Source organism: Pseudorasbora parva, chromosome 17 (genome assembly GCF_024679245.1).
Source record: "Pseudorasbora parva isolate DD20220531a chromosome 17, ASM2467924v1, whole genome shotgun sequence".
NCBI lineage: Eukaryota > Metazoa > Chordata > Actinopteri > Cypriniformes > Gobionidae > Pseudorasbora > Pseudorasbora parva.
The window spans coordinates 31159533-31231621 of NC_090188.1; the positions used below are offsets into that span (position 1 = coordinate 31159533).

General features: G+C 41.6%; 1 protein-coding gene across 2 annotated transcripts; it reads left to right on the forward strand.

The window, feature by feature from the left end:
• Window positions 1–4828: 4828 nt before the first annotated feature.
• Window positions 4829–55502, forward strand: golga7bb (golgin A7 family, member Bb). 2 transcript variants are annotated; one of them, XM_067421196.1, is made up of 6 exons: window positions 4829–5044; window positions 18130–18171; window positions 25103–25228; window positions 27268–27420; window positions 35056–35157; window positions 54447–55502. In XM_067421196.1, the coding sequence occupies exons 1-6, from the start codon at window positions 5033–5035 to the stop codon at window positions 54528–54530; spliced, it is 519 nt and encodes a 172-aa protein (XP_067277297.1). In that variant the 5' UTR covers window positions 4829–5032; the 3' UTR covers window positions 54531–55502. The 2 variants fall into 2 exon arrangements, with proteins under 2 accessions (XP_067277297.1, XP_067277298.1); XM_067421197.1 differs by lacking the exon at window positions 18130–18171.
• Window positions 55503–72089: the final 16587 nt, after the last annotated feature.

The window sequence follows — 72089 nt, forward strand, 5'->3', positions numbered from 1 at the left end:
CATGTTAATCTTGAGTACCTATAGAGTAGTATTGCATCCTTCATATCTCAGAAAAGTCTTTAGTTTTATTACATTGTTAAAACCAGACCATTCTCAGTAGTAACGGAGTTATGGTCCGGCAAAGCTTCATAGACAAATAATTTCCAAAGGGGCGTCCCCAATGGACGATGACGTAGCAGAGCGAAAGAGAAACATCTGAGACAGAAATTCTCTGTTTTTGATTCGGAGGAAGATGTTGCAATGGCTTCTGACGACTTTTGGCTGTTGTTGTAAAACAACTATGATAATAGCTGGTGTTCACCGCCACTCCATCAACATTTCTGCAAAATTTCGAAAACCTAATAGCATCTCAGACCGACTGAAACATCTCGGCTTGACGGTCGGACAGAAAACATCAAGCTCTGATCGCATTTGCCCCTGTTGTAAGGCATTTGTATTGCGATTAGAATGCGATTTCCAATATTCCAACATAAGCGCGTTTGAATGAACGAGTAGATAGCTAACAACATTTGAAGCAAGACATTTGAAGCAGTTTTACTCACCACCTGCTTCCAACATACGACCGTGAACCTTAATCGCTGGAACCGCTCCATTTTTCAGCATTAGATGAGCTACAAATCCGGAGTTGAACTGGCACTTGTTTATAAACCATCATTGCCAAAATGCAGGGAACAAACAAACACACTTGCACAACTCCATTGCTGCTCTGGAAAAACAAACTCCATCCACTGTCCCATTAACGCTGGGTACTTTGGGAAGCTGTGCAGGGATGTCTTGTTTTTGACAACCAAAAATACACTTATTTGGTGACATTGTTGATTTCGTGAAGTCCTGTGACTGCAGCGCAGCCGGCTTCCCTAAAGCGTTTGCGCAAGCGCCTTCCGGGAGAAGATCCCATACGGCCTGTACAAAGACATTCCGCCATATCTGACATCAGATAGACCCATACTCGGAAAAAAAAACGTTCCGAAACTTATGAGAAAACGGAAGGAGTATTTTTGGCACAGAAATACTCCATCAAATGTTCAACTTCTTTTTTTTAAAAACGTTTACCATGTTTAGGATGGGAATCCAAGTCTTTAACAGTGTAAAAAGCTAACCGTTTTTACACGGTTAAAGTGTAAAACTACCCCCCACCCCAAACATACATAGGCTGAGCTGCATGCACCTTCCTTATATTTGTATGTTCATGGTTAATACATGACTCTCCAGTCCACATAGGCAACTGGACGAAGCCAAGCCCAAACATCACCAGCAGTGCATTCAATATATTTTTAAGAGTATTTGCCTTTCCTGTGAATTATGCAGTCTGTTTCATGCATGTATGACTCAGGCTGAGCCATCGCAATGATCGCCAGAGAAAGATCTTTTTTGCAACAAACAGAGCCAGGGAAATGCCAGCACACCATAAATCTGTCATAATTTGTTTTTCAGATGGAATATTAAATGTTCATTAGATTAAAATGAAATATGCATTTTTCTTTGACTTTGATTTAGGTACATCAGACACAGCAACATCAGTCCATCCAATATAATATGCACCACCCCCCACATAGCGATTTATGCTGTACAGCACTCTGTGATTGTGAATACTTTTTGTCGCCCTTCGTCACATATTGCATATCCCATTGGACACGTATTTATTATTTTCTAAGGCCATGTCAACACTTATAAACCTGTTTTTTCAACGCATCTTTTTTTCTCCTTCCATTCAAATTGAGACAGCGTTTTAAGGCAAGGAAAACGTAGCTTTATGAAAACGCTTACTAAAGTGGATAACTTTGGCCATGTCCACTCTAAGGCCATGTCCCTACTAATATGTTTTCATTTGAAAACGCATTTTTCACTCCATTTTGGCCTTCTGTTCACATTGAGATGGCGTTTTAAGGCAACGAAAACATAGCTTTTTTAAAACGCTCTCCAAAGCGGATAAATTTGAAAATGTCATCTTCACGTCATTTTGTGGACTGTGAAGAAGGAGGTATTTGAAAACGAAGACGCATGTTAATCATGTGATGCATATTGTACCAATAATATATCTTTATACCGCTATTGTGCTATTTATGTGCTATTGACTTTCACGTAGTTGCTTTGCACACTTCATATCACAGTCCTGTAAGGAACAGAAAATGTACTTGGATTTGCTGTCCTGTGGCAAAACACTAGTGGAGTAGTATTTTAGATCAAACATAATAATGGTTGATCGAGTGTGATCTGGGGCCTGTACCATTAAGGTAGTTTAACAACTCAGGGATTAGTTTAGAGTTGACAAAACCCAACCGATCAATTAGGGCTTTGTTGTTCCCATGATGCTGATCATCTGCTATCGCTGTCAACTCAGGCTTTGTGTAGGAGTGTAGAAGTTTAGCTGTGACATAGCAGCAAACAGCCAATCACACGCTGTGGATCAACTGTGATTAACTTTCCCTTCTGCAGAATATTACATGATTGATTGAAAAATATGAACAATTTAAGCAAATTTACACAGCAAGAATAAAAGAGCTGTCTATAACCAAGGACAACTTAAAGAAAAACATTTAAGGGGGGGTGAAACACTCAGTTTCAGTCAATCTTATGTCAATCTTGAGTACCTATAGAGTAGTATTGCATCCTTCATATCTCTGAAAAGTCTTTAGTTTTGTTATATTTATAAAAGAAATATAGGCTGTACCGAGCTTTTCCGAAAAAAAAAACAAGCGCCTGGAGGAGTATCGAGTGGGCGGAGCTAAAGAATGACGAGCACACACAAAGGGGTGACGTCCTCAAGCGTGGAGAAGAAAACGCTACCCTAAATAACCCATTGCTTTCAATCAGATTCAACTAATACAGAAATGATCCAGAATCAGATCCAGAGGCTGAAATAAATTGAACAAGAGAAGCAGCAACAGCAGGACGTCCGTCTCTGTGGTATGTACTGTATTTAGTGGCCTGTCAACATTTGTGTGTCTTTACTCGCAGTTTATTAGGACATGATTCGGTTTATGGACTATTGTATGCGACTAAACCTTAGCAGTAGCAAGCAAAACGGTTTTGCACGTCAGACTAGTGTAACGTTATACATAGAACAACAATGGACTAACCGTTAGCGCATTTGAATGACGAAGCACGCCTTGTGAGAACGCTAGGTTTATGTTTGGGTGGTTTTACAATAAACAAACTGACACCTATATTGGTCAGCTAAACAAATGTATTTAAACACACACCATAGATCGCATGCTCCATTGATAAATTAACTAACGTTACACAGTCGTGTTGTTTGCTGATGTTTACTTATGTGACGATAGCCAACAGCATAGACATTTGAAGCAGTTTTACTCACCGCCTGTTTCCAAAGCAGGACCGTGAACCTTTATCGCTGGGACCGCTCCGTCAAAAACACACTTCTTTGGTAACTGTTGATTTCATGAAGTCCTGTGACAGCAGTGACTGTGGAGATCCACTTTTGCGACACGACTGAAGCGTGATGTTATGAAGCTTCCCGTCATTTCTACGTTCAAATCGGTTCAAATGCAGCGCTGCCTTCCCGGAATGCTGTGCTGAAGCGTTGAAGTTGCTTGATGTCACCCATAGGAATAAAGTGGAGCGCAGTGCGACCATAGGGTTTGTCAGAAGTGTTCACGGACGACTGAATTGCACCTTGGGAGCAGTGTTTATGGGCGTGCATTTCCTCTCTCGCTCTAGTCACGCTCGCGCACCCTACCGGGAGAAGAGCCCGTACGGCCCATACAAGGACCTTCCGCTCTATTAACGTCAAGCCGAGCCATACTCGAAAAAAACTCTCCGAAACTTGTGAGAAACCGGAAGGAGTATTTTTGACACAGATATACTCCATCAAACGTCCAACATTAGTTTTTGAAACTTTGTATATGTTTAGGATGGGAATCCAAGTCTTTAACAGTGTAAAAAGCTCAGTATGCATGAAACAGCATTTCACCGCCCCTTTAAGCTCACATGTAGTAATTTTTATGGCTTTATATTTATTTATTTTAAAGCTTTTGTTGTATGACCTTTATATAGGCTATTTTATTCATTTGAAGAAAGTGCCGATTAATGATTGATTAACTAAAATGATACATGTGTAATTGATTAAGGGTATAATCATTACATACATTTTTTTTAAGCATTATTAAAAGCAATATGCTTTAGTCTTTAAAAAACAATTGGGTATGTTGTGACATTTAATATGGAGTAGAAAGAGTTGGAGTGACCTTTTTTGCATCAGAGGAGTGTCACTTTGCTCACAGCTGATTGGTCCAGGTTCTGTTTGAGATCTCTTATCCAGAACATATCCTGTCCTGGAGCAGGTTAGCCGTGGAGCGTAAGTTTCTATAGAGATGAAGCACAGCTAAAAGCCAAACCTCTTTAATGGTACCTAAAACCCAGGATTGGAACAAACTAAGCTTAAACATATATGGCTAGCCAGCTAAACCGGCTTCATGGTACAGGATCAGTGGTCATCTAACTACTATTAGAGTTTACCGCTTAAACCAGCTAACTGGTAGATGCGTTGGTCATTATGGAAAGATCCGGCTGCGTCTGTGCGCTAGATCACGCGCAGAACTTCCCTCTCCCATCTGCGCTTTCATGAAATTGCGCTCTCACGCTAAGTTTAGTAAAGTTAGCCATTAGTCTGAATATGTTTCCTCTTTCATTTTACCATGTTACCACGTTAAGAACACTTAAGGTGCACTGTTTATTAACTGTCATATAGCTTGTTTATTTGTTTGTGCATATCCTAATGCACTGCAAACATCTCCAAAAAAAAAAAAAAAAAAATTGATGATGACTTTCTTGATGAAACATTTTTATCCCAGTGTTTATGTGGTGATCCGGTGGTCCTCGGAGTTTCTAGGAAGGATCTTTTTCCACAGCCATAAAGTGAAGCACATCTGTAGTCACTCCTCCTCCATCAGCAGGACGCTGCTCCACCCTCTCCAGTGCGTTCATCTCTCCGTTCGTTACTGTCCCACGAGTGGAGAGGATTTCAGCACCGGGACAGATCCACCACACATCCACCACCGTCTCAGCCATCATGGCGACAGAGGTAAGAATCCCGAACACATTCATTTGAGCTTCGTGCGAGAGGAACAGACAGCGGAGAGCGGGTCTGTGTCATTCGTATCGTTTGTGTGAAGTTATTTTGACACCTGCTGTGGGGTTGATCACGATGTTTCCTGTAAACGCTTTAGATGAGCCGACTTCAAAGAAACCAATTAAGCAATGGAGACGTTGTGCATTTAAAAGCTGATGTCGTCGACATGTTCGATCAAGGATTTTTCCATTGAAATCAGCCACAAGTGAAGCATATCATTATCATTATCATTATCAAAGCAGAGGATCTACCGAAGAAAGAGTGAATGAGACAGATGGACTGATGCGTTCTTCAGCACCCTGGACAGAGACATGAATATACAGACTGAATAAACCAACAGATGCTAAAGTAAAAGTATTTATCGCGCGGCTGATTGCTTCTGATTGGTCAGTTTGCGCCATTCATATATTCCCGATTAATAACCGTGGCAACACTGTGCAACTGAATATTGATCGGGAATAACCCCGCGTTCTCTATCTGTGCTCCTGTCTCTTCAAGTAAGCTAATAAATTAACTGCAACCCAAATAAGTATTTCATCTCCATGCATGTGGTAAGTAGCATGTAAAAATGGACAGCAAAACAAATAGGCCTTACTTATACATTTATCACAAGTTTATCTAGAAGTAATGACCTGTGAAGTGGACATTGTGCTTTATATAGCTTAACCATAATGCAACAACCAGCGTCTTTACTATTAAAGGCATGATATGTAAGATTTTTAGCTTAAAATACCCCAAAACCCCTAGAAAAATCTGTTGTTGATTTGTGTTACTTACATTATCCCAAATGTTTCCAGGATAGTTTAAATCCAGAGAAATAAGAAATTTTAATCAGGGCACGGACCATGTCCGTGTGTTGCCTATCAATGACATCATCCCCACGTTACCCTAAATGTATGGTTTTATTTTAGAGAACACCAAAGATGCTTTAATATATTATGTTTTTTATTAGACAGACTGGAGACATTCGTTGTCAGCAAACGAATCATTGTTATATAGCTCAACACTGTTAGTCGTATTGTTTAAATATTGTTTTCTTGATTTACCGCTAGTATTTACAGCCATATTGCACCAGAATGCCCACCACACACCAGTTTATTGGTGGAGAGGAGAGTGATGATGCCGAACAGTATATGATATATGGATATGATTAGGACGAACGCCATGATGGCCAATGGCCAAGATGCCAGAATTACAACCCTACTCTTTCTCCAAAGGACATTTTGGGATTTTTAATGACCAAAGAGAGTCAGGACCTCGGTTTAACGTCTTATCCGAAGGCTACACCTTTGTTTTGAATCATTTTCACCGCTAGTGGTCAATTATTCAAAATAAATGCGGCACTTTTGCGGCGATTGACTCTATATTCTGATTGGTTGAGCTGCTTTCGCTGTCGTGGCAGAGGTTCTGTATTTAAAATGCATTATGGGTATTTCAACTGAACATTTCGCAAATTACATTTAAAATTATCTCACTTGAGCACCATTAACTACGCACCACACAGTAACGCCCTGACAAATACCTACAATACTTTAGCTGTTTAGCATTATGCAAGGCAAATGCTAAATTCTAAAAATTCTAATTGCATGTGCATAACAAGCATCCACATCTCGTTTCTCCTCTTTTATTGGCATATCTTCCAGATACCCACATGTTCTCTTTAAGAATAATGTGTGTATAGCTGCCCTTTATCCTTAATGCATCATCTACCCCTATCCAAACTGCATGATAAATGGTTTATATTTAGGCGTCTGTTTAGATCGCATGCACTTCCCGTTTGCTCGGCCATCTTGTTTTCAAAAGGTAGGCAAGACAAATCCCTCCAGTGAGAATACACAATGAGATTCCAGTTTGTAATGTATTCATGGAAACAATGATTTCCCTCAGCAGCCTAGATTTAACTTTTACTAGGATATTAAAACTGATTGTTGACTCTCACCTAGCCAACATTCACTAGGGAAAAACACTGTTGCTGTCACAAGGAGAGTTGTCATGTACTTGCTCTCGGCATCTTGTGGTCTTGTTGTCCTACATCAGGCTCATTTTCATTAAAAAATATTGTAATGAGTCACAGGAATGTTGCAAGTACGCTCCAAGTGCCTTCCCTTCGCTTCACTGGTCAGTTTAGCATTCAGAGCCATACACTCTGAGGCTTCTTTAGATGAATCTCTAGTTTTTTCTTTGACAAGCACCTAAAATTAAGTTCAATTAATCCTCAAAATAACTCAAATAAATGATGCTGTTTTATGTTCTGGGGCTACTGTGACAACTGATGCGTGATGTGTTACTGTTTTTATGCAGAGCTGCTGCATTAGACAGTCTTTAGAGGATTGCTTGCTATTTGTCTAGACGAGACTCCAAAGTGTTTTTACCCTTGTACCGGGGCCACAGCAAAAGACTCCCATGTTGACTTTTTTTTGTGTTTGGGCCTGGGGCCTGCATGGTAGCAACACACACACACACACACACACACACACACACACACACACACACACACACACACACACACACACACACACACACACACACACACACACATTGTGTTTCCATGTTTTATGGGGACATTCCATAGGTGTAATATTTTTTATACTGTATAAACTGTATATTTTTTATCTCCCTACACTGCCCCCACCCCTAAACCTACCCATCGCAGGAAACATTCTGCATTCAACATTCCGCTGGCTGGTCCCCACAATTTAGGTAATCTCAGGGTTTACTATCCTTATGGGGACATTTGGTCCCCACAATGTAATATAAACAAGGGCACACACACACACACAAGTCGTGATTCCATGTTTTATGGGGACTTTCCATAGGCGTAATGGATTTCATACTGTACAAACTGTACATCCTATCCCCCTACACTGCCCCTGCCCCTAAACCCCATCACAGGAAACATTCTGCATTTTTACTTTCTCAAAAAAACTCTAACAATATCCGAAACAAGGATTTCGGATATTGCCATCTTTGTGGGGACATTTTGTCCCCATAACGTAGGGATTACCAGGTCACGCGCACACACACACACACACACACACACACACACACACACACACACACACACACACACACACACACACACACACACACACACACACACACACACACACACACACACACACACACACACATTTGAATACTTTTATTTGGATCTGATAGACATTGCACAAGATAACAAGATCCAAATACTCTGGGAAGAGTCAATGACAAGATGACAGGTCTACAGTTCACAGCTCACACACTTCTACAAGGCCTTCCATTTATAATACTTTACACATTAAGGATAAACAAAACACCTCCGTCTCCATATCTGTATGCTCCCTATGGTGGCTGATACGGAGCAAAATCTTGCAAGCCTTTGTGCCTCCTTTTTTCGCAGCCTTTTTTTCAGCCAACTGCATCCCTCTGACCACATTCTTATGGACATGGCCTAAACTTCCAAACGCCAGAGTTATTAATGTACATCTATATCCCAGTCTGTGAATGAGATCTACCAGTGGTTGATATTTCAATAGTTTTGAATAGAAACAAGTGTCCATATACAGGTCAAAACAGCAGCCCACTTCAAAGATACATACACACTTCATAACTGTCACATGCCTGTCCTGTCTTGTGTGCACTTGTGGGTTTTGTTATGTTGAGCATGTGCTCGTGTCCCTGTCAGTTCCCTCCTCCTTGTTATCTGATTATTGGTTAATTTGCCCCACCTGTTCTCCCTCATTATCTGCCTTGTTTGTTCCCTTTATAATCTCCTTGTGTTTGTCAGTCTGTGTTGGATCCTTGTGTAATGTCTGCGTCTTCCGTCCTCCCCGTGATTCTGTTGGTTTGTTTAAGTTTGTATTTATATTATTCTATTATGTGTTTTTCCCCCTCGTGGGTTTTGTTTTGAGTTTATGTTTTATTTTATAATAAATTATCATTTTCTGCACTTGAGTCCTCGCACCCTTTTCCCTTGTTTGTGACGTGACAGAAGGATCCAACCATCTGAGGACTCAGCAGGACTTGTTTTTTTTGTTGTTTGTTTTTCCTTTTTTTTTTCCCTCATGGAGTTTGGGAAGAGACTACGAGTGATGCGACACCTAAACTCGAAGTACATCCGGCAACAGGGGTCGGATGTACAAGAGTTTGCAGGACTGTTCCTCAAGGAGGTCGAACATTTTGGGCTCAACGAGGCAGAGTGGAAGGAGACTTTTAACCTCTGCCTCGACATGCCCCTCTCTCCAGGGGTGATGGACAGGATGGGGAGTCTGGGGTTCTGGGAATTTGTCTACTGCCTGGGCCCCAGTCCTTCCATGGGGCGTGTTCCGGCGGATCGTGCTCCGGTGGTCCCTGTGCCGGTGGATCGTGTTCCGGTGGTCCCTGCTCCGGTGGTCCCGAAACGGAGGAGGAGGAGAAAGGCTCCCTCCGTACCTGCTCCGGTGGTCCCGATTCCAGGGGTCCCAGTACCGGTGGATCGGATTCCGGTGGTCTCTTTGCCGGCGGATCGTATTCCGGTGGTCCCTATGCTGGCGGATCGTATTCCGGTGGTCCCAGTACCGGCGGATCGTGCGCCGGTGGTCCCTGTGCCGGTGGATCATGTTCCGGTGGTCCCTGTGCCGGTGGATCGTGTTCCGGTGGTCCCTGTGCCGGTGGATCGTGCTCCGGTGGTCCCTGTGCCGGTGGATCGTGTTCCGGTGGTCCCTGTGCCGGTGGATCGTGTTCCGGTGGTCCCTGTGCCGGTGGATCGTGTTCCGGTGGTCCCTGTGCCGGTGGATCGTGTTCCGGTGGTCCCTGTGCCGGTGGATCGTGTTCCGGTGGTCCCGAGTCCAGAAACGGCCTGGAGGGCTGTGATGGGATGCTTTGTGGTGGCAGTCCTGCATGCGTGGAAGGAGCACAGGGCTTTATCCGAAGCCCCGGAGGCAGTTCCGGTGGTCCCAGTTCCGGTGGATCGTGTGCCGGTGGTCTCAGTTCCGGTGGATCGTGTTCCGGTGGTCCCTGTGCCGGCAGATCATGTTCCGGTGGTCCCAATGCCAGCAGATCGTATTCCGGTGGTCCCAGTGCCGGTGGATACTGCTGGACTGGAGAAGTTTCCCCAACGCCCTGCCTGCGCCGCTGAGGCGTCCTGCTCTCCCTGCGCCGCTGAGGCGTCCTGCTCTCCCTGCGCCCCTGAGGCGTCCTGCTCTCCGTGCGCCGCTGAGGCGTCCTGCTCTCCGTGCGCCGCTGAGGCGTCCTGCTCTCCGTGCGCCGCTGAGGCGTCCTGCTCTCCGTGCGCCGCTGAGGCGTCCTGCTCTCCGTGCGCCGCTGAGGCGTCCTGCTCTCCGTGCGCCGCTGAGGCGTCCTGCTCTCCGTGCGCCCCTGAGGCGCCCAGCTCTCCCTGCGCCCCTGAGCAGTCCTGCTCTCCCTGCGCCCCTGAGCAGTCCTGCTCTCCGTGCGCCGCTGAGGCGTCCTGCTCTCCGTGCGCCGCTGAGGCGTCCTGCTCTCCGTGCGCCGCTGAGGCGTCCTGCTCTCCGTGCGCCGCTGAGGCGTCCTGCTCTCCGTGCGCCGCTGAGGCGTCCTGCTCTCCGTGCGCCGCTGAGGCGTCCTGCTCTCCGTGCGCCGCTGAGGCGTCCTGCTCTCCGTGCGCCGCTGAGGCGTCCTGCTCTCCGTGCGCCGCTGAGGCGTCCTGCTCTCCGTGCGCCGCTGAGGCGTCCTGCTCTCCGTGCGACTCTGAGGCGTCCTGCTCTCACCGCACCTCCCTGGCGCTCCCTGCACTGACCGCACCACCCAGGAGTCCTGGTCTCACCGCGCCTCCCTGGCGCCCTGCTCTACCCATGCCGCCCTGGCCGCCTGAACTCTGCGGGCCGCCCCGGCCACCTGAACTCGGTGGGCCTCCCGACTTCGGCGGGCCGCCCTGGTCATTCGAACTTTGTGTGCCACCATGGCCTCCTGAACTTTTTGTTTTCCTCGTTCCTCCCTTGTTTACCCCTCCCTTGTCTGTACCTTCTTTGTCTGTCCCTCCCGTGCCCCCCTGGTCTGTCCCTCCCGTGCCCCCCTGGTCTGTCCCTCCCGTGCCCCCCTGGTCTGTCCCTCCCGTGCCCCCCTGGTCTGTCCCTCCCGTCCCTCCTTGGTCTGTCCCTCCCGTCCCTCCCTGGTCTGTCCCTCCCGTCCCTCCCTGGTCTGTCCCTCCCGTCCCGCCCGGGTCTGTCCCTCCCGTCCCTAGTGGAGCGTCTGGTAGCCGCTCCTTAAGGAGGGGGTAATGTCACATGCCTGTCCTGTCTTGTGTGCACTTGTGGGTTTTGTTATGTTGAGCATGTGCTCGTGTCCCTGTCAGTTCCCTCCTCCTTGTTATCTGATTATTGGTTAATTTGCCCCACCTGTTCTCCCTCATTATCTGCCTTGTTTGTTCCCTTTATAATCTCCTTGTGTTTGTCAGTCTGTGTTGGATCCTTGTGTAATGTCTGCGTCTTCCGTCCTCCCCGTGATTCTGTTGGTTTGTTTAAGTTTGTATTTATATTATTCTATTATGTGTTTTTCCCCCTCGTGGGTTTTGTTTTGAGTTTATGTTTTATTTTATAATAAATTATCATTTTCTGCACTTGAGTCCTCGCACCCTTTTCCCTTGTCTGTGACGTGACAATAACCCGTTTTACAATTACAATGTCAGGAGTATTGGGAATGTTTTTGAAATAGTCACTGTCAGTTGTATTCTGATGAAACCAGTTAACCTGTAAAGTGCTTTGCTTGTAAATCTTACTCTCTATCTTACTCATGTCCATAGATTATCTTTTGCAAGTCCTTTGCGACCAGATCAACCAGACGGTCATGTCTGGCCACATAAAGTCCTTTATAATTGTGGCATCCGTTTAGAATATGAGTAAGTTTCATTCTCCTGCTGAGTTGGGTGTAATATACAGTAAGGCTCATGCTTTGATGGATACCCTGTTGCCAGATTGTACTTAGTTGGGAGACATTGTAATTTTGCTTTAATCATGATTTTTAGGATGTTATCTGAGATTGAGGGGTTTGTCAGGACAGAATGAGACACTGAATGGTCAGCAGATTGAAGTAATGCAAGTTTTCCTTGTAATCTGAGGCTGTCCACTTTGAGTCTGTCTAAGATTAAGAATTGAGGCTCTTATGTGTTTAATCTGAAGCTGGTGAGATGTATTGTCTTTATTTAGGATCGCCAGAGTGGAAACAAGCTGATCAGTGATTATATTGTCATTAAGAGCAGCTACTTCTCCGTCGGATCCCAGCCAGCGCAGCTGTATTCCTGTACGGTGGCAGAGATCCTTTAAATCCAATCTGAGCTCACTCCAAATCCGGCTGCTCTAATGTCCAGCTTTCCGTTCTGCTTTAATTTAAAGCCAAGAAACTGAGACTCGTTTGTGGATGTAGTAGGTATTTTGCGACGCTGTAGATGTAAAAACAGCGATTCACGTGCTAGTTCTCTACACTGTAAAAAAATTGTGGTGGTTTTTGTTGGTTTAACTTAAAAAAGTAAGTAAACTGGTTGCCTTAAAATTTTGAGTTTATTGAAATTAAAAATGTGAGTTGATAAAATGAAGGAAATTAGTTTAATAAATAGAAACTCCAAATATTTTTGTATCTGTACCACATAAAAAATTTGATAAATCATGAAAATAGCACAATTTGGCATGTTTCACTGCGTCATCAGAAATAACACACACATAATTACCCAATATGCTTACCAATCTGGTAACACTTTATAATAACGTTCAGTTGTAAGTCATTTATAAGTGGTTAGTTAATGATGAACTAATCATTTACAAAACATTCATAAATGATTATCAAGGGATATGCTAACATTTTATAAATGTTTTGTAAATTCTGTTACAAGTCATTTACAAGTGATTAGTAAATAATTAACGTATGATTTATGAAACATGACTACGTGTTCATTAATGATTAATGAGTGATTAATGAGTAAACCTTTTATTAAAATAGTGTTCTCATTTCTGTTATATAATATGACCGTCCCAATCATAGTTAGGCTATATGCATTGTTCTGTACGCGCGAAAGCCGAAGCACTGAATAAAAAAACGGTATAGCCACACGTTACACTGAAACCATTTGCTAGTGTGTTTTATTTCGCTAAAATCAATGCATCCTATATGATTGATCACATATATAACGTTACAAAATAAATGTAATATTACAAATTACTTCAGCACAATCTGATGCGAATGCACAAGTGAACTTGAACAAGTTAGATGCGCGAGTCAGAATGCGTCACTCATGTTGTGCACGCGCTCTTCCTGGATCAACACAATGAAACACACGGCAAATCAACCCAAATAATTAACAATCACAATGTTTTATTACAATAGTGTTCTCATTAATGTTATGTAATATGACAGTCCCAATCATAGTCATTATTAGTTGTGCATTGTTGTTGAAGCTGCACGCTGAAGCTGCACCGCCACGCTCGTCTCTAACGTTAATTATTAACCAAATGCATCCTTTATGATGATCAAATGTTCTATCGACAATTAATTATCATCGATTAATCATTGACATCGCTATCTTAAACCTAAACATATTCACTAGAAGACAGCTTTTTTTGTATCATACAAATTGAAACATAACACATTTATTATTAATATTTTATTTATTAGTTTTATTCACAACAATGAAGATAATTTTTTTTGCCAGATTTAGCAAACTAAACTATCTGGGGATAGTTTTATCCCCTAAGTATAGCCAAGTAAATCCACAAAAATAGAAACACAGCCGTCTCTGGTTACATTCTTACACCCCCTGTGCCAAACCCAATTAATTATACACAACACAATGAACTGTTTTTGACTTGTGTTGCTTGTTAACTGTGATCTCCAGAATATCTTGAGTGGATTAGAAGTGAATAGACATTACAAAACAGGATTGTAAAACAAAGTTTCAGTAATGCAGTCATGTTGTTCGTATTGAACAGGATTGACTTAACCAGAAAATGTATCTGATCTGAAACAGTTTTACAGTTATAAGACTAACTGAATTGCTTAATGAAAAGATATCTAGACAGAAAGGAGCAAGAGAGGGTGGACAAGCGAAGAAATAAGCTAGCGCGACATACCAGCCCTTTTAGTGTCAGAGCTAAAGCAACCAGTAATTTGTTTCATTTGACCCCGAGGCCATGTGCACTCAGCATCTCTGCTAGCGCTTAGAGAACAACATGCTACCCTTTCAAGATTGTTTTATTTTTTAAAGGCATGGCATACATGCACTGTTTAATCTCAATGAATCTTATGAATCGTTCTGATGCTCTCCTTCTGTTCAGTCTCTGGTAGGTGGCAGATGTTTAGCATATGTGAGTGCAGTTCAGTTAAAAGTTGACAATCTGAATGCAACCTGCACAATTATGCAATGATAACATATCATTATGGTGCTTAGAATCAAGAATACCTGACACGGATTGAGTCTATTCCAAATTTTTGCTTGTAATGTATGTATACTTGTGATCTTTCTTTAAAATGTATGCCATTTAGTTTGCTTTTTTCTTTCTTTCTAATGGACCCTGTACAGGGTCCGGAATGACATATATACTTATACACTATACTGTATATACTTTCTATTTTACATGTCTGTGGAGGAGCTATGACCTCATAGGTGGTACCATTTGAAAGCTTAGAGTCTCTCCTTTCTGGAGACATGCATCACTTTGGCATTTGTTTTACAAAAAGTAATGTATTATTTACACTAAATTACTCTGGTACCATTTCCACTGGATTTAGCCTACCAAAATTGAAAAGTTTCCCATACACACACACAGTGGTCTAGGTTCAAAATGTTGGTGTCATTTTACAGGAAACCCTTTGAAGTTACATACAACACTGCAAAAAGTCATAACATGTTATATGTTGTCTAAGATGTTATAACCCCCCAAAAATGTAAGTGCTGTTAGAATTATTTTTTTTAATAATTTTTTTTATTCATTTTTGAAAGTATGTAACTCGGGCCCTGTGTGCTCTAGGACCCTGCAGACAGTCTGGGCTGCTTCCAGCATATATAATTAATTTAATGACACTGGAATATTGCATTTATATCACTGTATATGGTGGTGGGAGGGGGTGGTGGGGGGCAGGGGAAGGGGAGGTGGGGGGAAGGGGGGGGGGGTCATCCCTTCAGAACAATTTGAATAAATCTTGCATACAACATGACACAGACAAACTTCTTTTTTCCCCTATTTTCTGGAATTTAGTGGAAATTATCTGCAGGGTCCTAGAGCACACAGGGCCCGAGTTACACACTTTCAAAAATGAATTTATAAAAAATATATATATATATCAAAAAGCGCCTACTTTTTTGGGGGGTTATAAAAGCTTAGACAACATATACTTACATATTTATCACTTTTAGCAGTGTTTTATGTAACCTCTAAGGGTTTCCTGTAAAATGACACCAACATTTTGAACTTAGACCACTGAATGAGTGTATGGGAAGATTTTCAATTTGGGTGGGCCAAATCCAGGCGGAAATCCCAAAAAATGGTCTTGGAGTTTAAGAGATTAAGATATATTTTTAATGTGGTTAATAATCCAAATACTTTTTAATGCTATATACATTCAAAGCAATTCCTGTGAGTATATTTTTTGCCTGAGCTGTTCAGCTGATTTTCTGTGATGGTTTTCTGTTTCCGTTTGGTATGACAATCATTCACTTACAAACAAGCTTCAAAAGGCAGCCGCGTTCAATTTAAAAGCAAGTGAGTCTCTTGGGGGACCAGGAAGTCTAGCAGTCTCCTGGTATTTAATTAACATGCATAACAGAATGTGCTCAAGATCAGGAGTGTTTGATTGTAGCATGTGCACAAGATAGTTAGCAAATGTGTATTGATCTGGTTAGTGCATATAGTACAGCAATAAGTTGTTCCAAATTATTTTGGAACGTTGTTGTTCCAGACTGCAGGTTTAGAACAACTTGGGGGTGAGTAAATTATTCTTTATTCTATAAATTAATTTTATTTTGGGGGGGGGGGGGGGGGGGCAGTAAATAATGACGTAAACACACATACAATGAGGAGCGCAAATCTTACTAAATCACCTCGCATGATTCATTTAAATTCTCTCCTCCCATAAATTTTGTGTCTGGAAAGGGAAACTCCTACAAATGCATATGCAATAAGGTTAGCATGCAGGACAAATTACTGTCCACACCTTCTCAGTGCAAATGTTTTACTGTGTGTCTTCGGGACAGTAGATTTGTAACGCCAAAAAAGAGTTTACGCTGGCGCAAGCTGTTAATAAATCTGGTCCTATGTATTTCAAATTTCAAATTATACATATTCAGAATTATTACATGTTCAGAAGTTTAGTGTCGGTTTTAACTGTAATAATTTGCTATGTTTTTGAAGAAGGTTGCTTATGTTTACTGAGGGTTTATTTATTTGCCAAAAAAAAGATCAAAACATTAATACTGTAAAGATATTACTACAATTAATTTATAATTTCTGTTTTCTATAAACAATGCATATTTTCAGTATCATAACTCATCTTTAGTGTCACATGGTGCTTCAAAAATCGTTCTAATATGCTGATTTTCTGCTCAAGAAACATTTATGATTATTCACTTATCGAAGAATAGAAAGTGCAAATGAACAGCATTTCCCTTTTGAATGTGTTCTGAAGTGAATTGAAGTACTAGTTTCTTAAAAAATAAAAATGCCCACAAACTTCTAAACAGTTAAATGTACTCATTAGACAGATGTTTAGAACATTGTTTTTTTCCCCAACACATTTAATCAGCCATACTTGTCAGTATCCTGTATACAACTGGCCAGTACAGTACACACACCACAGTAGTACTTCTACAAAATGTATGCTGATTAAAAAAAATATGTACAGTATAGTATATAATATGACTTTAATGTGTGTGTGTGTGTGTGTGTGTGTGTGTGTGTGTGTGTGTGTGTGTGTGTTAGTGTGTGTGTGTGTGTGTGTGTGTGTGTGTGTGTGTGTGTGTGTGTGTGTGTGTGTGTGTGTGTGTGTGTGTGTGTGTGTGTGTGTGTGTGTGTGTGTGTGTGTGTGTGTGTGTTGTGTGTGTGTGTGAGCCTGTTTGTGTGGTTTATGAGGACACAAATTTGAATAACTACATGGGTATTACACTGGTATTACACTATAAATGTGGTTTATGAGGACATATCAAATGTCCTCATAATTCAAATGGCCTTAAAAACATACTAAATGATGTTTTTTTGAGAAAGTAAAAATGCAGAATGTTTCCTGTGATGGGTAGGTTTAGGGGCAGGGGCAGTGTAAGGGGATAGAAAATACGGTTTGTACAGTATAAAAACCATTACGCCTATGGAGAGTCCCTGTAAACCACATAGACCAACATGTGTGTGTGTGTGTGTGTGTGCGTGTGTCAAAATAGAAAAACATGTTTGTTCTTCATATGCTTAATTTACTTAAAGTAAGCTTAAAAATAAGCATTATTTATTTTGTTTTTCATTTGTTTTGTAATATGAAAATCGCCCCTCTAACACCTCAGAACATCATTGTTTTCATGTATTTCTATTTTATCTACACATTCACATTTTGACTGGTGTCTTATATATGTGAATTGTGAATCTACATAATGAACCTAAATAGCTACATATGTAATTACAGTAAACTATAGTGGTGAAGAGTTCTTGGGCAGATGCCCTGTGCATCAGTGAGTACTAGCATAACATGATTGATATATGATGAAATATATATAAATATATATGTTTTGCATTTGAATGGTTTCCGTATCTTTTACGTGCTGCTTAAACTGTGCCCATATAAGCTGATTTACTCTTTCTCTCTGTAATGAGACCAAACTATTGCTTAACACCCAGCCCTGCAGGGCAGGAAAGAGTTTTTTGGTCACTCAGTTGATTGTTGTCCTTCACTTATGGCATGTAGACCCGTAAATTACTATTAAACTGAAGCAAGTCTATCTTACGCTTCCTCTACGGTGTCTCTGAAGGGTTTGAGAGCGCATAATCATTTCTCTTCTTCTGTGGGAAGAAACCCGAGCTCTGTAAATGTTCTGCCTCTGTCACATCTGTTTAAAATCATCTTCTCCATTCACAAAGGAAAGAAGAGGAAATGCCCCGAGAGCCTATGAAGTCTTGAAGGTACGCATCTTTCTTCCTAATATGCCTCTCCAGATCTGCATGGCGACTTATGAAATACGTCTCAATGTTGGCAGCATCTAGAAGGAACTTTTGACCTCTCAGATGTGTCTGCTGGACAGGACGTTTCATTAACATTCATCTTTTTCCCGAACTGATGAATTTTAATTGGCCGTGACCATCTGACTGCTGAGGGTTGCGATGGCCGATGATGCTAATGGTCTCACTTCAGGAATGTTACTGTATCCTTGCTCACCTTTCAGACTTATTCACCAATTACAGCAGTGCTAACTTTGACAGTTCAGTACTGAAAATCGTTCATCTTCCTTGTCTCAGCTTAAGCCCATAACACCTACGGTTCCTTTACAGGCCATCCGATGCCAATTGGACACAAAAATAGCCAGATTTGGCATATATTGCCACTTCCAATCAGACTGGCTGATGCAATTGTATTGCTGTATGCCCTATACAAAATAGAGATGCACAATTCATTGTTAGAAGATAGCGGTCCTGGTTCAAACACCCATGCGATGATCGGTGATCCGATTTCTATTCAAACTTTGACAAGTACAATCACAACAAACATTCAAATCTGCTTTGGCACTGCTGTTGACAGAGATGGAGCAGTTGTCATGTATAGGTAAGACTTTTCAACCGCAGAGAGTATCATTATCTCTGTTACAATAGTCCAAATGATTGCAGATGTACAGATATAAATGCAGTTTGTCTACAGTAGAGATCAAAATAGAGTAAATCATCTAATAAAGATTGTATAAACTATGTTTCACCATTGCATGGTATCACCGTTTTCATAGATTTACACGGCAATGAGAATGTTATTGTATTCAAATACTTGTACTTTTGAAACTTATTTCACAGTTTGCATTCTCAGGCCACCAAATTGTGTTGTCACGTAATTGAACAGCCAGAACACATTAAAGTGTTCACACAAAAAAACACAGTATTTTTCACACAATTGACTTATCTGTACAGCGCTGTTTCCTCTGTCCTAAAAACAGCCTGATGATTTCCTTGTTCTATGAAGTCCCTCCTTCAGAAACACGTAACGAGTTCTGATTGGGCCAGTGCTTCCCGTGTTGTGATTGGACAGCAGCTTAGCGCACTTTGCCCGGAAAGGTCCCGCCTCTTACCATAACGGGGAGATGCAAGCGCTGAATGCGCTCTCTTCTCCACGTGGGAGAGCAACAAGACCACACGCCCCCTATTTTGCATGTACTTGTGGGCGGAGGGTTAGTCAACAAACGGTTCTAGAGACGTCATTCAAGCAAGGAAGTGCAGGGGTGTAGTCCAAACCAGACATTCGCTGTAGGCTTTGAAAGGGAACTTCTGTTAAATAAAATATCTCACTTGGCATTGAACTTTGAGCTTTATAATTTTACAGGTATTATTTATGCTCCAACAGCAACATTTCACACTAACTAAAGTTTGAAAGATGGAATCGCGAAGAAAAGGACCTTTAAAAGTTTTCTGTTTTCAGTTGAAAATGGTGCTGTATAATTCTGTTTAACTTTGAACTTTAAAGGATGAATTCACTTTAAAATCAAAATTACTCCAGGATTTAATCACCCTCAAGCCATCCTACAACGTTCTTCTTTCTGATGAACACAATCAGAGTTATACTAATAAATATCCTGACGCTTCCAAGCTTTATAATGGCAAAAGCTTTATAAGGAGGCTCAATTATTATATATATTTTTTTTTAATAATGGGGTATAATGTTGTTTGGACAGTAAACAGCAAAATTCTTCTGACTTTCTTTTTTTTACTTCTTGGTTTGTAATGACATGAGGGTGAGTAAATGATGTACATTTTGGATGATCTGTTGTTTTAAGAAGAAAAATGCACATAATAACACAATAAATGGGTCATAATAATAAAGCAAACTGTGTCACTTTTCATGTTGGTCAGACAGAACTTTCCTATAAATCTTTATCAGAATATGCTGCAAATTGTGCAATACTTTATGTTGATAGTCAAAAGCCTGACTATATAAAACGTCTCTCTTATAACTTGTAGATAACAGTTTAGATGACCTCCCAAGTGTGAATAATTTACCATGTCTTCTGGGAGAAATCCAACTGTGGACAGTCATGTGGCCATATAAGCCACTTGCTTGTGGTTATGCTAACAGCTGCTGTGGGATTTCAGACAGCAGAACAGCTATTATGAGCGTCCTCAACCTGAGTCTCCCTGAGCGATGCCTCCGTGGAGGAGTGCAGGGATAATTAGACTCGTCTCATTTGGCGTGAACTAAAAGGCTTTGTGTCGTTGCAACAATGAAGACTAATTATAATTCACATCCATCCTTATCCTGTGGTTTCTAATTCTGTCTTTCTTTGTATATTTTCCAGTGCTAGGTGTTGTGAAGTCATAATGACAACATGTAGTTCAATGTATTGCTATATGCATGAAATATTTTGCCTCATTGAAATATCAGCTTTGTCTCAGGATTTTTTTCTAAAACATTATAGGATACCTTTTTGCCCCTCATTGTCTATACCAGTAGACCGGGGGTGGGGAGGGGGGCAGAGTTACAAAAAGGGTATCAGCGAATTATGAAAAAAAAAAAAAAATCTAGAGCAGTGGCAATGTGTTCTCTGGAGTGACAAATCAATCTTCTATGCCTGCCAATCTGATGGACGAGTCTGGGTTTGGCGGTTGCCAGGAAAACTCTACTTGCCTGATTGCATTGTGCCAAGTGTAAAGTTTGGTGGAAGGGTGACTATGGTGTGGGGGGTTGTTATTTTAGGGCAACTTACAGAATAAGTAAATAACTGAACATAACATTTTAATTTGACATTCAAGATTAGATTCAACTGTGACAATGAGCACTTACCATGATCAACTAAAAGCTAGATTTTCAAAAGTATGTGAAGTTTGAGGCATTATTGTTGCACTTGCACACCGTTCTTAAATGAAAAATGTATAGATGCACGCTGGTTTTGTTATTGCAGGTATATCAACTTTACAATTCCATACCCTTAAACATGACGCAGAACAATACAAACTGTGCGGTTGGTTGCGTTACATGTCAGACTTCTTGGGCAGTCCTTGACCAATAAAACCTGCGATAGAGTCCAGACCTACTGCCCTCAGTCTGAAGGTGTGGCTATGCGAGACTAGCGTAGAGCAAACTTAAATTAAACAAATTAGTTCAGTCAAATTAACATTTATAAGTAGAACTTTCTTTTTCTTTAGAGTTCACAAAACTGACACATTTTAAGTAATCTGAACTGTTTTATTGTTTTGAGTTCTATGAACTTTATTTTTTATTTAGAAAAACTTAAATGTTACTGAAACTGGCTGAGATTCCTATGTCCTAGTAATTAGTGTTTAATGTTTAGCTATGCTAATTTAAAACCGTTTCTGTATTTTTGTAGGATTTACATCATGGTGATGGGTTGAGCATGAGATTGGTTTGAGGACAGATTTATATATATTTTTTTCATATTGACATACTCATTGAGCAATTGCTTCACTGTGCTGATTTTATAAAACCTTTGCTACCAATTGTCAATTTAGCATTTATTGTATTAACTACTTAAAGCTAGCCAAGTTTCCATTAGTGAAGTTTTATTAACTAATTTCGGGAGGAGCACTAACAGATAATTAAACAACGGAGCCGTCAGCTAATCAAACCTAATTAACAAGGGGAGCACGTCAGATAATTAAACCTAATTAAACACAGGTGGAGCATGGTAAGCTAATCAATCTGATCAACGATAGGAGGTGTACTTATACTACAGATTTACCTCCTCTCGTTGACCATTTTTATTTTAGCATCCCTCCACCACCCCATCTCCTCACTTCAATTTAATAAACTCCCATTAGATGCCATCACAATCCATAAAACATTACAGTCTAGATATAGAGTATCTTTATCACTGGGGGGGGGGGGGGGTACTCTGGGTTCGGGCAAAAATCCGAGTCCGGAGCCCTCCCCTGGACAGCACGCCAAATACGCATAATCTTTACTCTATTTAATTTGATGTAAGTGGGAACTCGTGAACTGAAATATTTAAATTGAGATTACATAATTTTAAGATAAATATATGAATTAGCCTAGTCAAATATTGCAAATTCAGAGCAATTAAAACAGATGAGTATTATACTTAAAATTTCTAAACTGAAAATTAAAAAAATTAGCTGTAACAGTTTACAGTGAGCCGTGTAAAAATATAAATGCATGGTTCTGCATTAAGCATGGACACGTTTGTGAAATCACAAATACCAAGTTTTTTTGTTTGTTTTGTTTTTAAAGTCGGGTGCACACTGTGCGATTTTGGCCACGATTTGGCCGTCTAAGACAAATTTAGCAAATCCTAAAAGATTCCTCTGATCCTAGGCTAAAATCTGACATCTTTGGTCGTTAGTTTGACATGTTTGACATGATCAAATTTTACCTCTGAATTCTGGCAGTGTCAGAAGATTTGGCACACAATCCTGCAAACTATGACCAAAACGAGAGCTAGAGATTTCTTTGTAGCCTCCATTTCAGTCCCGCGTGTAATGCAGCTCACTGACACCGAGCGCGTCATTCATTGATGATATAAAACTCCGGACGAGTTTTCTTACGTGCGTCCGTTTTTAGCGCGCCTTCACTATCCTGCAGTCTGACATTAATGACAACTGAGATCTTACAGTGTGACATTGCTTACATCGGTGATCATGTTCGTACAGTCTGACAAGGGACATTCGCAAAGGATTTTGAAAAATCGCACAGTGTGCAGGACCCATAAGTCAATGGGTACCATCAACTATTTGATTACCCATGCACGTTCTTCAAAACATCTTCTTTTGTGTTCAACAGAAGAAATAAATGTATACAGGTTTGGAACAACTTGAGGGTGTGTAAAGAACTGATTTTTAATTTTAAATCTCAAAATCATCACTAATTCCATTAATGAAATCAAAATAATTAAATACCGTAATTCCAGCACTGAATGTTCTTTAGGTTTCACACTCTTGGGGCCCTATCATACAGCCGGCGTAATTCGATGCCAGGCGCGAGTTTTTTTTTTTTCTCGTTTCAACCAAGCAGATATCATTTTCACGCCCAGCACCACATTGTATAAATAGCAAATGCACTCGCGCCCATTTGTTCGCCCATGGTTGGTCTGAAAACTAGCTGTGTTGAGGCCCGTTGCTATTTTGAGGTAATTGAAAACGCAGTATTTTTTGTGTTATTTAAAGGGTGCATTAATAATATGCGACCTAAAGGTGGGTGCTCAACAGGTCTGCTCATTACACACACAGGGATGCGCAGCAGCCCACAAACATTTTTAAATATTAAAAATAAAAGGATACCTCTCTGGAGAAGCGTTCAGTCTTTCCGCTTGTAAATCCGACCATGTACATAGCGAATCCACCATAGCGCAAACACAATGGGAATGGGAGATGAATAGTGTATTGCACATTACACCCAAAACACACCCATGACTCATTAAGAGAATAGATACAACCCTTTTAGACCATGCGTTTAAGCACAGTGAGTCGTGAAAGAGACATAAAACAATTAATTAAACAAAAGTCTAGATTTGTTATCGATTTGTTTTAATTGTATAGCTTTCAAGGACAAACAATAGTAGTATTTAAATATTTTTAAATAATTTTGTTCATCATGTCTTTTCTACACTGTTGTCTGTGTATGCACACAAATACTGTATGTATTTTGCCCATGCAGCCATAATTTCCACTTGTAAACTACCATTCAACCTTCATCATTATTTCTGTATGTTTCAGCACTGGCCTAACTTTACTATGTTAGTATTAACAATAGACTTATTTTTGGCATCAAAGCTGTCAGCAATTACACTAATGAGACTGCAACTGTGAGGCCAATTAATTTTTGCTGAAAATAAAACTGTGAGCCTTGTCTTATATCATGATCTGTTAAAATACAGATTTGTTTACAAGGGTGAAGCACAGTCTCAAAAGAAAGATAGATAGATAGATAGATAGATAGATAGATAGATAGATAGATAGATAGATAGATAGATAGATAGATAGATAGATAGATAGATAGATAGATAGATAGATAGATAGATAGATAGATAGATAGATAGATAGATAGATAGATAGATAGATAGATAGATAGATAGATAGATAGATAGATAGATAGATAGATGCATTGCTTTCCGTGTCTGACAGAAAGCTACAGGAATTGCAGTATAGCCCAACGAAGTCTGTTCTTAATTCATGTAGTTGTTGTTATTTGAAAATGAAATTTCTGAAACATATTTGCCTCCTGCTACTGTGGATAGACTGAGTTCTGGAATGCGTCTGTCCGGCTGTATTGTCAATTAGAGAATCAGGAGAAAGAGGACACAGCGAATGGTCATTAGAGCTGAATTTGCCTCTTGGATCCATCAGGTTTTATTCTCTCTCTTGGCTCTCTATAAATTTATGATGTTTCCAGAGCTGGTGAAGATGTTTTTTACACATAAACTCCCAAAACAACTCATTGAGTGTTTCTTTTCCTTCTTTTGATGGATGCTCTGTCTTCTTTCTGGCCCAACTTTTATAAACATGCATACATATTCCTTCATAATTTAAAATATTATTTCTTCAGAGGCCCCTGTGCATTTTTCATTTTGATAGACTGAGACTCTTGATGTAGGTCCAGGTTCTATCATTTTATATTGCAGGTTTTATGTGTGTCTTGGAAGTGATAGAAACCTAACTCATGTAATTAGTTGACACAATGTCATACTGTCTGGACCCTCTTAATTTAAAGTGTCATGTCTCACATTTATATACACATGTACAATGATTTAACTGTGCAAGTAAAAATCTACATCGAAAGCATACAATATGACGTGCACACAAGGCTCTAGTTATATCAATGGCCTAGTGACTGCACCAGTTTCAAAAAGGTGTTTAAGCACACCGTCTCTTTTGTGTCTCTTTGTAGTTTCACAACCTCCAGGAGCTGCGTCACAGTGCGTCTCTAGCCACCAAGGTCTTTATCCAGAGAGACTACAGTGACGGCACCATTTGCAAATTCCAGACCAAGTTCCCTGCAGAGCTGGATAGCCGGGTGAGTTTCAAATAAGGGTTTGGGGTCACATCTGATGTAGTGCTGCCATTTATGTGGGCACAAATCCTATGAGGCATTTTTTTCTTAAAACTTTTGATTGCAATCAATTTTAAAAGGATCATACAATGACAAATCAAACTTTCCTTGATCTTTTAAAATAAAAGGTCAATGTATACATATTGTAATTTATCATACTCAAAATACCTTCCTTTGTTTATTGTCACTAAAGGCCTTGTTTACGCTAGTACACTTTCATTTTAAAATGCATATATTTTGGTACGGTTAAGTCTGGCATCCAGACTACTCCGGGGTTTCTAACCCTTGAAAAGGAAGACGTTTGAAAGCAAAGACCTTGGTTTAGTTTGAAAACTCTAGGGTTGTGTTTCAGTGCAGATGGACCAAAACTGCCCACATTGGCTACCCACATTCGTATTCTTCCCTGATTTGCCAAGCCCCTATCATATGACCATTACGCTAACAGAACACTTAAAATCTGCACTTTATAATACTGCTGCCGCCTCTATGCACAAGAGGCAAGCTATTAATAGAAAAATTGGCAACAGTTTACACTTGCATGCCCAATGTGCATGAATGCTCATGTGACATTCACTTTCGGACATGTAGTGTTTGGAAAGAGATCTTTTCTGAAACAGTGGAAACACCAGTGTAGATGAGGATCATTTTCATTTTTAAACACTATGTTAAAATGAAAAGAAAAACGCACTAGTGTGGACACTAAATTGTACTGTACATGAACTATAATGGCATTTAATAAACTTAATTAGGCATTTTAAGGTTTAATATGGAGCTGTCCCACTCTTTGCAGCAATAACAGCTTCAGCTCTTCTGGGAAGGCTTTCCACAAGGTTTAGGAGTGTGTTCAGTGGAATTTTTGACCATTCTTCTAGAAGCGCATTTGTGAGGTCAGACACCGATGTTGGACGAGAAGGCTTGGCTCGCAGTCTCCGCACTTTTCATCCCAAAGGTGTTCTATCGGGTTGAGGTCAGGACTCTGTGCAGGCCAGTCAATTTCCTCCACACATGTCTTTATGGACCTTGATTTGTGCACTGGTGCGCAGTCATGTTAGAACAGGATAGGGTCATCCCCAAACTGTTCCTACAAAGTTGGGAGAATGAAGTTGTCCAAAATGTATTGGTATGCTGAAGCATTAAGAGTTCCTTTCACTGGAAGCCCAACCTCTGAAAAACAACCCCCACACCATAATCACACCTCCACCAAACTTTACCCTTGGCACAATGCAATCAGGCAAGTACCGTTCTCCTGGCAACGCCAAACCCAGACTCGTCCATCGGATTGGCAGTCAGAGAAGTGTGATTTGTCACTACAGAGAACACGTCTCCACTGCTCTAGAGTCCAGTGGCGGAGTGCTTTACACCACTGCATCCGACTGCAGCTCCGTACGCTGACCCCGCTTTTTGATTTTACTTGGCCTACCACTTCATGGCTGAGTTGCTGTTGTTCCCAATTGCTTCCACTGTGTTATGATACAACTAACAGTTGACCGTAGAATATTTAGTAGCGAGGATATTTCACAAATGGACTCATTGCACAGGTGGAAACACGTACCACGCTTGAATTCACTGAGCTCATGAGAGCGACCCATTCTTTCACAAATGTTTGCAGAAGAAGTCTGCATGCCTAGCTGCTTGATTTTGATGTTAACATTTGTTAATGTATTATCTAACATGAACTAAACATGAGAAATACATTTGTTATTGTATTTGTTAATCTTTGTTACAGCTATTCTTTGTTTGTTCACGTTAGTTCACTGTGCATTAGCTAATGTTAACAAAAACAACTTTTGATAATGTATTAGTAAATGTTGGAAATAGCAGGAACAAAGATTAAAAATGTTGTAGAAGCGCAGTTCATTATTAGTTCATGTTTTTAATGTAGTTAACTAATGAAACCTTATTGTAAAGTGTTACCAATACATTTTATTAGTTAATCCATTCCCTTGGGATTATGTATTTTTTCTTCATAAAAGTTTTTAATAAAAAAAAATACTTGTGTACAGATCGAGAGGAGCCTGTTTGAAGAAACGGTGAAGACGCTCAACTGCTATTATGCAGAGGCTGAAAAGATTGGCGGTCAGTCCTACCTGGAAGGCTGCCTGGCTTGTGCTACGGCCTACATCATCTTCCTGTGCATGGAGACACGCTATGAAAAGGTATCAAGATAAAGTCTTCTCTTGTTTCATTTACAATACACTCAACATTCATCAAGATGCCGATTCTGAGATGTTAGATTGAGAACAACCCATGGATGCCTTTGAAGATCAAAAAACTGCATTCAGGCCTGGTCATCCAAGGATTCACAAAGAATCAAAACATTAGAAAGTTTGAACGTTTTGATGTGCCGGCCCATTTGAATCTGACCACACACGTTCACTGTGGCAGATGGAAATCACTTTCTTTGAATAGCAGTCAAACCAAGTCAAGATAAGGTTTGATATGCATGGATATGCCCCACTTAGACAATAGTTCCATTGTGGTGAGCACCTGTCCACCAATAGGCATGCCCGACCGAATCATAACATGACATTCAGTGCTACGTATACTTCCAAAGGGCAGCTAATTACTGAACACAGGTGTGCATCACCTGCCCTGAGATAGAGCGGATATAAAGTCCCTGTTATCTCTCTTTCTTCATGCTTTAACATGTTTGAAAAGTGACATCGTTCTAACCCGCATTATGCAACTCCGAGGTCACATCAGGATTTTCCTGAGAGTTATTTGTAAACTCCAGCCTATAAAAATGCCCAGCTTAATGGCGAACTCTGATAAACGGCACCCACCCATGATGAGCACTTTTGTTTGTTGCTCCAGCTGACGAGAGGCCACACATGAGTGGACACGGATGAGTTCCCTCATGCCCCGGGCTAGCATGATAGCATCTTCCTCATCAAAGACGAGTGATTGCACACACAAGTCAGGGCAGCAGAGACAAAGATTTAGAGCGTGCTGCACTGTCACACATCAAGGCTCAAGACGTTAAATTACAGAATGACCTTTCATTCTGTACAGAAGCAGCAGTTTTCAACCTGTGGGACACCGGAGTACATTTCTGTAAAGTCAAAATAAATAAATAATAAATAATATAGTTTCTTATGTGCATGGGGACTTTCCATAGACATAATGATTGTATACTATACAAGCTATATAGTACACTAACTCTACCCATCACAGAAAAAGTGCATTTTTCATTTTCAAAAAACATCACTTAAGCCTAGTTCAGACTGCACGATTTTCAAACTCGTCGGGTCACTGCTCTATTCACACTGCATGACTATCTGGGGTATCATTCAGTCACTGCTGTGTTCACACTGCACGATGGTTTGACGACAGAGGAGTTCACACTGCATGACTGAACAAGAGGAAGAATCGCCGACAACTCTCTCTCTCTCCGGTGCGCAAACTACGTTTCCCAAACACACGTTCGATGTGCCGAGTAAACAACGCGAGATCACACGTGCGTCAGACCGGAGTTCTCTCGCGACACTTTGAATTGTTATTTAAAATGATAAACTGCACAACGTTTGCTTCAAACTGTATGTGCGCTGATTTGTAGAGAAAAAGAAAAAAGATTATGGCGGAAGAAATTGTTGGAGAGACAGAGGGAGCCAGGATTGTTTTCTGCAAAGACAGTTTGAGGTAAATAAACCATTTTGTAATGTGCTGCTTCTGTGGCTGGATGTGCAAATGTTTGGGCTTTGTTTCTGTTTGATAGAATTGTAAATATATCTATTAAAATACTGATATTCTGCTCTATAACTCCTCCCTGAACGTCCTGCTGCCCTGTATCTCACTCTTTCATTGGCTGTCGGTCATCGCCGATGTAATTTTCAGTCAGAACGCTGTTCACACAGCAGGAGTTTGAATCGCCGACAGGTCCAGATATTTAGCATGCCAAATATCTCACCGGCGTCGGCGACTCGTCGGCGATTCTCTCTGATCGCGTCTTTGATTATTCACACTGCATGATTGTCACTCGCGTGCACGAGCACCGATTTGCCTGTGATCTCGGGCATTTGTCGGCGATTTCGCAAAACCTGTCGGCGACTCAAAATCGGGGCAAAAATCGGGCAGTGTGAACTAGGCTTTAGTATGATTTATAAGCTGTTTTCCACATGGGGACCAAAACATGTCCTCATAAGTACAAGGATTTCGGATATTGCTATCTTTGTAGGGACATTTTATGGGCTATACACACCTAAAGGATTATTAGGAACACCTGTTCAATTTCTCATTAATGCAATTATCTAATCAACCAATCACATGGCAGTTGCTTCATGGTCCTGGTCAAGACAATCCACCAAACTCCAAACTTAATGTCAGAATGGGAAAGAAAGGCGATTTAAGCAATTGTTGAGCGTGGCAAGTTGTTGGTGCCAAACGGGCCAGTCTGAGTATTTCACAATCTGCTCAGTTACTGAGATTTTCACGCACAACCATTTCTAGGGTTTACAAAGAGTGGTGTGAAAAGGCAAACACATCCAGTTTGGGGCAGTCCTGTGGGTGAAAATGCCTTGTTAATGCTTGAGGTCAGAGAAGAATGGGCTGACTGATTCAACTTGATAGAAGAGCAACTTTGACTGAAATAACCACTTGTTACAACCAAGGTATGGAGCAAAGCATTTGTGAAGCCACAACACGCACAACATTGAGGTGGATGGACTACAACAAAAGAAGACCCCACTGGGTACCACAGTCATCTCCACTACAAATAGGAAAAAGAGGCTACAATTTGCACAAACTCTCCAAAATTGGACAGTTGAAGACTTGAAAAATGTTACCTGGTCTGATGAGTCTCGATTTCTGTTGAGACATTCAGATGGTAGAGTCAGAATGCGGCATAAACAGAATGAGATCCATCATGCCTTGCTACCACTGTGCAGGCTGCTGGTGGTGGTAGTGTAATGGTGTGGGAGATGTTTTGTTATATATATATATATATATATATATATATATATATATATATATATATATATATATATATATATATATATATATATATATATATATATATATATATATATAAGTATTTTTTTTCAAAGCTATTGAATGTATAATAATGTATAATAAAAAGTGTAAGATTTTCTAAAAGTTCTAAGTCACGTTTGCTTTGCATAAAAAAAGTCTGCTAAATGGATAAATGTAAATGCAAGCTCATGCAGCTTGAGTGCTGCTGCCATTTAAAGCTAAAGGTCAACAATACCAGACACTGAGATATTCATGTAAATTTTTCAACTTAACTTTCCACTCAATTTATTATGCTGATATAAGTTGTAATGAAAAAGCATTTCCACTGGTGGTCTCAAGCTTTCTGACCTCCCTCCATTAAGGTGGAATTTTTATCATGATAAATGAATGTCTTTTTTTTTTTTTTTTGATAAATGTGTACTTGTGCACTTTGTTCTGGAAAAACGTATTTCACTTTGTGCTGCGCCAAGTAGCATATTAGCAGCATGTGTTGGATTTACTCCTGTGAGTCATTGCTCATCCTGAAGTTTGTTCATGGCCACTGAACTCAGAACAGATCTGTTTTCTTTCCTTATTACAAACATCACGTCCCTTTTCATGGCCGGTTCTGTAGAGTGGAAAGCAAAGAGAAGTAAAGTGATGCACAGTTACACCCCACTGGGGTAGAGAAACACAGACAGCCTTTGCAATGCTCACTTGAAAAGTCAAACAAACAAACTTGAGTAATCTAAATAAGCTACTGCTAGATCCTTTTGATGCATACATTTCTCTGACAGTATACAATATAATAATATTAGCGTTATAATATTAGTTTAATATAATAATATAACATTATTAATATTAGTGTTAATATTAAGCAGCACAACTGCTTTCCACATTGATAAAAATAAGAAATGTTACTTGGGCTCCAAATCAGTATAATGATTTCTGAAGGATTTTATGACACTAGGTATGTTTCCATCCAAATATTTGTATGCATATTTTGTGATATTACATAAAAAATGCTGTATGGAAACGCCAAACTGTGCATAGATTCTAAAAAGTGTGCTTAAAAAACGGACGTACTCAATTGAGGCGGATATTTGTTTTTAATGCATTTACCGAATAAATCGATGCACAACAAAAAAATGTCATGTGACTTTGCCTCATCAGAGGATGTATTTTGATAACTGGACTAACCTAGCAATCTAGACGAACCCTAGAGGCAGCAAATCTAATCACATGGTGTATAGAGTTGGTGGGCGGGGCTTAACATAATGACGGCAGAGTTCCGCTTGCGTTCTACTAGGAAACACAGAAGCTGGCGAACGGCGGTTTTTCAATCAGCTTTGACCGCGACTCTGGAAGACTTGTGCTTCGTCCCAATTCACCTACTTATACTACGTCCTAAAAGTATGTACTCTTTTTGTGAAGAAATGGTATATACTTTTGAGTGTGTAGCAGAAAAGTATGCAAGCTTCGGGACATACTACTTCGCCATCTTTAACGGACTCTGCCGCTTAGTTACGTGCATCCCGTCACCGTTTATCTGCCCTGTCAATCATCGTCAGATTCGTCACAGTTCAAATCCTCCACATTCAGATTAATCTCCTACCGTATCGGAGAGAAATGTAGCCGCTCGTTGATCTGCCATGTGTGGGTCTTTGTGGGTCAGAGACTCTCCTCATGTGTTTGCAGTTTAAATATAATGATGAATTTTAAAGTTAATGGCCAAACGTGTCATTAAAAAAGTTCACAATGCTGCTGCAGGTGAAATATAATGTGGACAACACTGAATAAATATATTTTTGTCAGGTTAAATATTAATAGTTGGTCACTCAAACCCCTTTATCTAAACTTCTCTACTTAACCGTCAAACTCGCACATCCGCCATGTTTGTAGTTTTTTAACACTTTTTATCCGCGTTTGTAGTTCTAATCGAATCCTCATCCAACTCGCAATATCAGCTGTTAGAGTGCCCATCTTTCCATACTTCGAATTCGGACCGGAAATAGTAAACCATCCGGGAATCTTTGGAATACTCTTTTCAACATACTAGAATTTGGGACATACTAATTCTATTTTTGAATACTATTTAGAATAGATAGTATGTGTATTGGGACGCAGGGTTGGAGTTCAGCTTTTCTCCGAGAACTGAACAAAGAACGGCACTGAAGTCATTCTTAAAAAGGGAAGATGTGTTCAGAGTTTTGCCGACCAGATACGGCAAAAGTTTAATCTATCAACGAGCTCCACTTCACATTGCTCTGGTTGGTTGTAGAGCTATCCAATTGTGTGCAGAGGACAAAAGGATTTTGAAAGACAACCGTTTATCCCGCCCCTCGGATTGATCCCTGTCAATGGTGAGTTTCCAGACCAAACATCTTGATGTGGGTTTGGCTTGTCAGGCTAGGACTAACCAGCAGATCATAGCTTTATAATGATACTATAGACTTTGTCTGAAAAGCTCATATATTTTTAAAGAGGACAATTTATGCTTTTTTACATGTTCAACTTTTATGTATTTTAAAATGTTGCTGTTTTCACATGAAAAGGTCTGCAAAGTTACAAAGCACAAAGTCACTCCACATGGAGTTATTCTCCATATCAGCAATCACTGTTTCTGAACTCCCTGAAATGTGAGCTTTGGGGAATGAACACATCACAATATTCCTCATTTCAATAATTCCTGCCCAGGGCATGCACAAAAAAGAACAAGAAAAAAAAATTGTGCTTGAGGCCTGTTTGAATTGCGTTAGTAACCTGTTGACCATGTTGGTTGTGGCAGGTAAGGGGATTGATTTCTCTGAAACAAACTCTGAAAAGTGGTTAACAGATCACAACACACTAGTCCAGCTGTCCAATTAAGGCACACTGCACTTTTCAGAAGGAAGAGTTTTATAGAGACAGGAACTAAGCAGAGTGTTACTGACAGACTCTCTAGATCCCTCCTGTCCGCAAGCTTCTCTGCTCTGATTGGCCAGAAAGCCCAGTCTACGGATTGGTCTACAGCTTACAGCGTGCATTTTGGAGGCTAAACTGCCTTAGCTCCAGAGGCTTCCTAAAGCTGAGTGATAATACACACTGTAAAGACAGATGAAATTGATTTTACCATATCAATCCGAGCACAGGTCTGATGATGAAACATTGGAAGAACTAGTTCAACTCGAACTTCCATTGCAATGATGACGAGCAGGATGTTTCTCAGTTTCTTCAGAGTTGATTATTTCTTTTAGGAGACAATACATTTATTTATTGTGCACTTTCGACTTTTCAACTTTGCAAAGGATTTGCATTCACAAACAGCTATACACACTTCATGAAAGGGAATATTCGAAAAAACATAATGAGTGTTGTTTATATGGTCATAATGACATATGGGCAATAAAAAAAAAAAAAAACTTTTTAATATTAAAGGGTTACTTCACCGATTAACATTAAGCTTTGTATCAGTAGAAACCCAGTAGTATATTCGAATGACCATGATTTCCTCCTTAATATTCCCCCAGGACAAGAGATTTTTTTGTATTTTTCATTTGTAAAAAAAAAACTTCAAATGATACAAAAATCATCATTTAGCGTTATCGGAGGCTTTTTTTGGCATTGGCTAGAGGCTACAGCCAGTAGTAGGAGTTAGTTTCGCATGAAGGGGGTGGGATCTCCCTCACAGAATGTAAATGAAAACGGCCACTCAGGCATTCATAACGGAGCAGTGCGGAGCAATGTGTTTTCAATGATTTCCTGTGAAAGTTAAGCTTCCATGAACTGAAAACGCGCCAGGCTGGACACGCACCGTGAATGACTGTGTAGCCATGTATGTTTGACAATGTGGCCGTGAATGAATGCCTTTGTGGCCATGCTCATTTTAGTTTTGGTTTAGAATTAGCGCCAATTCGGGGGCTGGTTGCTTAAATTGTTGGTTCATTAGCCTATTATTCTTAATGAAAAACACAACAAAAAAAATGGTACAATAACACACTCACTTTCATTGTAGTGTTTGTTCTCTAACTGAACTAAAATATTTTATTACTATAAAAATGAAAATGACGGTGGGGCGGTGCCACGGTGGGCAAGTGATGTAACCGGTAGGCGTGGCTTGGGAGTGGCCTCGTAGGGCAGCGAAGCAAGTGCATTCTGGGAGATGTTGTCTTTCATCCACATGAGCCAAAAAATACATTTTTTTCTCAGTCTGTAAGGGACCAAATTAAAAAAAAATATATTGCACATTTCTACTACATAAATGACCCAATTTAAATACACAGGGAACAGAGATGTTACGTCAGAACAATTGATGAATTGAGATCTCATCAGGTTTCTGGAAGTGTGCTACAGCAAACCCAGTATATAAAGGTTAAGCAGCAAGCTCATTGGCTAATGATACAGCAGGAACCAATCAGCTGTGCACTATAAAGAATGATGTGATTTGCAAGCAGATTGAGTTAAGGACCAACCAGCCTGTGCCTTCTGTTTCATTACATAACTTTGTATTAGCATCCACACCAACGCACAGTATCATTCTGTTTATTATAAGCTCTTGCTGTTTCATCATCTGCCACATTAAATGTTCAAGCTCTTTAAAGCATGATGGATTCTGATTGGCAGGTTTTCATCATTCATCAGCTGGAAAAAAATGGTTGTGAATGTGATTCCAAAGAATTTGTTTCTCTGTGCTGTTATAGTGTAGACTCTGCTATACTTTAACATTTAGAGCGATTTATAAAAATGTGTCTTTATTGTTGTCATTACAGTTATCCGCCGTGGGGTGAACAGGCCTTAACAAATTATTAAGGGAACTATGATAACCTTTCTTTTCCTCACTCCTGTCCTTTCTCTGACCCCCACAGATACTGAAAAACATCAGCATGTATATTCTGGAGCAGAATGAGAAGATCTATGCACCCAGAGGTTTGCTCCTCACAGACCCCATCGAAAGAGGCATGAGAGTGGTATCCTTTACAAACAGTCTGGGATGGTTTTCAGTCTTATGTTTTTTTTTTCAGTGTTGGCCCTTCCACAAACAGCTGAGCATGATCTAGTTGAGATCTTTGATGACTTTTCCTGTTTGTTTGCTGCAAAGACTTTGTTCTTTCAGCTGTCAAGCTAAGATACTTTCCCATGGCCATGTTTTCCTTTCACTGCTGATATTCCACAAAAAAGCAGCAATATGGTTTATATTTGGTTTGGCGCAGCATGATGCCAGTCAACACTGTTGTGATTGTGTGTCTGCTATTCTTTCCAAAGTGGGATGTCACACTTTCATAAGAGTCACGTACTATACAATGGATATCACTTCACCTTCAGCCGTTCAGCCAACTTGACACTTCCATATGTTGATATAAAGCAGAGAGGAAACTCTGCCTTATTTGTAGGTGTTTCTTTCCATTTTCCAGCACTATGGTTGTAGCTATAGGAAACAGTGTGAGACCAAAAACAGGCCCAAGGCCAGACCAGAATGGAAACACTTTGTTTGTGCGATTAAAAAATAACTATTAAAGGAAAGTTTGTCAAGACAAACAACTTAGTGTTTGACAGCAGGAGTTTGAAGTCATTAATATTTCAAGCCAGACTGAACATCCGTCAGTGGGATTTATTGGGATAACATTTAAAATCTATACAAACAAATGGAAAATAAAATAAAAAGGGAGCAATCTCCATTCTTGTTTTGTCGCATCACAATAAACTGATGTTTCCAGTGCACATTTAACCCAAATTGTCTCATTAATATTATTTTTTTCCTAATTAAATATTACTTGAAATGTAATAACTCAAATATCGACATTATTTTAACTCAAAACAAGTACAAAATCGAGGCTTTGGAAAGCCCTTCTGCTAAAATAAATAGATAACTGAAATAACTAGTTTCTAAAATTTGGGCAAAAGTATTTTTGGATACACTTTATTTTAGGTGTATTTGTTACAGTGTAACCACAAAAATGTTAAGCCGCACAACTGCTTTTAACATTGATAAAATTAGAAAATGTTTCTTGAGCACCAAATTAGCATATTAGAATGATTTCTGAAGGATTTTGTGACACTAGCCATTTTTCCATTCATCTATTTGTATGTGGATTTTAGGATATCACAAAAAATAATAATACATTGCTGTATGGAAATGCAAAGATTTGCATAAATTCTAAGAATGTGCTCCATTCGTTACAATTGCGTTGGATGCAGCAGGGAAGAGTCGGAATCAGGAGTAAGGAGACCCGGGCGGCCTTGGCGGATCATGAGTCTCTGGCGGCCTTGGCGGAGGAGCCCCACCAATATGTGTCCCACCCACATGTTCCCCACCCACAGATACATACCATGGATACAAACATACAAATGCTCTTTGGGGTTTTTTGGGGTGGTAGGCAGGGCTCGTGGGCTGGAGCAGGCTCACGGAAACTTGGAGCCAGCTCAAGGAGAGCTGGAGCAGGCTCACAGAAACTTGGAACCAGCTCAAGGAGAGCTGGAGCGGGCTCACGGAAACTTGGAGCCAGCTCGAGGAGAGCTGGAGTGGGCTCACAGAAACTTGGAGCCAGCTCGAGGAGAGCTGGAGCGGGCTCACAAAAACTTGGAGCCGGCTTGAGGAGAGCTGTAGTGGGCTCACGGAAACTTGAAGCCAGCTTGAGGAGAGCTGGAGTGGCAGGATTGCTCCAAAAGTTTATTAGCCACAGGTCTCATATGTGTGGCGGCGGCCATCTTGGCCAGAGGTGGGGACTCGGATACAGTGGTGGACAGTTTAGATGATTGGAGCAGGACAGAATGGGGAGACCCACTGGAGGGATAGGTAGAGCAAGCTGGCGATGGTTGAACTGGCTGCCTGTTTTTCTGCGGGGACGATACACTGACACGCTCTGAACCGCTTAGATTTAGTTATTAGAACAATTTAAAAATTGAATAAGATTAATGGTTTTTTACAAGGGAGAAGGAACAGGTAGGTTCAATAAAGCGAATTGTGTCCTTGTCCAGACCCTTCAAAAAACAGGCAGAAAGAGGCGCATCTGGCCAGTTCACCATCAGAAAGCTCAGCAAACTCCGCAATGTACCTCTTGACCGAGAGACTGTCCTGCCAAAGCCTCAACAGCTGGTCCACCGCTGATGCCTCTCTCCTTGCGAGCCTGGGACAGCTGGGGATGAGGGAGAAGCCCATCTTCCGAGAAGTCTGTTTTGGTCGGTTCTTCTGTGACAATCGTGTTAACAAAGAGATAAACCAGGAAACAAACATACAACACCAAAAAACATAATAACCTCAAGAACCAACAAAGAATGCAGGGAAGGAAGTCCAACCTATAGGTAGTGCTGATGACAAACTCCAGGTGCAGGGAATAAAGGGAGAGTGGAAAGGATGATGTGAGAAGGCATTCAGGTGTGAGGCAGGGAGGATTCTGGGAAATGGAATCCAGGACAGTAGAGGATTGTGACACCATTTAGGTGGATAATTTTTAATCTGATAAACTACAATGAAAACACATTTACTAAATAAATGCCTTAATGAACAACAACCACAACAAAAAATGTGACACTGTCTCAATAGAGGAAATGATTGGATAACTGGACTAATCTGCAGACCAATCACATTCCACAGCATCTTAAATGTTGGTTAGGTTATTCTGAAATGTCTGAGCTAGAGTCTGTCATTGAAATGTCACAAAATGATACCAGAAGTATTTCACACGACTGCATCCACAAACACCAGGCATCAGAACATTGCGTTTTAAAGAGGTGGTAAAACAAATTATTTCGAAGGCTTGATTGTGTTTGTGGGGTGTTTGTGGGGTGCACTGTAACGTGTTCATGCTTTGTTTAAAAAAATCCACTTCTCCTGATATAGGGTGAATTCAAGGTGACTGGGATACTTTTTGGTATTGAGATGACTTGAGAAAAGTGTCCCAATCACCCTGAATCAGTGGTGTCAAAAGTACTCGCATTCATTACTCAAGTGGAAGTATAGATACTAGGGTTTAAAAATACTTCTGTAGAAGTTGAAGTATCAACTCAAGCTTTTTACTTAAGTAAAAGTGTAAAAGTACTGGTTTCAAAACTACTTAAAGTATAAAAGTAAAAGTAATGTAAGGAAAAAAATGCCATTAAAGACAAAAGCTTAGGCCACACCACAGGGGCCTATAGTGCACTACCCCACCTCCTCAAGAAACATTTTTCTAAAGGCCATAATGACTATAATGTTATATTAAAATGTTAATGTTGAAAAATTTGGGAGGCACTGGCTACCTGTTTTAGCCGCATAAATACCCATTGAAAATGAATGCATTTTTGTACAATGGAAATATACCATTATGTGTACTGCTGAGCATTAACATGTGTTTCCTGAAGCGGAAGATATGATGACTAGTTGCCTATAAGTAATGTTATCAATAACCTTTATCGGAATGTAAATGTAGGCTACATGTGTGATCAGTGTTGCCAGATTGGGTCGACGCTTTAGAGCCCTACGGGCCCTGACTTTTTTTACACCCCTAACCTCATACCCCTGTCGGCCGCTGACTGCTTGGTTGTCACTTTAAAAAAAATTAACAAACAAACAAATTATCCAAACATTTTTCTAAATTAACTTTAATAAAGACACTAAAGGAAAAATAACTACTTGGACATTACAAACAAAGCTGAACTATTTTAATGACTGCAGGAGTGTGTCATAGGATTGTGCCGGGCCTGTGCAGGGCTCAAAGCTCAACAAAACCAGCCCCCTTTCCTCCTCTCTGAATATATAGTAAAATGCAATTTATTCCTGTGATCAAAGCTGAATTTATCATCATTACTCCAGTCTACAGTGTGACATGACCCTTCACTAATCATTCTCATATGAGGATTTGATGATCAACACACATTTATGATTATTAGCCTATCAGTTGTGCTGCTCATGCTGATGCTTACATTTTGTGGAAACCATCTAAACATTTGTGGTAAAATTAAAAAAAGAGAGAAATTAATACTTTTATTGATCAGACATGCATTTAATTGATCACAAGTGATATTGTTAATATTACAAAAGATAATAATTTATTTAATAAATGCAAATAAATGCCGTCCATTGAACTTTCTATTCATCAAAGAATCCTGAAAAATAAAATGTATCATGGTTTCCACAACATTTTAAAGCAGCACAACTGTTTTCAACACTGATAATAATCATAAATGTTTGTTGATTATAAAATCCTCATATGAGAGTGATTAGTGAAGGATCATGTGACACTGAAGACTGGAGTAAAGATTAATTCAGCTTTGATCACATAGGAAAAAAGCGGTTTTAATTTGTAATAATATTTCACAATATTACTGTTTTAACTATTTTTGATTAAATAAATGCAGCCTTGGTGAGCAGAAGATACTAAACATTAAATGCACAACTGCATTATTCATATGATAGGCTACTTTATTGTCAATAAATAGGCTACATTGAGATGGCTTGAAAAACACACATAAAGCATATTGTCGCACTCGTCTGATTGTCTTCGTCACGTTTCAGCTCATAACGATTGTTTTCCTTCAGCTGCAGCTCCAGCGTGACAGGGTATTACCTCTACGAATACACTTTTGGAATTTGGACTTTCAGTGAGAGCGCCCTCCTCATAGATGCGAATAAAATGACAGCAGGTCATGCATAGATTATTTTTTGTCTCTGATTTCAAATCTTGATGTATTCACATTGGTTTCTATGTAAATACACTTGCCCGTGACCTCAAAAAGCGCTCTATCAACCGAGATTAGAGAAGGCTGTCTTTAGCGTCCCTGTTAATTTGGCCGTCGCCGCACAGGGTAACGCTGGTTCGAATCCCGCTCGAAGCGGGTCGACTAGAATCGGTGAGACCCAATAAAAGTGCGGTGGACGAAAATAAATTTTATTAAAAGTGAGAGGGGACACGTCCCCCCCGTAATCTACTCCTATGCCACTGCCAAAATGCGTAATTCATTGATACTTTACAATAATCCGCCGACAAAAAAATAACAATGCGCTTAGCTTTGCTCTGACAAAACTACAGTAGCCTACCCTTGTGAAGTTCATAGAACATGCACTTAGCTCAGTCAAAACTGATTCATCATTGATTCAAACCTCTTTCAGCAGCTGTTGGGGTTGCTAGTTGCAGATGTCCTGAGTGTGTATATTATGATGGACAGGAATCATGATTATATTTATAAAGAGTCTCCGAGTCACAGGTGTAATCCACGTTTTCTGTAGAAACGGCTTGTTATCGCGCTAAAAACCTGGCTGTCATGAATGAGCGCATCTATTGCTGATTGACTGAAAGTGCGTGCTCGTCCGCTGGAACCCGCCCAATCTGGCAACACCGTGTGTGATTTGTGCTTTGAGCAGGCTCGATGGATCGCGTTGTAACCAATAGGGTGTCGGAATGGTATATGTTTACACTTCTCATCCAACCACAATCAAATTCACACTACCCAGATGACACGATTTATTTGCATAGTTTTTTTAAACAAGATGAAATAAAAGAGTAGTAACGAGGCTATTTTTAAAAAGTAAGGAGTAGAAAGTACAGATAATTGCGTGAAAATGTAAGGAGTAGAAGTAAAAAGTAGGCAGAAAAATAATTACTCCAGTAAAGTATAGATACCCAAAATTTCTACTTAAGTAAGGTAACGAAGTATTTGTACTTCGTTACTTGACACCTCTGCCCTGAATTCACCTTATGTGACATTATGTGAGGAAACTGATTGTGTTAGTTGATAGGTAAAGTTATCACGGGCTGTGGGTGTCTGCGCCGCCGTTATATGTTTACAACACTGATGGAGATGGGCCATGCTGGATTTCAGTCTCTCACTCAGTCTCTGGCTCAGTGCCAGTCAACGCACTAAAACTAGATTTACATTTTTGAATTTAGCAATTGATCACTGAATTTTCTTAGATAGATAGATAGATAGATAGATAGATAGATAGATAGATAGATAGATAGATAGATAGATAGATAGATAGATAGATAGATAGATAGATAGATAGATAGATAGATAGATAGATAGATAGATAGATAGATAGATAGATCGATCGATCGATCGATCGATAGATAGATGTGAGTAGGGACCAGCCTAGAATGTGACTGTACATGTCAAAGGGTTAACAAACTGGTTTGCACACACAAACAGCGTTGTCATTTGTTTACTTTCCTGTAGCTCAACCAGTAGAGCGTGGCACTAGCAATGCCATCGTCATGGGTTTGATTCCCAGGGAAAGCGAGAATTGACACAAAAAAATGTGTAACTTAAAAAATGCAATGTAAGTCGCTTTGGATAAAAGTGTCTGCCAAATACATATGTACATGTACTTCCTTGCTACAACGTACAATTTACAATACGAACTAATACAAGAAAACACATCAACGAAAAATAAATCATACTTACAGCTTAACCTCCTTTACAGGTTGTGGCCCGTAAACAGCTTCTGTTTTTTAAGTTGGAACGGCTTCATCTTTCAGGACAAGCCGTTGTGCGAATCCTGCATTGAACTCGCAATGATTGTGAGCTTTCCTCTGTAAAATGTGCAGCACAGAGAGCGATATTTAAATTTTAACCATTGATCCCTAACTCCCCCGTCCCTAGGAAGGCTGAATGCTGACCGGCAATCCGAAAGAATATAACAGCATTTCGTCCAGCCTACTAGTCCTCAGCAATAAAAAAATGGCCTTGCCCCCTTATTTAAAGGTCCCGTTCTTCGCGTGTTTTTGAAGTTTTGATTATGTTTACAGTGTGCAATATGACATGAGTTCATGTTTCGCGTGTAAAAAAACCACTGTATTTTTCACACAATTTACTTATCTGTACAGCGCTGTTTCCTCTGTCCCAAAAACGGCCTGATGATTTCATTGTTCTACGAAGTCCCTCCTTCAGAAACACGTAACGAGTTCTGATTGGGCCAGCGCTTCCCATGTTGTAATTGGACAGCAGCTTAGTGCACTTCACTGAATGCGGGCTCTTCTCCACGTGAGAGAGCAACAAGACCACGCCCCCTATTTTGCGTGTACTTGTGGGCGGAGGGTTAGTCAACGAACGGTTCTAGTGACGTCATTCAAGCAAGCAAGTGCAGGGGTGTAGTCCAAACCTGCCGTTCGCTGTAGGCTTTGAAAGGGAACTACTGTTAAATAAAATATCTCGCTTGGCATTGAACTTTGAGCTTTATAATTTTACAGGCATTATTTATGCTCCAACAGCAACATTACACACTAAATAAAGTTTGAAAGATGGAATCGTGTAGAACAAGACCTTTAATATTGTCCCAAATTCACAACTTTGACTTCATATCAAAAAAGTCCAATCTTGATTGGTGTTGCGTGATGACGTAACGAGTGATGGCATACCCGGAGGTATAAAGGGACGCCGGCACAAGCAAACGCAGCTTCCTGCTTTCAGCGGTTGCGCTCTGTGTTCTGTCTGTCTATTTGGTGTTGTTTGTCCTGTAGGGCTTTCAATATTATTAGAGATTATGGCGAGCGAGCAGTTCAGACGGTGTGTGCCTCCCTGTCCGCGTTTCATTTCGGGCACGGACACACACCAGCTCTGTGTGCAGTGTCTCGGCGTGCAGCACGCCTGGGCCGCTCTCGAGGGAGCGGCTTGCGGTGAGTGCGATAAGCTGCCGCTGAGAGTGCTGGGCTCACGGCTGGCGGTCTTTGATGAGGCCGGCCAGCCTCGCGAGCCTCGCGGTTCTGGGCCCGCTGTTGCCGAGGCAGAGCGGCGCCGCAGATCGTGGGGCTCGCAGATGGATCTGTCAGCAGGATTAGGGAATGTTGAGGCATCTCCCTCTTCCTCTGACGATTCAGAGGATCTTCCGCTCGCGGGCCACCTCTCACCCGAGACAGCAGCTTCATTGAAGACCCCGGCATTGCCCTCGAAACCATGCCGAGAGACATCGAAGCTGGTGGGAAGGGCATATAGTGCGGCTGGTCGCGCTGGTGGGTGCCTGCACACTCTCGTGGTTCTGCAGGCCTACCAAGCGGACTTGTTGAAGGAGCTCGATGAGGGCGAGGGTCCCTCCCCGAAGGATGTGACTGAGCTAAGGAAGGATGCGGATTTGTCTCTCCGCGTCACCAAAGAGGTGGCCCGTGCTATCGGCCGCTCCATGGTGGGTTTGGTGTGCGCGGAGAGGCATCTCTGGCTCAACCTGTCGGGGATCAGGGAGAGAGACAGCCACTTTCTCCTGCATTCCCCAATTTCGCCTTCTGGCCTTTTCGGCAGCGCTGTGAGCACCGTCGTCGAGAGGTTTCAGGAGGTGAAAAAGCAGGCGGCCGCCTTCAGCCAGTTTATCCCTCGCCGCTGGGGCTCCTCCAGCAGGGCTGCCTCGAGTGGGCAGTCCCAGCCAGCACAGGGCTCCTCGCACCGCGAGGTGCAGAAGCAGAGCGTCGCTTCTCGTGCCCCTCCTGAGGGAGCTTGGCAGAAGAAGCGACGCTCTCGCGGGAAGTCTTCGAAGCCGAAGACCGACCTGAGGGAGGTCATTCAGGCTAAGAAGGCTTCCAAGCGATCCTAGCTGCGGCAGGGCCGCTGAGAGCTGTCCCCCACGGGGCGGAGCGACCGAGGTCGTTCTCCCCCCGGAGCTCTCGGGAAATCGATGTTGTGCTCCCGCAGTCAAAAGGGCTTCGGGCTACATCATTTCCCCGCGTTCGCGTGCGGCTCTTGCATATAAAATCTGCGGCAGAGGAGCGAATGCGTTCGCACACCGAAAATCTACCTTGACAAGTCCCTGCCGGTTATCCGCTTCAGGGGGTCGAAGGAGAGGTTCGGTCGATACCTCGAGAGGCTGGTGCCCTTATCAGAGTATCTTGGCGCATGGTCATGCCTTCCAAATATCTCTGTGTGGGCCCTGCGCACTGTAGAACGGGGCTACAGACTGCAGTTCAGAGTTCCTCTCCCGAAATTTGGGGGGATAGTCTGGAAGGTGGTCGGTCCCGAGCAGGTGGGGGTAATGGGGCAGGAAGTACACTCTCTGCTGGTAAAAGGGGCGATAGAAAAGGTCCCCCCGCCGGAGAGAGAGGTCGGGTTCTACAGCCGGTACTTCATAGTCCCCAAGAAGGATGGGGGGGTTGCGTCCAATTTTAGATCTCAGACTTCTGAATCGATCTCTGAGGAGATACAGGTTCAGGATGTTAACCATTCCCGTTATTGTGAGTCAGATCCAGTTCGAGGACTGGTTCATCACGATAGATCTAAAGGACCCATACTTCCATAAATCCATCCTTCCCAGTCACAGGAAGTTCCTGAGGTTCGCTTTCGGGGGCGAAGCGTACCAATATCGGGTTCTTCCCTTTGGCCTAGCTCTTTCACCTCGCACCTTCACAAAGTGCATGGATGCAGCCCTGGCTCCGCTAAGACTCCAGGGCATCCGTCTACTGAATTATATCGACGACTGGCTGATCATGGCCAGATCGTAAGATATGGCGGTTCAGCATCGAGATGCTGTTCTAGCCCACATGAGGTGCTTGGGACTGAGACTCAACGCGAAGAAAAGCGCGTTGACGCCCTCCCAGAGAATCACGTTGCTGGGAATAGTATGGGACTCGGTAACGATGCGGGCACACATGTCACCCGTGCGTATCGAGACCGTACGGGCGGAGGTCTCCAGTATAGGGCTGGGCCACAGCATCACTGTCAAGCAGTTTCAGAGACTGCTGGGTCTCATGGCATTAGCGTCCAGTGTGATTCCGCTCGGCCTGCTCCACATGAGACTACTACAGTGGTGGCTGAGAACCAAGGGGTTTTCCCCGAAGGGGAAACTTCGGGGAAAGGGGAAACCTTCGTGGCCACCATGTCCTTATACCATCCGACAACACTGCCGTAGTATCATATCTAAATCATCAGGGGGGTCTGAGATCGCGCCCTCTTTACAGACTGGCGCATCAGGTCCTCCTGTGGTCCCACGGGAAACTGTCATCTCTCAGGGCAGTTTACATCCCGGGGGACCAAAACCAGGGAGCAGACATCCTGTCGAGGCAGGGGCTGAGGGAGTGGCGTCTCCATCCAGAGGTGGTGGAGGCCATATGCGAAAGGTTTGGCCAAGTGGAAGTGGATTTGTTTGCGTCTCGAGAGACGACCCACTGTCCACTTTGGTTCTCCCTCAGGCATCCGGCTCCTTTGGGCCTGGATGCCATGTCACAGACGTGGCCGAGGCTGCGTCTGTACGCATTTCCCCCGATTGCTCTGCTCCCGGGAGTTCTGGAGCGTGTCCGCCGGGAAGGCATTCGCCTGCTTCTAATAGCACCCCGGTGGCCGACCAGGATATGGTTCTCCGACATTATGGACCTGCTAGATGGCCTTCCGTGGCAGATTCCTCTGAGGAGGGATCTGTTGACTCAGGCGGGGGGCTCGATCTTTCACCCCCAGCCAGAGTTATGGAACCTGTGGGCCTGGCCCCTGAGGGGGCAGAGCTCATAGAGGAAGGTCTGTCAGCAGGTGTCGTAGAGACTATACTTAGCTCCAGGGCTCCTTCCACCAGGAGGCTGTACAACCTGAAGTGGAGAGTATTTTTCATGTGGTGTAGAGACCGTGAGGTAGACCCAGTTAACTGTGCTGTGGCTTCAGTACTGGAGTTTCTTCAAGATCGGTTTTCCGCCGGGCTTACCCCGTCCACACTTAAGGTGTATGTGGCAGCGATAGGAGCTTTCCACACACCATTAGGTGAAGGACCTCTGGGGAGGCACCATCTGGTTGTATGGTTCCTCCGAGGAGCGCGGAGGAACCGTACCATCTAATGAGGTACAGTCAGTGGTTCTCCAGGCTTTTCATCCCCCGCCTCATGTGACGGCAGATGAGGGCAGGCTTCACCTCCTCTGCCCGGTGCGGGCATTGAGGATTTATTTGGAGAGGTCTGCCCAGTGGAGGAAGTCAGACCAGTTGTTAGTGTGCTTTGGTCCACCTAGGAAAGGGCTGCCTGTGGCAAAACCGACCATTAGTAACTGGATTGTCCAGGCAATAGCCACGGCCTATCAGGTGCGCAACTTGCCTTCACCTATAGCCGTGAGGGCTCATTCTACCAGGGGCATGGCCTCCTCGGTAGCCCTCCTTTCCGGAGCTTCTTTGCAGGAATCTGCGAGGCGGACGTGTGGGCCACACCGCATACTTTCGTGAAATATTACAGTCTGCACCTCCCGGCGACGCCAGGCGCTAGGGTGCTCGCCCCCTGAGTATGCACTCCGGTCCATATCAGGGGGCCCAAGATAGGCGAGGACTAGTGGGTACTCGTTCCCCGATGTGTCATCTACGATGACGCAGTGCGAGTTCCCTCGATAAAGGGAACGCCTCGGGTTATGAATATAACCCATGTTCTCTGAGAGGAAACGAGACACTGCGTCTCGTACCCCCCGCCTATCTACAGAGCGTCCCGCTTCATAGCAGTAAGCTGCATTTGCTTGTGCCGGCCTCCCTTTATACCTCCGGGTATGCCGTCACTCGTTACGTCATCACGCAACACCAATCAAGATTGGACATTTTTGATATGAACTCAGCAGCGTCACGCCGAGGGCGTTCCCCGATGTGTCATCTACGATGACGCAGTGTCTCGTTCCCTCTCAGGGAACATGGGTTATATTCATAACCCGAGACTTGGGACTAGTTTACAAGTTTTGGGACTAGCTCTTCATCAAACACCCAATTACAACAGATCAGCAGGTAAAACCTGTGTTTATGAATTAGTTTAAACATGATGGTTATGTTTCTCAATATTATAAATCCAACAGGCAACTTGGGAGTGTTTGAAATGCTATTGTTTGTTGGGTCAGTGTGAACTACACTAATTGTTTCTAAGCAACTAACCTAATGAGATGTTGCTGCATTGCTCCTGTCAAGTCTTTTGAAGCATGGCTGAATACTTGTCAGTTTGAAGATATCAGGCTCAACACACCGCATGTACACCTATAGTCTACTGGTTGCCTTGGCTACCCATTCCTTTTTCGATTATTATTTTGATTTAAACTTTGTTTTTCTTTTTTCAAAATATGTATAAAAAGAAATTAGCGCCCACACTGTAGAGAAATATGGGTGTTTCCTCTATCTCTAGGTCTAATATATGTCACTATTGTTCAGGTATGACAGTAAATGCACACTTAAAAGATAATCCAGGAACATATTATTCTTTGAATCCCTTAATTTTGGGTGATTCCTTTTGGGAAATCTATCCAGTAGACCATCAAGCTAGCTTGGCAATCCTGTTCCTCCTCCTTCCCGTTGACTGCAGGCCCGTCTGGCTTTGGCAGCCCGTCATCAGCTCACAGCCCTGCGGATTCCAACCAGCTGTCACCTTAGGAGCAATGGGCAAACAATAGCTGCCATTCAGTTCCTACCGCACTGACCACCAGTAAATCATCACAGAGCTTTGGTTTAGCTCACAGGAAAGACGTTTTCAAGTTAAATTAAATGAAACAGTTGATGGGTTAAATTCCATTATTGCTATGCTACCACGTTTGCAAAATATTGCATATTCTCAGCATCTGATTAGGTCTAACTTTCTTGTGGAGAGGGAATGCATTTAACAGCTGTCCAACTCTCATCTAAATCCATTTTAGGATCCAGATTGCAGTCGTGTGGTATTTAGTGCATGTCTGTAAGCTTTCAGGATATGTACACTTTACAAAATAAACATTTATTAGAATTACACGTTAAAAATTTTGTTAAGAGTAAGATTGTTTAAATGCGTATGAAAGAAGTGTCTTATGCTCACCAAGGAAACGTTTATTTGTTAAAAAAAAAAAAAAAAAAAAACAGTAAAAATGTGCAAACATTATATTGCCATAAGTTTTGGGACACCTTACTTTATTTGCACATTAACTTTAATGACATTCCATTCTTAATTTGTATGGTTTAATATGGAATTGTCCCACCCTTTCCAGCTATAACAGCTTCAGCTCTTCTGGGATGGCTTTCCACACTGTTTAGAAGTGTGTTTATGGGAATTTTTCTAGAAGCACATTTGTTAGGTCAGGCACTGATGTTGGACGAGAAGGCCTGGCTCACTGTCTCCGCACTAATTCATCCCAAAGTTGTTCTATCGGGTTGAGGTCAGGACTCGGTGCAGGCCAGTAAAGTTCCTTCACACCAAACCTTGCTTTGTGCACTGTGTGCAGTCATTTTGGAACACGAAGGGGCCATCCCCAAGCAGTTCTCACAAAGTTGGGAGCATCAAGTTGTTCAAATTGTTCAATATGCTGAAGCATTATTAATTTAATAATAATAATTAATTAAGTTAATTTCACTGGAAATAAGGGGCCAAGCCCAACCCCTAAAAAACAACCCACACTATAATCCCCATCCACCAAACTTTACACTTGGCGCAATGCAAACAGGCAAATACCATTCTTCTGGCAAACAGCAAACCTAGACTCATCTTTTGGATTGCCAGACAGAAAAGCATGATCTGTCACTCCAGATAACGTCTCCACGGCTCTGGAGTCCAGTAGTGGCGTGCTTAATACCACTGCATCCAATGCTTGGATACAGCTGCTCAGCCATGGAAACCCATTTCATGAAGTTAAATGTGCCCTAGAATGAAAAATTGAATTAACCTTGCCATAGTGAAATAACAAGAGTTCAGTACAATGTCATCACATATAGTGAGTCTCAAACACCATTGCCTCCTCCTTCATATGTAAATTTGAAAAACACCACGGAAAAACAGGCTATTTTCAACATAACACCAACTGTGACGCAATCGCTGAGATCCTTAATATGTACGGCCACAACATTTGCATGTCAGCCCATGTTCATCGTCAGGCGGAATTACGCAGTGCGCAGCCATCGGGAGTTCAGCAGTTAAACAAGCATCACACGCGGATAGCGAAAACGCCAGCTCTCATGGACACAAATATCATGTTCCAGGGTGTGCAGGGGATCTGAGGACTTTTCTACCCTTCCCACAGATAAACATTATCAACAGTCATGGTTGATGTGTATTTACAATCGGATACCGCAACAATTTAATTCAGAGTTGTTCGTTTGCTCAGCCCATTTCACCACAGAGAGTTTTTCTAACCTGGGGCAATATAGAAGGATTCACTCAGAGTTTAAAACTGAAGAAAGGGCCAATTTCAACTGTATTCCTGCAAGCAGTAAGTAGTGATTTTATCCACTTATTGACTGTAAACCCATTTCGGGTTAAATTGAAAGTTTCTTAGTAAGACAACATAATGATAATATCCCCTGTGTTGTCTAGATCTAACGCAAGATGCTAAAGTACCAATTGGAAACTCCAGTAGCTCATATAACAGTTTGTCAAATGACAAAGGTTAATATTATTTCCTGCCAGTGTTGTCATAAAATACAACAGTAGATACGTATGTCTATTCCTCTTGACGTATTGAAATCTAAATCTAAAGCCTAAATTTCATCATTAACACATAACTCAGAAACTAACTACGTTTACTACTACTGTTTAGTTGCTTACAGATCGCTCACTCGATCCTTGTAGCTAACATCACCTTCTCCACCATCTTGAAACGATAGTCATTTGACAAGGCTTCTAGTCAATTTGTTAAATAAATATGCATTTTTGAGAACTGATAGTATTATTGCAGTGGATGAGTAGTAAACATGACATGCCTATTTTGAGTGGTTTTTATATTACTTTGTTTGGCTAAATAAATTGCATTTTTAATCAGTACTCTACTGTCAAACTGTAACGTTACTGTACAAACAACATATTTACGCGCTACCCAGTTCAGTTCGTGACTCAAAGTTGAGAAGCTATCATTGTAAAATCATTGCCACGACGGATGGTAGATGTGTTAGCTATCATTGAGCAGCAGTGCACACTGTAAAAAAATTGTGGTGGTTTTTGTTGGTTTAACTTAATAAAGTAAGTAACCTGGTTGCATTTAAATTTTAAGTTTATTGAAATTAAAAATTTGAGTTGATACAATGAAGGAAATTAGTTTAATAAATAGAAACTCCAAATATTTTTGTATCTGAACCACTTAAAAAATGTGCTAAATCATGAAAATAGCACAATTTGGCATTGTTTTACTGCGTCATCAGAAATAACACACACATAATTACCCGCTTACAAAATCTTTTAATAATATTATAATAAAGGCTGTCGAATCTCAAAAAATGTTGATTGTATTAACTCAAAATTTTAATTTCAATGAACTCAAAATTTTAAGGCAACCAGGTAACTTTTTTTCTAAATATTTTTTTACAGTGCAGTGAAACAGCCAATCAGAGCAGAACTCTGCATTAATATTCATGACCCTTCCAAATAAGGCAAAAACAGAGCATTACATCCTAGGGACAATTTATGGGGTTGTAAATGGACCTGTAGAACTGTATCTGGACAAAAGATGTAACTCATTTTTTAAAGTCAGTTTAACATAATTTAAGTTGAAATAACTTAAACATCCAAGTCGATTGTACTGCAAAAGTTCAAAATTTGCCTTTTTTTTTTTACAGTGTACCCTCTATTTAGATATCAAAGAACAATTTAACATATTGTTTCAAATCATTCTAGGGCACCTTTAAATGGAGCTATGAAACTAATCTGAAGGCCACACAAAGATTGGAGGTCTGTAGCTATTGACTCTGCAGAAAGTTGCTGACTTCTGCGTATGCGCTGACACCGCTCTGTGATTTTACTTGGCCTACCACTTGAGTTGCTGAGTTGCTGTTGTTCCCAATTGCTTCCACTTGGTTATAATACCACTAACAGTTGACCGTGGAATGTTCAGTATTGAGGAAATATCACGAATGGACTTATTGCACAGGTGGCAACCTATCACGGTACCACGCTTGAATTCACTGAGCTCCTGAGAGCACACACAAAAGCAGTCTGCATGCCTGCTTGATTTTATGCACATTGTGCTTTATTCAATGATTTGTAGGGGTCTCCCAATACCTTTAGCGGTGTAGTGTACTATGTAATTACAAGAATTACAATAACTGAGTTATGACTAGGTACTAACCCTGAACCTGAATCTAAGCCTAAATCTAAGCATGTAGTTAACTGGACTCACTTTATATTAGGTGGCCTTAACTACTATGTACTAACATTTTATTTCATCATTTGATACAATGCACTTAGTGTACATACATGTTTTTACATTGTACTTACAGTTTAAAAAAATACCTGCTTGTAATTATGTCATGTAATTACTATGTTATGTACTATGTATTATGCAATTAATTTCTGTAGTTGCATTTGTAATAACACAGTTGGCACTTCCCTTACACCTAACCCTACCCTTAAACTTACTCACACCACCACACCTGTCCCTAACCCTACCCTTAAACTTACTCACACCACCACACCTGTCCCTAACCCTACCCGTATCCCACCTCAATATCAGCAAAGGTGTTTTGCAATTAAATTTGAACACAGTAAATACATTGTAATTATTTTTTTTATGTAAGTACTAGTGATTGGAAGTTCAGATCATTTTACTGACTCTGATCTTTGAATCTCGTTCAGTAAAATGAACGAATATTGTTTCAAGTCATTTCATTCATTTAAGCAGAATCTAATTAAAAGTTTGCATGGTACATTTTTCAACACATTTAGTACTGTTGAAATAAAAATAAAAATAAACTACAAGCTAATGCAGTCTTGGCCAAACTTTGAGAATAAAAATTATTAATTAATTGCCTAGCTTGCCTCTCCTCCCGATCCAAATCGTTCTTTCTTTAGTCACTTCACATTTAATCACGTCTGTTTGCTAGAATAATTAGCAGCTAGGCTACACCTCTCGTGACTTCTGGTTCAAGCCGTTAATTTTGTCATCATGTCTGATCTGGGCCGTGACAGCCTCATATGTTATACATGGATCCGGAAACAGAAAAGATTAGTTCTCTTGAGTCTTCGAGTCATTCGTTCATCAAGTCCCAACCCCATATAGGCAAGGCTATGAAGTCAGTCACTGGAAACAGAAGAGATTAGTTCTCTCGAGTCTTCTCGTTTAAGTCGTTCGTTCAAGTCCCCATAGACTGAATGCAGAAGCAGTTCATCTCTTGAGTCTTCTCGTTCAAGTCGTTCTTCGGGTCTGACTCTTGTTCTTTTGTCACATGACCGCGCCAGTTCAGTGTCTCACAAGTCACAACAAAAAAAACATTACAGTCGTATTATTGACTGCATGTTATAATAGTTATTATTATGAAATCATCAGAAGATATGGGCAATAAACTGTTATTATGCCTATCCATTCTGACCAACCCAGTGTGTCTAGGATTCATAGGAAAAAATATTATCGGCCTACTAGCTAAAAAAAAGTTTGTTTGTGAGGAACGTTGTGAATGAACTATTTCTGTATTCAACACGGCTAACACGTGACAAAAGAATGAGACTCGGACCGAAGACTCAAAAGAACGAATAATTTCTGTTTCCGGTACAGACTGCATAGCCTTGTCTATGGGGCTGGGACTTGATGAACGAATGACTCAAACCGGACTCGAAAGATGAACTAATCAATTCTGTTCTGTTCCCTGTACAGAACATTATGGGATGTTGCGCATGTGCGGTCAACACAAAATGAACGAATCGCTCTCTAAGAAAACCCGTCGTTCTCAAGTCATATTAAAGATTTGTTCAAAATGAACGAATCGTTCATGAACGACACATCACTAGTAAGTACTTAACCCTTTAGGCGGCAGAGGTTTTTTCCTAAAACGTTCGATGATTGACATATGTCTTGTCCAATCAGTGGTCAGTATTCCACTCACCGTGTCACTTCTGGTGTGTGGTAATGTCATTGGAAATGTGTTTTGGGGACTGGTAAAAGTGTTTTGCATCTTGTTAATTTGTTTTTGTTTTTAAATGTAAATTTGTTTTGTCCTTGGTAAAAGGGTTTTGCCCATGTAATTGTGTTTTACGATAGGTACAAATGCTTTCCAAAATGTAATTTTGTCTCGAGCTTTGTAAAAGTGTTTCACACTTTGTAATGCTGTTTTGCACTACACGGCCACCGTAGTACACACAACATGCTCCTCAGCAAAGGTTAGTCTAGACGTTTGATTCTTTCTGCTGATAAGAGGCTTGGTCACTGCAGATTGAGCATTCAGTCTGAATTCTCTTAAATGACAAGACACTGTATGGCAAAAACAGATCCTTACTGTGTTCAGCATTGAAAGTTAGCTGAAAGGGTCATCCCTTTGGCCTTCATCTGGACAACCTGGTGTCGTATGGTTTCAGTAACCTTAGAGTGGCTTGCCATCTTGCATTGTCAGTGAAAATTGGAAAGTTTGCTTCAAGTCAAATAGGGTTTGCCAGATTATTACGGAAATTAGCACCAAGTGCCAGATTAACACCCAAAGCTTGAAGATATCTGAAAGTGTTCTCTTAATTTCTTTAAAAATCTAATTGACCTCACAAATTTGAACTGTAATGCACCCTTTTTTGATTCTATTCATGGAAAATAAAACGAACAATTTGGTTAATATTGATCTTGCACTCATGGGTGTATATATTTTGTTTGATAAAAATTATAAAATTATTGTGCGCATGCATTAACTGTGTTAACTACTTATTATAGAATAGTTATATAATGCTATTTTATAACATATTGCTTGATATAAAAATAAAACCATTAAAATTACATTTTATGAAAGATATCTTGTATGAAACAGTAGGGTTCAAGAAACACTATGTATAAATTCAATCACATTACCTAAATGCAATGCGTATCTTGAATGCAATGTAAATCGCTTTGGATTAAATCATCTCCCAAATCCATAAATGTAAAAACGACACCACCTGGCTATTGTCATTTTTTTAAAGGGTTGAACCCTTCTATATATTCACACAAATTTCCTGTTTAGAGAGGAAATATGACCACAAAAACAAGAATACTTGTTGCAATAAAGTTCATAGATAAGGGCAGTGGCGTAGCACCAAATTTTGGGCCCTGGGTACAAACCATCTTGCTGGGCCCCCGTACCATGTATGTGTATGTATAGAAAACGGACTTCCCTGCCTCGGGCCCTGGTTACTCAGTACCCTTTATCCGCCCAGTCCCACGCCCCTGGATAAGGGTAGGAGTCGGGCAAAATGAAAAAATAAGCATAAACAACAAAAAGAAAGTAAGCAGCAGTCCCTCACAGACGATCGCCGCATATAAACATAATACAACAACAACATGAAGTCCCAGGCCTGGTCTTTATTTCTTTTATCCTTAACATTCGTTCCACTCCCACAGCTTTAGGCCCCTTCCTGTTTCACGCCACAGTCATCAAGCAATGAAATGAGGTCTTTAATACATTATTTAGACTTATTGTACCAGCACTTTTATGTTTCAACAATTAACCCTTGACTATGGCCGCCCAGATTGAAATCTCCATCTTTGAGGACAGTGGCTCCACCAGCTCCAGCTCAAGTGGAAGTTCTCCGGCCAGCAGCACGGCTCAATGACTGGAGGACCAGCACCAGGGTTATGGATACAGGGGGGCCTGTACGCTCCCACAAATCCGCATGTTGAAACATGAGAGCACCAGATTTTAAAGAGAGAGAGAGAGAGAAAGTACAGGTACTGCTCACTCGCTCGCTTCTTCCAAACAAAAGCGCAAAGCCAGGAGCTTTAACTCACAAACACACCTCCCTTTCCCTTTTTATTTAATTTAACCTCCTTTGCATTTCCATTAGTGTTTCACACAGGTTGATCAGATGCACTCAATTAAATAAAGAGGGCTAGCAGATGGGTACAATGGTTGGAGTGCTTCCCACTGTGCCTTAGCTCTGGAAAATCAGGTTAAGATGGTTTTGAAACAACATGATAGATGGTTTCTAGGTAAGTCTAAGCTGGCTATCAAAAGACACTTTGAACTAGCTTGACCACCTGATACCTGTAGGCTACATCTACACTAATCTGGGTACATTTAAAAATCATTTTCTCTATGTGTGGTCCTTCCGTATACACAGAGACAGTGTTTCTGTCCTGCTAAATCCGAGCTTTCTGAAGATGGGTTGCCAAGTGGAAATATTTGACAATGCAGTTTTCAATTTATAGTGTGAACTGCAGAGGTGAACAGTATTGAAGTATTTTTACTTTCCACGTAATTTTGTTTTTTAAGTATATGCCCTTTATCAGTGTTATTCTTTGGAAAACTTTTACTTCACAACATTCCAAAACATAATATTGTACTTTTGACTGCAATACATTTCATATTGAATATCATGTAATACTTAATTACATAAAAAATGTTGTGTTGTATACTTTTATTCAAGTAGGCTAAAATTAATTTAAAGTTTTAGTTGAGTAAGTTTTACAAGTAAGAAAGCACTACGTTTTTATTGTAATTAAGTATTAAAGGTAAGAAAACAACAACTTTTATTTATGAAATGAAGTGCAGTAAAAAGTATGAGATTATATATAATGCTTTTTAATGTAGTAAAGTAAAAGTTATCCAAAGAAAAACTCCAAATTCTCCAATACTGTCCGCCTCTGGTGAACTGTGAAAATGAACTTGAAAATGATGATGCATGTTTAGTCATACTGTACCTATAGATATTAGTTCCCTATATCGAGGGAACTCAACACTGCGTCGTCGAGTGACGACACTCTGGGAACGCCCCCAGCGTGACGGCTCTGAAGTATGAATGAAATCAGCCACCAATCCGATTGGTGCAACGTCGTGACGTAACCGGCGACGGCGTACACGGAAGCTATAAGAAGGCGCCGCCCCAAACAACAGACAGTCTTTGCTCTTCAGCGAGGCGCTCTGTGTGAATATTGTTTGTCTATTTACTGTTGTCTGTCTGAATATCAGTCCCTTTTTCGAATAAGCATGGCAAGCGAGCAATTTAGAAGGTGTGTTCATCCGTGCCCGCGCTTTATCACGGGCTCGGACACACACCAGCTGTGTGTGCAGTGTCTCGGAGCGCAGCACGCTCAGGCGGCGCTTGAGGGTGCCGCCTGCAGCGAGTGTGAGAGGCTGCCGCTCCGGGTGCTGCGCTCACGGCTGGCCGTCTTCACCGAAGGCGGTCAGGCTCGCGAGCCCCGTGGGTCTGGTCCCGCGTCTGTTGAGGCAGCGAGGCGGCGTAGATCCTGGGGCTCACAACTGGATCTCGCGACGGGAGGCGGGCATGCTGAGGCATCTTCCCAATCCTCGTCCGATGATTCAGACGCTCTTCCGCCTCGTGAGGAAGCCCGCGCTGCGGCTTCTTCCCACGAGGTTGATAACCCAGTGCTGATGCTGTCTGATTCCGAGGGATCAGATCAGTTCAGCCTGGAGGCGGGCGGAGTGCAGGTGAATTCACCTCTTCACTCTCCCGCTCAAGAAGAGCTGGTGGACGTGCTGACACGTGGTGTGGCCAAACTCAGTATCGACTGGCCACAGGAAGAGGTGGAAGTCCAGCCTGTGAGCAGGTTGGATGGACGCTTCTTCAAAAAGCGTGCTCAGCCGCCACGCAGGGGCTTGCCGTTTTTCCCGGATTTGCATAACGAGTTGTGCAAATCATGGGGAAAACCATACTCGTCGCGCCTATCGACACCCCCAGTTCTCGACTTCGGGTGTGTCGTGGGCGCGGCTGAGGCTGGTTATGGGACGCTGCCTCGCGTCGAGGAGGCGTTAGCGAGCTATCTGTCTCCCGAGGCAGCAGCGTCCCTGAAAGCCCCTGTCCTGCCCACCAAGCCATGCAGGGACACGTCGTCCCTGGTGGGCAGGGCGTATCGAGCGGCCGGTAGAGCTGGTAGTTGCCTGCACACCATGGCGGTACTGCAGGCATACCAAGCTGAGCTCCTCAAAGAGCTAGATGAGGGAGAGGGTCCGTCTCCGGACGATATTACAGAGCTGCGGAAAGCTACCGACTTGTCTCTCCGCGTCACCAAAGAGACGGCCCGTGCTATCGGCCGCTCTATGGCTGGCATGGTGTGCGTGGAGAGGCACCTGTGGTTAAACCTGTCGGGGATGAAGGAGAAGGAGAAATCCTTCCTTCTGGATTCCCCGATAGCTCCTGTGGGTCTCTTCGGCGACGCAGTCAATAGCGTTGTCGAGAGATTCCAGGAGGTGAGGAAACAGTCGGCGGCTTTCCGGCAGTATCTCCCTCGCCGCCAGGGGCCTCCTGTAGCCAGCAGGGAGGTCTCTGGTGGCCAGTCCCGGCCCTCCACCAGCGCCCACAGACAGGCGCAAAAGGAGAGTGTCGCTTCCCGCGCCCCTCCCGAGGGAGCCTGGCAAAGGAGGCGACGTTCTCGCCAGAAGTCTTCTAAGCCGAAGGGCGACTTGAGGGAAGTCCTTCAGGCGAAGAAGGCTTCTGGCAAGCGGTCCTAGCTGCGGCAGGATCGCTCAGAGCTGGCCCTCCCGGGGGCGGACGACCGAGGTCGTTCCGAGCCCGCAGCTCTGGGGAAATCGATGTTGTGTTCCCGCCGTTAACAACGCTTTGGGCCTCATCGGTTTCCCGCGTACGTGCGCCGTCCCAGCCGCCTCGAAATCGACCTGCGGCGGGGCAGCGAATGCGTGCGCACACCGAAAATCCTCCCCGACTAAGCTCTGCCGGGTGGCCGCTTCAGGGGGTCGGGCAGGGGGTTCGGTGGGTACCAGAGACCAGCCTCGAGAGGCTGGTTCCCCTAGTAGAATATATCGGCGCATGGATGTGCCTCCCGAATATTTCTGCTTGGGTCCTGAGTACAGTGGGAAGGGGGTACAGATTGCAGTTCAGAGTTCCACCACCGAAGTTCAGCGGGGTGGTCTGGACTGTGGTCCCCCCGGCCCAGAGGCAGGTTATGGAACAAGAAGTGCAGTCTCTGCTGGTCAAGGGGGCGATAGAGAAAATCCCTCCGCCAGACAGGGAGTCGGGCTTTTACAGCCGTTATTTCATTGTTCCCAAAAAGGGTGGAGGCTTACGTCCAATATTAGATCTGAGGTACTTGAATCGGTCTCTGAGGAGATTCAGGTTCAAGATGCTCACAATTCAAATGATCGTGAATCTGATCCAGTTCGAGGACTGGTTCGTCACGATAGATCTAAAGGACGCATATTTTCATGTCTCCATCCTTCCTGCCCACAGGAAGTTCCTGAGGTTCGCTTTCGGGGGCGAAGCGTACCAATATCGGGTGCTTCCTTTCGGTCTAGCTCTTTCCCCTCGCACCTTCACGAAGTGCATGGATGCAGCTCTGGCCCCTATGAGGCTGCAGGGCATCCGTGTGCTGAATTACATCGACGACTGGCTCATTATGGCAAAGTCGCGCGAGATGGCGATTCGGCATCGAGATGTCATTTTAGCCCATCTCAGGTGCTTGGGGCTGAGACTGAACACGGCCAAGAGCGTGTTGATACCCGCCCAGAGGACCACGTTCCTCGGGGTGGTATGGGACTCAACCTCGATGCGGGCGAGCATGTCTCCCGCACGGGTGGGTTCTATACTGGCGGAGGTCTCAGGGGTGAAGCTAGGCCACAGCCGCACTGTGAAGCAGTTTCAGAGACTGCTGGGACTCATGGCAGCAGCATCCAACGTAATTCCGTTGGGTCTGCTATACATGAGGCCCCTCCAGTGGTGGCTAGGAACCAAGGGGTTTTCCTCGAGGGGAAAACCTTTCCGTATGATCAGGGTAACGCGCAGATGCCTTCGTTCCCTCGTTATATGGAAGGATCCGAGGTTCCTGTCCCAAGGGCCTGTGTTAGGAGCGTTATGTTGCAGGAAGATCCTTTCAACAGACGCCTCCCTCACGGGCTGGGGCGCGGTCATGGAAGGCCGGTTCATGAGGGGTTCGTGGGGACCCCAACATTCCTCCTGGCACATAAATTGCTTGGAAATGTTGGCGGTTTACAAAGCTTTGAGGAGCTTTCTCCCAGACCTTCACGGCCACCATGTCCTGATACGATCCGACAATACGTCGGTGGTATCGTATCTCAATCACCAGGGGGGTCTGAGGTCACGCCCACTATGCAGGTTGGCGCTTCAGATCCTCCTGTGGTCCCAGGGGAAACTGTCGTCTCTCAGAGCGATGTATGTCCCAGGGGACCAGAACCAGGGAGCAGATGTCCTGTCGAGGCAGGGGCTGAGGCCCGGGGAGTGGCGGCTCCACCCAGAGGTGGTGGAGGCCATGTGCAAGAGGTTCGGCCCAGTGGAAGTGGATCTGTTTGCTTCCGTAGAAACGACCCACTGCCCACTGTGGTTCAGCCTCAGGCCTCCGGCCCCGTTGGGGCTGGATGCCATGACACAGACGTGGCCGAGGCAGCGTCTGTACGCATTTGCCCCGATCGTTCTGCTCCCGGGAGTTATAGAGCGAGTCCGCCGGGAGGGCGTCAGCCTCCTATTAGTGGCACCCCGGTGGCCGTCCCGAGCTTGGTTCTCCGACATTGTGGCACTTCTAGACGGAACCCCGTGGCAGGTCCCTCTGAAGAGGGACTTGCTGTCTCAGGCAGGGGGTGTGATTTTCCACCCCAGGCCAGAGTTGTGGAACCTCTGGGTCTGGCCTCTGAGGGGGCACAGTACCTAGAGGAGGGTCTGCCACAAGAGGTCGTTGAGACCATTCTCAGCTCTAGGGCTCCCTCTACGAGGAAACTGTATAGCCTAAAGTGGAATGTCTTCACTAGCTGGTGTAGAGAAAGGGGGGTGGACCCAGTTGACTGCGCAGTCGCTTCAGTACTGGAGTTCCTCCAAGACCGTTTCTCCGCTGGTTTGACCCCATCCACTCTGAAGGTGTATGTGGCAGCCATAGGGGCTTTCCACTCGCCTTTGGAAGGGGGCCCTTTGGGTAGACACCACTTGGTTGTGCGTTTTCTCCGTGGGGCTAGGAGATTGAGGCCTGCGGCTCATCCCAGAGTCCCGGCTTGGGACCTGGCAGTGGTTCTGGAAGGGTTGGCTGAGGCCCCCTTCGAACCGTTGGAGTCGGCTGAGGCGAGAAATCTGACCCTGAAGGTAGCATTTCTCCTCGCCATCACTTCTCTGAGGAGAGTGGGGGACCTCCAGGCATTGGCGGTCACGCCTACTTGCTTGGAGTTTGCCCCGGGCGGGGTGAAAGCTATCTTGCATCCCAGACCGGGTTACGTGCCCAAGGTCCCATCTTCAGGGATGGGGTCAGTATTTCTTCAGGCTTTTCATCCTCCGCCTCACGCGACGGCAGAGGAAGCTAGGCTGCACCTGCTCTGCCCGGTTAGGGCATTGAGGATCTATCTAGACAGGTCGGCTCAATGGAGGAAATCGGACCAGCTTCTGGTGTGCTTTGGCCCCCCTAAGAAAGGGTTGCCTGCGGCGAGACAGACTATTAGTAACTGGATCGTGCAGGCGATAGCCACGGCTTATCGGGTGCGCAATATGCCTTCACCCATGGCCGTGAGGGCTCACTCTACGAGGGGCTTGGCCTCCTCGGTGGCCCTCCTTTCGGGAGCCTCACTTATTGAGATATGTGAGGCGGCGGGTTGGGCTAATCCACACACCTTTATAAGATTTTATAAGCTGGACCTCCCGGCTACGCCGGGTGCTAGAGTGCTTGCGTCCTGAGTGTGCCTGGGCTCCAGCTTCACACCAGGATGGGCGTGTCTCGGTGTGGCATAGTGGGTATTGACGTTCCCAGAGTGTCGTCACTCGACGACGCAGTGTTGAGTTCCCTCGATATAGGGAACGTCTCGGGTTACTATTGTAACCCTTGTTCCCTGAGAGGGAACGAGACACTGCGTCTCGTCGCCACACCTACACGTAGAGCGCTCGCTTCATCGCAAAGGCTGTCTGTTGTTTGGGGCGGCGCCTTCTTATAGCTTCCGTGTACGCCGTCGCCGGTTACGTCACGACGTTGCACCAATCGGATTGGTGGCTGATTTCATTCATACTTCAGAGCCGTCACGCTGGGGGCGTTCCCAGAGTGTCGTCACTCGACGACGCAGTGTCTCGTTCCCTCTCAGGGAACAAGGGTTACAATAGTAACCCGAGACGTTTTTTCAGTATGTGCCTGCTTTGTGCTATTCACTTTCATGCCGTTGCTAGAGATAAATGCTACTTAGTACGTATTACATTCCTGCAAAAATGACCAAAATGTCCTTTGGATAAACATGAGGGCAGTTGCGTTTTAGTCAATACATGGAATGGCGACTGGGTGTGACCTGAGAGATATTTTGCAAAAAAAATATTCATGCAAGAAGAATAGCGGAATCATTTATTATGTCTGATCTCTCAGTATCATCTCAGTAAGCTTTTATTAAATTTTACGCAGGATATTTTAGCTTTTTCATGTGTTTCAGTGTGGATGAGAAATTTTTGGGAACCGCTAGTGCGGACCATGAGCGTTCTGAAATGAAAATGTATCCGGATTAATGTAGACGTAGCCTAAGATGGTTCCAAAACATAGCAACCAGCTTAAGCTGGATTTTCCAGCAGGGCTTTGGTGCTTATTTAGTTTGGACAGTGACTGAGCTCTCTCTATTCATCCCCCTGATGTTCCGCAGGGACCAAATTCAGCAGTGCCTCAGTTCACTGGCAGTCTTGACCCTTTGCAGCGCTCCAGGCTCATGTTCCTTCTGTTAGTTCCACCACATACCTGCACCTCAGAGCTTCAGTGTTTGGTGTCATGGACAATATGCCCAAACCGGGCAATGCTCTCCTCTGCTCATGGAGGACAATAACAAATGGCAGCCCCTCTGGCAGAATGTTTCTTTATAATTTGTTTTCTTACTTAATTATTTTTTGTACGATAAAATCTACCTCAGGTTTGTGCTTCTGCAGGGAGCTGAGGGAGCCAGTGTAGACAGGATGAGGTCCAACATGTAAATACCCCTTAGATAAAGTTTATTTTGACTGAACTGGTTCAGAGGAGATTGACTCACCAGCTGTTCAGAATGAGCTGTGAGATTTTTCATTGCTCTTTGTTGGTTTCATGTTAAGCATATTTGGTATTCTCGCAGACATAATTCATGCAAGAATGCATACTCATTTTTTCACTTAAAGAAACACAATCGTCTATGATTGACTTCCCTTCAGTTTATGAGTTTGCTAAAGTAAAAGGTGGCCAGTAAAATAGAGTTTTATCTATAAGGCACATTACCTGTATATAAGACAAATTGAAGGAGGTCTCATATGTAAGTTATTGTTAGAGAATCAAATGGTGTTTTGCACTGAAATGCCACATGCAAAGTGGCACAACTGTTTAGAGTATTTGTAAATAGACATATTTTTGAGCTGTTAAATTTGATCGTCCTTATCTTGTAGAATTAATTCACTTAAGTTAAAATGAATTAATATATTTAGAGAACAACCCATATTTTTTTTACCACTGAATTGAATATTAGGGGATTTTCTCCTTAATGTCTAGATGATTACAAATCTGGAATGAAAGAGAGGAAAATATGCAGCTTAAAGAAAGGCAGGGGATTGTTAACAGTTTTTTTTTTTTTTTTTGCATGTGTTCGTAAAAAAAAAAAAGTTCAAAAGTTTGGGGTTTGCTAAATAATTTTTGTTTTGTTTTTAAAAGTAGTCTCTTATGTTTACCAAGGCTCCATTTGTTAGATTATTCATATTGTAAAACATTTTGAAATACAATTACAGTTGAAATTACTTTTACTATACTATATCTTTATATTTTTTCCTGTGATGGCAACACTGCATTTTATTTTATAGGCATATATGTATAGATGGCAGCATTCCATATATATATATATATATATATATATATATATATATATATATATATATATATATATATATATATATATATAATTTTATTTTTTATTGTATTTTTTTCTGTCAGAATTTAACTTTATCTGACAATACAATTGTCATAAAATAATTTAAATGGGCAGTTTTGTTTTGTTTAGTTTTTTTGATGTGCCTTTAAGAATTGAAAAAGAAATGCAGCCTTTTTGAGCAACAGCACTGGTGCAAGCAGTGGATTTGCAGTCTATTGTAGTTTTTAACTGTCCCATCCTCCAGTAGCTACTGCATAATATAAAAAAAATCAGTGCAAGATTGGACTTTGCGAATGATGGGGGACCTTGTTAAAAACCAGCTGAGTAACTGCCATTGAGATGAGCCTACACTTTAGCTATCCCACTCATTACCTCACTGTTACCAGACAAGCAAGTTTCTGAACGCCAACATGGGATTTTCAGTGTTGGTGGTGAAATGTTCATGTTTAAGGACGGTTCATAATGAGCTGTTTTTGAACCTCAGCTCCAGTAAATGCTCTTTTTGGACTGCCCTGCCGTTATTTTATCTCAAAATATTTGATTCCGCATGATTTGACCCCGTTAACTGCCTGTCCATTATTTTACGCCATTTGTTTCCTCTTTTTATGAACAATTTCCCACCTGGCCACACTTACTGTAACCCACCTTTGAGCTTCTCTAGGGTTTCTCTTCAGTTCATTTCTGACAGCCACTCATCTGATCTGTAGTATCGTAGCGTTCATAGATCTCCTGTGCCTGCTGCCTTCATGTTTCACTGCTGTGGAGACACCAACCCTGGCGCTGATCCATCAGGACTGTGGACTTCTGTATATTGTACATGATTTGCACTATTAATGCATGAGAGTCTTTGTCTACATGTGGACTTAAAGTCATTGGTGAGTGAATATATGTATGTTATATTTTGATGAAGCTGTTCTGAAGTTGGAAAGATGATCATGAAGTCATCATGAACCTGTTCACAGCCCATTTGTTTTTCTGACATATGATATATTTTTGAGAACAGTTTACAGTATGACTTGATTTTATCCTTTGAGAATTGATTGGATTGTGGGAAAATAGGCATTTCTACAATGGATTTGAAATTGTAAGCAATGATAACATCGTGAAACATGTTTATAAAGTATATTTTCATTGGGATTTCATGTTGACTGTTTGTTGGGCTGCAAAGGCATGCTTTTGACAAGTTGCTCAGGAAAGATTTTACAAGTAAATCTGCCAAACCTCTCTCACTCGCAGCCTTTAAGTTTTAACAAAACTGACTGAAAATCTGAAATATTTCTTGGCATGGTTTGACCGATTTGACTCTAATGATGAAGTGTGAGGGGCCCTTCAATATTTACAATATTTAGTCTTAAAGGGCCCCGGGCTGATCCATACAAATCAGTAAAACATGACATAAAAATGTAAGTTACATTAAAAAGACATATATTACCATGTGTTTATATGGACAAGCCTGCTATTTTGGACAGGTCGTATATAATTCATATAAAGTGTCAGGCAGTGTGTCTAGCGTCATGCCATGAGTTTTCCACAATACTCACTTTTAATTTATATCAACAAATATTGGGTATGTCAGCATAGGGAGAGATGGAAAATCGTCTGTTATAGGAGAAAAAATAGAAACATCATGTATCAAAAAGTACTTTGATATAGCGAAATGTAAATACTAGTTTTGTATTGTTTATTATATTGTTTTGAACCAATTGTATAGAAAAAAAAACAATGGAGTATGATTTAAAAGAAGCAAAAATGTTCATGTCTTCCTAATGTTGAAGCATAACTTTCCATTACCTTAAATCTCTGGCTCATTGCTGCTACAGAGACAAATGTGTTTTATTATCTGTACTAATATACCTTGAAATGGAATATATATATATATATATATATATATAATAATGTAGCAGTTATTTCTTCTGCTGTTTGTTTATTACTGTTATGTTGCACTCAATGTATCAAAAGAGAGTTTTATACCATTTATATAAAAATATATTTATCCCCAAAATGTCTGGATGTGAGCAGGAATCTGAAAAGAGGTATTGTTTTCTGCTTTTATTCAGAATGCCAACAGAAATAAAATGTTTTGTTGTTTCTCTGGAAACGGAGATCAGATGGTTTTTTTCTCTCTGCACATACACAGACAGAGCTAAAATAAAAACAGACTGTTTTCTGGGCATGTGAGTTAGCTTAACAAACAGGGGTTCATCATTTTGTTGAATCTCAACAGGCTAATTCAAGGTCCAGCTCACACACTCTCCAAAAGTCATTCTCTTCCATGAGACATTAAGCAGCATTACTGGCTAGAAGAAGTCATATATTCTTATTTGAGAGGAAATGGTATTGCCCTTGATGTGACAGACAAGTATTCTACGCCAGAGATGGAGGATTAGAGTTATGACTTTGGCAACCAAAGGCTGCGTTTGGTTCTGCAGTTTTATAGGGCATTTGCATTGGGTCTGTTCTTCCTCCAGGATATTAGTGCAGAAGAACAGATTCACCTGCTGATATGAAAGCCTTGTGATTTTCAAATGGCAACAATGAGGGGAAATTATTTGCTCCATGTGGATTGTTTGGAAAAATCTGACAATTGAAATCGCACAGTAAATGTTTTGTTTCTCTGAGAAAATTGAAGATTTGCTCAAACAGCTCTTATGGTGAAACTGTAACACATCCAGTACAAAATGTACATGTTGCATTTAAAGGTGCAGTAAGCGATTTCTGAGAAACACCGTTGATATTTGAAGTTGATATTTGAAACTTACCCAAACAACACCCCCCCCCCCCAATTGCTCCAGTCCCACAATGCACAAACACGCATCCCCAAAGGGAATGTCTCTTTATCATAGCTGAAGACAAGCAAAATAATGTGTCGCGAAAATTGAAGCATTGATAGCGAACGAATGACAAGGAAGAAAAATAAATGAACAATCAAGAGTTATTTGTTAGTCTCCAGCAGCACAACAGCTCCAGGTAAACAATGAAACTCAAAACATTAAAACTATAGCTTGGTTCTCTAAAACATAGCAAACCCAATTCAACTCACATATGGAGTAGAAAGAACTCAGCCTCTGGCCTTCCCTTCTTCAGCGCTGCAGGGAAGCTTTTCTAATATTAACATGGGTCCTTAAAGGGATAGTTCACCCAAAAATGAAAATGTGATATTTATCTGCCAGTGCATCAAAGATGTAGTTGACTTTGTTTCTTTAGTAGAACACACATTAAGATTTTTAACTTCAACCGATGCAGTCTGCCAGTCATAATGCATGTGAATGGATAAAAAAAAAACATGCTTAGACAACATGCACAAAAACCACCAAAAAGTGGTGGGCTGTTATCGGCGTTAACATGCTGCGTTAACCTGAGACTCTTATCGGGTGATAAAAAAAACGCCATTAATCTATTCTCAAAGTTGGTTTGGGAACTGGGTCTATCAGGATTCCCAACCGGGGTGCCGTCTGACGAGAGGCGCAAAAGTTTCACTTGCTCCGCGGTTCATCTCACATCTGATGACGCAAATTTAATATGGGTCGTAACTTGAAAATAATGCTTTATGTATGTTTCTGTTGATGGATACACATACTGGCTTCTCAGTGATACATTACAACAGCGATAATAAAAGAAAAATGTGGGCAAAACGTTCTCTCTTTGTAAACTGTTCAAGTGAGTGCTGAGTGCTGCCGAATGTCTGAATATGAGCAGTCATTTTCACCGTCATCACCCGGGCATATTCACCAGAAGACGCGAATGAGAACTTGCGCACGCTGTGAGAACATTTATCTATGTGCACTCGACCCAAAGCTTGCAAACGTCTTACAGCACGCAAATATTGAGTTCTCTTTCAAGTCTTGTGCTTGAACGGACAAACTCACACAGAAAGTATATCAACATGTCCATCTTGATGAGTATCCAAGCAGACATAGTCTGAATATGCCTTAACCCTTAAATGCATACCTCATGCAGACGTCATTCACTACCCTGCTCCTCATTCATTTTTTAAAGTTAGAAATCAACCTTCTTAGTATTCCTCAATCAATCCATTTTAAACAATATAACGAGAAAAAAATAATAGAATTATAATTGAATGCCTGTTTTTTCACTAGTTTTTTGTCAAAATTGTATAGGGTCGCTAACGACCCGAGGTGTGTAGGATTGTGCGTATATATTTTTTGCACAATAATAAATGAATCTATAATGACGAAATACGGCGCAATTCACCTTTATTCCACAAGGTGGCAATGTCTGATACCCAATGATGAAGTGACGTTTCACTCTAGTTACCTCTGACAGAAAACGAAAAAATAATAATTATAATCTGCAAAACTTGAAATGGCTCAGTGATTTACAGCTGAGAGCAAGTACTAAACACAATCAAATATTAGTGTCACTGTCTTTTGGATGATGGATGTGGTCAAGAAGCTGTCAGTGATCAAAATATTGATTGTGAAGACATTGAAAATGAGTTTAGAGAATATGCAAAGACAGATGTGCAACTGTTTGGAGACATCCATCAACAGAAAATTAATCATTGTTATATAGCTTATTGTTATGTAGATTGTTGTTTAAATCTTGATTTTTTGATTTACCACAAGTACCATATTTTACCCTACCTAATATAGATCTAGATTAGGCCTACTGCAGTGTGCAACAAGTGTCTCATATTAGCTGTGGAGTGAACACACACATATGCATTATAACATAACTTTCAACACACTCAAATGTATCTAGTATGATAAAACAGTTCTGTTACCGCACATTATCGCGGTAGAAGAGGAAGCAGTCGGCGGCGACATAATAAAAGCTCCACTGTGTGTCGCGCTTATCTCTCATTAACAATCGCTCCAGCGGCCTCATTCTGCTCCACCCTGCTTCATACTACTGTAACGTTAAAGGCCAAATTACACTTCACTTTTGACATGTACGCATACGAGTGGGTGTGTGTGTTATGCAAATTCTGTCATCAGAAGAGTATTTTTTGTAACCATGCTGATTATTTTCCAACGGCTGTAGAAGTAAAGACAACAACTCGCATGATTCCGGGAAATCAAGGCGTCATCCATCTACGCCTTTGTTTTGAATAAGAAACATCTAGCGGTAAAAATTACATAATTTGCTTTTTTTTAAATCCCCATGAAGTTAGTTCACTGTGCAAATTCTGCTGTGCACATTCATACATTTTTTGTTATTATGCACCATCTCCAGGGAAAAACTGATAGCATTGTCATTTAATAGAAAGGTTACTCTAAACCATACAGTCATATTGTTTTGGACAATGATAAAAGAGAATAAACTAATCGGCTACAGTATAATAAAATCAAGGCCGGTGTGAGCAAGAGTTTTCCCATGTATTTACTTATATTCCTCACAGCAGTAAACATGCAGGTCAGGGTCAGCAGATGAGAGAGTTATATTGAAATGCAGTTGATTTTACATTTAAAGAGCAAACGTCATCCTCTTTGTTAACCAAGGGGAAAATTAAAATCACTCCAGCGTTAGAACACAGGCCAGCTTTGCGTTCTGGTCTTTTGAAAACAAAAAGAGTAATGAAATAGAAGAACTAAACCAGGCAGAGGTTGAAAGAAATATTGTTGTCTGAGACGCAGACATCATCATATATGCTAAATAGATCAGATTTTGCTATAAAGTCATGTAAGATTGCTTTAAATAAAGTGACAATCATTCTGAAACTATACCGGGAAATGATATTTAAAAAATATTACAGTTTCTGACAGGAACACAGCAACACAGATATATGAGCCAGTGAAGTGCAGTGTTTTGTTGTCATTGTTTTCCAGTATAAGTTATCTAAAATATAATTTAGGCCTAAATGAACAAAACCTTTATGACTAAATTCATTAAGATCAAGCATCCGCTCATCCTTTGATATCAATGTCACATTAAAGGGATAGTACACCCCAAAACAATCCCTCTAAAAATATAGTGTTATAATATTATAACTTCTAATAACTAATAACTGAACAACAGACTTTTTTATGATTTTGGTTCTTTAAACCTTAAAATTTTCGGAACTATTTTTTTTATTAAAGCTGCACTATGTAATTTTTCGGTCTGCTAGAGGGCGCCTATTCAAAACAAAGGCATAGTTTGATGACTCCAAGTTTGAGCTCAGAATCTTGGTTTTCACCTCACAGCTGGTGGAAAAGAATCAGGATAGGACTCTGGCAGAAATCATGTTGATGGATGTGGTTATTAACGTTACTGTAGTATGAAGCAGAGCAGGACCGAGTGTTGTGGAGCTGAGCACTGCTGGAGCGATTGTTATGCAACACATGGCTCGTGAGCAATGGGACTTTTATTATGACGGGACACAGTCGCAGGTGCCATTTCTGCTTTTCCGGTCATGAATGTGAGGTAACGCAGCTCTGTTTATCATATTAGATACATTTCAGTGTCTTTAAAATTGTTATAATGTTACTCTGTGCATTCGCTCAGCAGATGCTGTGACACCTGTTGCACAATGCTAAGAGTTAAGTGTTTCTACCAAATAAAACCAGAAACCGAGGGTAACGCAGATATAAAGCAATTGACAGACAACTCTCTCAGATGCTATGCCCAGACATCACGGTTCCTTAATTAAAATGGCAATTTTCTCACAATTTACAAAGAGTTGGAAACATTTGGGATATTGTAAGAACTCAACTGAACAAAATATATATAATTTGCCGAGTGGTTTTTGGATAATTTACTGCAAAAATCCTACATAGTGCACCTTTAACAGTAATGTATTATTTATAAATATCATTATACACTTAGAAATATTCTTTTTTTCTTTTTTTATAGATTTTTAGAAATATTAGCATAAATATCTGTTAGGCTATAATTTCTATACATTAAATGTATTTTTTTTTTAAATATGACTCAACACTACACGCCTTTGCATTTACGCCATCCTCGAATCCAGTGGTCTGACCTCAATATGTCATTTTCCCATGGCTTTTCATGTGGCCGATTGCGATCCGATCACATCTACGTGTGGAGCCGATTCAGAACACAGTGTGAATGAGATCTTAATAGAGGGAAAACTCCAATTCTTCACGCTTCTGATTGTTACATGGCAGTTTAATTGTTAACATGATCCTTTCAATCTTCATGGCACATTTCATTTATTATTTAAACACTCAGTCTGCAGAGCTTTCATAACACGGGACGAACACAATACAGTCTTCATGACGTTTCTCTTTCATTTCTGGCTGGATTTAGTGTCTGCAAATATTATGGTTTGACTACATTTGGATCTCTCTTTTTTAAAAGCCGGCTTTGTTGGCTTTGGCTAATGCTTTTCAGCCTCAAAGACTAGCACTGAATGAGTGGTGTCTGTTGTAAGATGAAACATCTAGTGCACAATGAATCAAAATATTTGCTGTTGCAATAAGCATTGTTGTCAGATATATTTAGCGATGGTCGACGGAGATCCTAAAAGGACATGGTAAACTTTGCATTTGCTCACAAAACTTTTAACCCTCTAATGCATGAATTATGTTTTTGCAGTACTTTTTTTATCTTATTTTCTGGAAGATGTAAGACAAGAGATAAACAAAATAAATACAAATTTAAAAATCATTATTTCATTTTTCAGGACATTTGGCCACTTCAAATACGTCTTAACAAGTGACAAGTATTTTATTTGACTAAAACTTTTTTGTCAGTCCATATACACAGATCAAAAAGTGCTATGTTCACTTTCTCACTTAGTGTGAAACTTCAAGGAGCAGTTGGTAGTGCTTATGAAGCAGAGATGGGCATGCCACTTCCTGCAATTAGATTTCTGAGTGCCTTTGCAGCCTGGTACCCTGCACCTGCCCTTCTTCTCACTCATGATGATCCAGTGGGCTGTAGCATCCATCCGCACATCTGGGACTAGGTTTGGAGCTGTGGGTCCCTGCCTCATACTCTCTTGAAATCCCACCACAGGGCCTGCCTATTTTCTTCTCCAGACTTTTCCCAGATTTGCAGAGTCTCTGATTTGAATGCATACAGCCTCATGACTCAGCATTGGACAGGCCATTGCATTTACAATCCCCTTTGTACAAACAACCAGCATGTCACCACAATCATGTCTAGAAAATGGAAAACCAGACGGTGATACCACTTTTTTGATCTGATTTTGGTTTGTTATAGAGCTATAAGAGAGTCGAGGAGGTCAACCCATCCCATGTGCTGATTATAGTCTATTACAACAGCCGGACAACTACTTTCTACTACTACTACAACTACTTGCACTACTTTCCCATGTATACTTCAATTTTGTTAGAATAACATCAGAGCCAACCAAGACCATAAACGTATCCTCATTTGGGGGCGTCTTGGGAAGATCTCTTCTCTTAAATGGGACCATTTGCTCATCAACTCTCAGCTCCTCTGACATGGGTATTGCATTTATTTTAGAGACAAGATATGCAATCAATGGCCGGATCTTGAACAGCTCATCAAAGTTGTCATCAGATCGAAATGGTTGATCCTCATTATCATTCAAATGCAGGAATATCTTGATTTCTTCCCATCTTTTTAGAGACAGTGACACTTTAGAAGTATTGACATTCTCTGACATTTGTGCTTTTTTCAGTTGCTTATAAATACAATATTGGAAAAAGTGTAATTACACTGTATTCATCACACATTCTGCTACCATAATATGTGAGCAACATATATGTACTTGCTTGAATTTTTGAGAGAATAATGTTTATGCGTGGGTTTTGAAAAAAAAAAAAAAATATATATATATATATATATATTTTTTTTTTTAAATGGAGGCCTCAAAACACAATAGATATGCGGCCACAAGACTTTTGACTAATGGGTGTGGTTGCTTAGAGTTTTTGCTTCAAACTAATGTGAGAATAACTGAGCCTGCTAATTCACATAATACACAATACATTTATTTAAATTCTATAAGACACTTTTTTCTTCACAAAGGCTGTATGCGAAGAGAAGTGAACGATCATGAATATTACTGGTATCACACCTGAGAGAACAAAGGAACGCATGATGAGCTGAATAATGAATGAATTTCAGGAATGTGACTGAGATGGCAGCCTGGTCTCACCCTTAATACGTAGGTATTAATACGTTACTTTCAAAGAGACTAAACGTATGTCTTAGTACGTTTGGAGAAGTGCTAAAATGTAAAATATAGACGTATTTGCAACATTTAAACGTAGTATTATTACATTTTTACAGCTAAAAAACGTGAAATATTTACGAATCCATCATGAAATCTTTTTTTTAAGAATACAAAACTTTATTCTGGTAAAAACATTTTTTTTTGTTGTTATATCATAAAGATATCTATATAATTTCCCTTTGACCATTTTATTGATTAATCTACGATCCCTTAACACTACCC

Excerpts from the sequence above, each read along its gene's own strand:
- golga7bb (XM_067421196.1), top strand. Across the intron at positions 25,229-27,267 it reads CTGCAGAGCTGGATAGCCGG|ATCGAGAGGAGCCTGTTTGA; the intron begins GTGAGTTTCAAA and ends ACTTGTGTACAG. Across the intron at positions 35,158-54,446 it reads TCGAAAGAGGCATGAGAGTG|ATTGAAATCTCCATCTTTGA; the intron begins GTATCCTTTACA and ends ATGGCCGCCCAG.